Source organism: Camarhynchus parvulus, chromosome 4, assembly GCF_901933205.1.
Source record: "Camarhynchus parvulus chromosome 4, STF_HiC, whole genome shotgun sequence".
Taxonomy (NCBI): domain Eukaryota; kingdom Metazoa; phylum Chordata; class Aves; order Passeriformes; family Thraupidae; genus Camarhynchus; species Camarhynchus parvulus.
The window spans coordinates 9,405,980-9,478,068 of record NC_044574.1 but is presented as its reverse complement, the minus strand read 5'-3'; the positions used below and the strand labels follow the sequence as shown (position 1 = coordinate 9,478,068).

The window sequence follows — 72,089 nt, the reverse complement described above, 5'->3', positions numbered from 1 at the left end:
ATCAGAACATACATGCTCTTAGGTAGAGTGGTAAACTAAGGATATTACAGTAAGATGTCGAGCATATGAAAAGCTCTAGTCCTTTTTGAAAAGGATTCCACTAATAACAGGCTGTTTCCATCTTCATGTGTGCCTGGTGACAGGCTGCATGCAATAATATGACACAGCAAGGCACTCCTTCCCAAGATTTTATAGCAGCCACCAGACTCTGATCCCTTTTATTGCAATGTTTTCACCACCATCAAGCCTTGCAAGACACAGTCTGTTGGATACAGGCAGGTACAGTAAAGGAGAGAATAAAGCTGAGCAATCTGCTCACAGCAGCTGCGTAGCCCAGGGACACAGCACAGCTCTAAGAAAGAGTCTCTCAAACCATGTACAATAAAATCCCCTCAAAGAGAAGTCACTGAGACACCTCAGCCAATGAGCACATCATGACTTCCACAGCTATGGAGAAGTGCTCAGGGGAAGTGTGCACTGAGCTCCAAGCAATTGTTCTAGGATAGTTCCTCTTCAGATAGTCAGTTTTGGAGCTATCACAGCCTGGGTGGAATTCACCTGAAGAACCCTGGACATGAAAAAAAATTACTTCTAATCATCAATAGCTGCACACATCTCAGTAGAGATGAGGATGTGGGAGGAGGGAACTGCAATCTTCCAGCTTCTGAGAAGAGAAGGAGGAAGTACAGGGCCAGTGCCAGCTGATTCTGCTCCCTTACATTGGAGAGAGGAAGAAAGAGCTTCCTTCCATTCTTCTTCACTGGGGACTAAATCTCAAATCCACTGTGGGACATTCATACTCCACTGTATGGAAAAACGATGAAGAAAAGCAACTCTGCTTGAAAAAGGCTGAATAGAAGTTACTACAGAGACAGAACATGTGTTTGTGCAAGTGCATTAAGTAGGTGAAAGAATGTATTAAAGTAAATAATCTGTAATTCAGAATATTTGAAAACAATCATAAAGAGTGACCAACCTCTAAGAAGTACACCAGCATCATTCTCCAGGTACACAAGCCAATGTCAGAGAGGTTGAGTATGAAAGAGCCAGATTAGAAATGCCTGTATCTCCTACTGTGTGCCTCACTCACTCATCCCAGAAAGAGGTTATGAAAGGTTTTTTCTCAGGATTCACAGTACCAGAAATTACATTCCTGGCATTTCCTACACAAGTGGAGCAGCTTCTTTGCTTCACAAAAAGATTAACAATGTGTCACCAGAACCTGTTCCACAGGAAAGGAAAATTAGGGAACAAAGAGTAGCCAGTAGCCTACTCTCTTCCCAGGACTCCCCACCCTCCAGGTGTGGGCTATCTCTGAAGGGCCTGTACACAAAAAATACTGTGAAACAGAAGAAATGGAAAGGTCTCGGGTTCGGCTGTCTGGTCGCTGTCCCGAGATCAGTTGGGTGGTCTTGGAACGGACGCAGGCTCTGAAGAACAAGACTGGACTCTCTGGAGTTCAATCTTCGGATTGTTTATTATTTCTTATCTATAAAATTTCTTCCCTGCCATGCAGAGGTCTGTTTAGAAAGGCAGCCACAACACTCTCCAACCACCCCCGAGGCAGCATCGTCTTTTATACTACAAACTACATACATCATATTTACTTTTATTTTCTAATACTTATCACCTATGTTAGGCAGTGCACTTCTACTCTAAACCAATCCCCAAGTGCCAACATCACAGCAGAAGATGGAGAACAAGAAGAACAAAGAAGAAGGACGAGACACACCCTGTTTCTTCCATCTTGTCCCCATTACTCTTATACTAAAAATCTTAAAACTTATATTTTCACCTTGTGTGCACCCTGTAAATACACCCATTAAACTCGTGTGACCTTCTAACTCTCATATTAAGCTGGCAATTCATTTGCAGGATCAAAGTCTAGCCACCAAGTGTTCCAGGCATCATGCCAAGATCTCCGAACCCCCCGATGGGGTCTTGGCTCTCGACGTGGTCTCGGGAGACTCCGCACATCCGAAGTGATGTGCCGAGTTCCCACAGAAAGGCTGTGTGCAGGCACAAAGCAGTGATATTTTTAGGAGCTGAGATATGGTGGGATAGTTTGCATGATCACATTGCATGGATGGATGGATGGATCTCCAGGAAGGTAAAAAGAGAAGCAAGACCTTGGGGCCATGTTCTTTGCAAAGAAGTGATGTGAATGTGCAGAGCTCTGCAAAGCAATAGGTCACAGTCTGATCAAAAGCTTAAGGGTCAGGACGAGAGATGAGACCAACAAACAGAATAGCACAGTCAGTCTGCTATAGGCCACCAAAACCAGGAGAAAGTTGATGAAATCAGCTGGGAGGAGAAGCCTTTTGACTGCAGGCCCTGTTTCTCTCAGAGACAGGATAAGTGGACAGAACCTCAAGGGGTGCCAGGGAGGCTCAGGCTGGGCATCAGGAAGAATTTCTTCACTGGAAGGGTGGTTCAGCATTGGAACAGGCTGCTCAGGGAGGTGGTGAAATCACCATTTGTGAAAGGGTTCAAGAAATGACAGAACAGTAGATCTGTGCTTGTGCAGGGAACTGGCAGGCAGGATCCCAGTGGAGCTAAGGCAAAGGGACTTGGGAGGCCAGCTGATCTCCAAGAACCAGCACTTAAAGCAGAACAGAGCGTTCTGATGTGCAGGAAGTCAAGCAAACGTGGCAGGCAGCCAGCTCCGCCCAAGGGGGAATTCCTGCCTGAGCTCAAACTCTACTAGGAAGTGAACAGGAGGTGGAACTGGGGACAGGCTACTTGCAGTATTAAGACAAAGCTTGAGCACATAGGAAGGCAGGAAAATAAAAGTTATCTGGAGTTGAAACATGGAAGGTGTGCAGAACACAACAAGAAGTATTCCAGCAGTAAGGAAAACATTGATCCTAGGGGAAAGAACACAAATTCCCCCCACCAAGGTATAAAACATCTACTTGGCTGGGAAAGTCTGCTCTCAGATATCCCTGAAGGTAGGGGCAGAGTCTATGCAAGTGCATTAGGGGCCACTTCAGCAAATGAGGCATCATAAAAGGTAGCAGGAGACTGGACTAGATGACCTTCTAATCTGAATTAGTTGTGATGTCCCTTCTAACCTAAATTAGTTGTGATTAAAATTCTCAGGGATCACCATTAACCCTTTAGCTATCCAAACAAGAAATAACATAGAAGTGTCATTTCAGTCTATCATCTTAAACACAACTATGCCAAAGCTAAAAAGCTGCTGTATTTCAAGACAGAAGACATAACAATGCATACCCAAAATGTTGATTTTAATTTCACTAACAGTTCTTATACACTACTGTGTCAGATGCTGACAGCTCTAGAGTGATGTTTTCAGACAGCAATATCTCGGGTGAGAACAAGACGGGGCCAAACACAGTGCTGCCCCTTAAACCATATCAGAAAAGCTGATAACATCATTGCTTCCCTCATCACCAAAGGGTTAACATCAGAGATTTGGTGGCTGAAATTTAATCCTATTATACTCTACTATTAAAAGATCCCCAAGTGCTTAGAGTATGCCAGAGCAACCATTAGAACAAAATAGAGGGGGAAAAGCCCTACAGGGGCACCTTCCAGTGGAGCACAGTAACAGCCAATTTGAAGGAAAAATACAGACAGGTATATTAGCTCTGTGAAGAGAACAAACCAGGAAACTATTATGAATTTAAGTAAAACATCAGTATAGTATCAGGTCTCTGTAACGGTCCCTTCACTCAGCTATCAGCCAGGCAAGTTCTTTTACATGTTCGAAATTCATTGTTACCTTTGCAAACACAGAAAGCCACCGTTTAAATTATGATTTTAAAATAAAGCAAGACCAAGCACTAAGGCAAGACTGCTGCAAAAATCAAATACCAACTACACAATTAGTCCCAGTGCTACAGCAGGAGGGAGCTGAGCAGTAACAGTCTGTGCCTTTGGACAATAAAGCTTTTGAAGTTCGAGCCTTTTTCAGACCCTTCTTAGAAGCTGAAACATTCTCAGCTGAGTGCATGCACTCAGAGATGTTCACGTTAATGAACTGAAAGTGTCAACTTCCCATTGGTGCGTCAGATGGACTTTTTCTCAAGCAGTGGAAACAATTGTCTAGGCAGCCCTTGTGTGGGGCTGCAGACACCAACGAGCTGCTAAAGTACCTTTTATAATAAATTTGAAACTGTGAGAAGAGACTATTCATTCTTTACCTCTGAATCAGGAAGTCCACTCATTCAAGCAATCAGCCGGCTGCTGCAGCAAAACACATAACATTCACACCATCTCCTCCTCCGGACATTAACTCACAAAAAGCCACTCAGAGGCCTCCTCAAGCCCACCTGGAAAACCGGCAGGGGCTTTTTGCAGATGTAGTTAATGGTACTCTAAGGTCAACAGCTAATTTCAGCTAGGGAAAGCCCGCTGCCATTTATTTATTATTTCCTTAATGTAACTTACACAGAGTAGGTTATAAAGGGAAAGACCTGACACAACTATGATGCAGCCAAAATGAAACAAGGCTCCCCATCAACAAACCAGCCTGAAATAGTATTAACAAACATCACATCATATGCCAGATTAATACAATATTCCACCACAAACAAACACAACAGTTACAATGCCTACATCATTATTGTCACAGAGTGGAAAAATCTGCCACAAGAACATGATCTCTAGGCTGATGTAAACCAGGTACTTCACAATGGCAATGCTGTTTTTCTTCCCTTTGAAACTTCTTAAATGCATGGGTTAATTCCCACTCTCTCCCCAGAACTTGCTTAGAAGCCATAAATAAGCTTTGTGTCTCCATTGGTAAAACAGAGAAAGATGAGTCTAAAGGCTAGAAAGTAAATGAACAATAATAACAAACAGAATGCCAATTTACTAAAACAAATAAATCAATGAACAGATTGCCCAGAGATGTTTCATTCTCTGTTCTAAAAGGTTTTCAAAGTCAAACCAGATAAAGACCAGAGTAACCTCATCCCATCTCAAAGCTGATCCTGCTTAGAGCAGGAGGCTGGACTGATGAACTTCCCAAGTACCTTTTGTCCTGAATTATTGTTTTGTACTCCTGCCACACAGCTTTCCTGGGTTCAGCCTCTGACTAAAGAGACTGAATCTCCTCAAGTCTGGCAACACAGACATGCTCACATGCAGTCTTCAGAACCAAAACTCCCCTTGCAGGCTCTCCAGCCTTTAAGCATTCAAGTGAGAAAGTCATCAATCCTCTAGCCCAGTAAAACTGAACCATCAACTCCATGATCACCTATTGCCAGATGGTGCAGCAGCTTTGAGAATGCACCAGCAAGCTGGGCCCTTGAAACAGCATTGCAAAGGTGCTAGAGAGTATCTAGAAGGATGGCCAGGCTGTAACATGAGTGCTAGACTTCACTACCCTGCCAGATTTTCAGGGCTGACTAGAAACCACAATCCCTGTGAAATTTGCAGCCCACACTTCACATCTGTCAGGCTGATGCACCAGCACAGCAACCAGGGTGGCAGTGGGTGGCATCTTGCAACTGGTGTGGCCTCAGTCTGTCTCCTGGAAGTGTCAAACTAGACCAAGTCATACAGAATCAAAATGTGAAAGGGAAGCCAAGACCCTCTGCAAAATGCCTGTTTCCTGATTGGTGGGGACCAGCCCTCCACTGGGTGCCACCTCCCCTGACTGCCACCTCGTGTCTTCTGAAAGCACTGCCAGCAGGAGCAGGATGCTGCTCCAGGACCTTTCTCCAGAGCTATCAGTCTTTACTCTGCTAAACATTCATTTTCTTAACCAACACAGGGAGCAGTGCAATCAAAATTTAAGGCAGACTTGTAATAGGAATCTCTGTCATCTGTTTTTTTTTTAATCAGTTCCTGGCTAGCAGCACCCCAGGCTAATTGCCTTAATGAGTCAGAACTCTCTTTGAGGATCCATTGATTGTCACATTTACTTTGACAAGAATAGTATTAAAATACATTTGCACTTTTATTGGTACATGAAAATTCACCTTTTTTTTTTCCCCTGGAGAGCACAGCTAAGTTCTGCTCAAAAACCTCATCTGTGCTTTGAGGTATTTCCACTGAAACACCACCTATGACATGCCAGGGACAAAGAACTGGAAATTATTTAGAATTTGGATGATATTTAAGATATTCCTGATGCTGATCCTGAAACATCTAGTGTTGGCAATGGAAAACAGCAGTGGAAGACTACAGTGAACATAAAACAGGAAGCCCACTTGGCCACAAAGCACAAGCCACATCACTCTCACTTACAGGCAGAGTATTTCCTTTCTTGGGTGACTTTTCCAACAAGGGACTACCAGAATGCCACCATAAAAGGGAGCAGGGGTGTTTCAGTGACTCATCCTAGAGGAAAAGCAGGCCACACTCCAAAAGAACAAGAACCACACAAATTCTTTTTATTTCCAAGCAGTGAAATTCAGAGGTAGTATGGTTTGAAAGCTCAGTATCCAATGTCACCAAGCTTCTGCCTTGGTTACACAGAAAAGGGCAAACCAAATTGCACCTAGGTGAACATTACCCTGAAAAGGCAATTTAACCTTTCAAGTTAAACTTTGGGTTTCATCACTACTAAAAATAGTTAAATCTTTGACAATCCTGGCAAAGTCCACTTTTAGCTGAAACACACCAAGTGATATGACTGATAATCTTCTGCATAGATAATGGCAACTCTTCAGTGATCCAGAAGTACCACACACACCTTACAAAAATCCAGCATCCAATATTCTTGTTGGTTATAAGGAGAATTATATTCTCACCTGAAAACCAAGACATGAGAAAATTGGTAATTTCTTTTTCCAGGCAGTGTCAAATTTCATAGTGAATTCTCATTAAACAGCCTTAAGAGGCAACTTCTTATTCTATCAGAAGTTATCCCACCAGACCAAAATGCTTAAACATACTTGGTCAAGTTCTTCACATATACCTGTTATCCTCTCTGTGTGTTTGCACAGATTCTTTCAGCTCCCTCGACACTTCTCAGCAGGAAATGGCAGGTACTGGCTGAATTAGCTGAGCCCATTCTGAGCTGATAATGGGAAGTTAGCTCGCTCCCATGCAAATAAGTACATCTGCTATGAGACAAGGATCCCCATTCAATGCAAAACTTGCTGTGGCTGATGAAAACTCTCAGTTTCTTTCTATTAGCAAAAGTAAAGTGAACCAAGTAAGTCATGTGCTTTCCTGGAAATTAATTTCTAGCAGGTAGAAACCATTCCAATTCTACACAGTCCACAATCACTGCAGCAGATCATTTATACCACAGCTGAACACCTGAGGTCTTTCACATTTACAGTTTTTTAAGCATAAAACATGTATGCCAGATGATTTAATTCCTCATCTATCAGATGGGGATACTGCACCAGGTAGCCAGTCCATGCAATAGTGATCTCAAAATGCAAACTACACCATTAATTAGCATTTAATGTTCCCATCACTTCACTTACTAAATGTTTCTGCTCAACTTCTACATGACACCTTTCAGACAAAAATTCCCCCCACTGGCCTGTTCCATGATCTAAAGACCAAACACCTTTCGGGGTACAAAAGAAGTATTTAATAACAACTGCCCTTATTTCAGAAGTACAAAAGTGATACTCAGTTTTAGGGTCACAGCTCCTATTCCCAGAAAGAAATGTGATCATGTATGATGGAAAACAGCAACCAGATCAACCCCATACCCTGATACGATGAAACAAAAGCCAGATTTACTTAAGCCAGGAGCAAGAGGTGACACCAATCCATAGAAAACTGAGCACTGAGGGTTTGGATTGCAATCTGGGCACAGCTGTGAGATACATGCTTCTTGATTTATGAGAATCTACAAAAAGATTAGTACAGACCAGGAAATCCACAGCTCCTATCCATCCATCCCAGTGACTGCTTCCTCCAGCAGAGGACATACTGTTATTGTGGCAGGAATGAATGAGGTAAGAGAGAAACACCAGACCTCTCCTCTTTCCTCTCACCAAATGCTGTTTAGAGAACAATGAGGAGTTTTACTTTGTTTTACTTTTACTCTGACCCTACCAAGGTTACTGACAACATGGTCTGACTACAGCAAAGGGCACTCATCCCTTTTCAGAGATGTCACTGCTCACATATGGGAAGAAACACTGCAGCATGATATTGGCACTTAAAATGTTATTTCACACATGCTTTAACTGAATAAATTAAGCCCCATAGGATTAATTCTGAAGTTCTGCTGTCAAAAAGCCTGAGGAGGACATTACTGTTTACAGAACCCAATTGCTCTTCAGATATTTCCAGGGAACCTCAGCCACAAGGTCTGTAGGAGCAAGAAGGATCAACGTGATGATCTGGGAGGTGGTGAGAGTAAATGGATGAGAAGAGAACACATAGCGCAAAAACGACCACAAAGCAAGAATACAATGCTTCACAGCGCTTCTTCTCTCTTTTATCCAGTGACAATTCTTGTCTAAATCCTCATAACATAAGACAGGCTAGTAACTCAGCCATGGACTTAGACTCTGAATGTCAGTGTTTGGTTTCCAACACTATTTCAGAGATGTATTGAGCTGAGGTAGTAGCTCTGAGGCAAAGGTGTTTCATCTCTGTGCTGATGTTTCTTCTGTAAAATAGAGTCAAGCTGTAGTTGCACCACATCTTTCCTGCCTCACCTGTTCCAGTTATACATCAATGTGGGACACCAGTGTCAGCCTGGAGACATCTTTACCACAGTTCAGATCCTCATCAATAATCCTCCTAGGAAAGACCAACTCTCAGTGCAGCAATGGAGGTACTGGATTGCATGGACGACTATTGTATTTGTAGGGAATGCCCCAACGAAGGCAGGAATGATGAATCTGACTCCATGTTTTCAGAGGGCTAATTTATTACTTTATAATACTATATTATATTAAAGAATACTATACTAACAAATACAGAAAGGGCACTTACTGAATGTTAAAAAGATAATAATGAAAACTCGTGACTCTTTCCAGAGTCCCGACACAGCTTGGCCCCAGTTGGCCAATGAGTCAAAACAACTCACAGCAGAATCCAATGAAACAATCACCTGTGGGTAAACAATCTCCAAACACATTCCAAAGGAGCAAAACACAGGAGAAGCAAATAAAATAAGAATTGTTCTCCTTTTCTCTGAGGCTTCTCAGCTTCCCAGGAGAAAAATCATGGGCAAAAGACTTTTTTCAGAGAATGTGAATGCCACAGACTGCAATAAACCAGAAATACTGTCAGGTGATTAGGGCAAAAGCATTAAGAAAGTGATTAAATTAGAGTCCTTCACCAAATATAAGTAACACATTCCCGAAGAGTCAAAGACACAAAACCTGGCATAAAAATTTAAAAATCTTTTCTACATGCTTTACAAATCAAGTTAAAATAAAAAAAGGAATTGCTAAAAACCTTATAAAGAAGAAAACAAAATCTTTTTTTAAAGTTGTTTCAAAATAGCAATTTTTTTCCTTCTTCATTTACCCTCAGCTATTTAATTTCAGTTATCATACAAGATACAGCATCTGAAGTTGTGCAGAGCACAATACTTGCTCAGCATAGCCATGAAACGGCACATCTTATGAAGTTTAGCCTATGAAACAATACCACAAGAGAAAAAAAATATTGAAGAGGAAGTGGGTCATCTCTATGCAATGTGTAAGTCTTACGCAGTTAGAACAAGCGTACCTTCAAGACCAAAACCATTTTAGATCATCACATAAAAACAGGGCATCAATATTTACACATGTAACTGAAGTAACATGCTTGTTTTTCATACTTATGCTGCATTATCTCCTGCAATCTAACACACAGAATGCATTCCAGGCTATACCCCCCAAAAATTAAGATTTGTGGTGGTGGTTTTTTTCCCCTCACAGTCATTTCAAAACACTATCACTTCCACAATTTCTCAACCAGCTGCACTGTTTCCTTACTGGGTGACTTTTGTTTGGGTGATTCTGTATTACAGCAACATTCAAGATTGCTTAAGCCACCAATAGCCAAACATTATGAAGTGTCAATTGACATCAAAACCAAATCCAAAGTAGAGATGATAATCTCCCCATCTAAATACACATGAGGTGCTGGTTTTTGTTTTTTTTTTTTTAAGAAACTGTGCAATAAACAAAGTCAGCCAGCCAGCCTGGAGACTGCAATCTGCAACTGTATTTGAGTTCCAAGTGGTTTTAGTAAATGCTTCATCCACATCATCAGACAATGTCATGCTCATATATTGCTGAGAAAAGGGAACTGGCAGCAGGTCATGCCAGACCTCCTCTCTCCCCATACCACATCATTTAAAGGATTCCAACCCAAGGACAAACATACCTTTGCATGGAAATTACTTCAACTTTTTAAACCTTCTTTTGCATGTTTATTCTATCTGCATGCATCATACAGATCAGCATGTCCAAGGCACTGCCAAAATTGATTGCCAGTGCCTAATCCTTTCAATCCCTTGACTCCTACGCCTAAAACATTCCAAGGCACGCAGCGATGACACTCCTGTTGCACAAGCGTAGATTAGTGCTCAAAAAGGCATCTGCATGAGGAAAGAGAAAAAAAAATAATCAGGCTATACTGGTTAACAGTGACAAAAAGAAAAAAAAGACACAAAGTTCAGACCACATGAGAATACAGTAACTCTCGCCAGTAACTCAGCTGTGACTAGTCTGGATTGGCCAATTGGTAAGATGGGCTAAAAATGGATTTCAGAAGAGTGATTACAGTAATGATCACAATTGGTGGTCTCTATGTGAACTGAAATGAAGAAATATCTTGGAAGAGATTAACAGTCCTGATGTGGCAAGATGACTGACTCTCACACTGCTTAACTGACCTGCTTAACTCTTGCATTTCCACTTACCTCCTTATCTAGCACTACATCCCCAGCTGTAGCTCTGCAGCAAATTTAATAAACATCTGAAACCTCTTATGACTTTATACATGCATTTATATAACTCTTCCACCAGTTCTCAACTACCTGTTATGCTTTTGTACTACTTCAGAAGCACCAACAGACAGTATGGAGAAGCTGAGTGATGTACTCAGAGCTTTCTCTGACAGGCTGTTCAATGAATTACTTTGCTTCATGTTAAACAGAAGCTCTCAGTTAGAATAAGGAGCATCAGGTTACAGACTTAAGCCCTTTACCTCACAATTCTACTCTTACCTGTTCAGTTTATTAAGCCATCTCCTCCCAGTATTACACTTCAATACTGCAGGCAGTCCCAAATTTTTTATTACTATTATTATTTAAATAACCCACCCCCTCCCCCCTTCAATACACAATTTCATTACTTTTGACTCAAGGAGCATAACTCATGATTCAGGAAGGGTAAGATTTTCTGCAAGACTGCCTTCAGAAAGCTTCCTCACCTGGGGAAATATGCAAGTATGACCAATGTAAATGACAAAAAGGGTCACAGGCAGCTGGGGAGAATGAATAAAAGAAAGAATTTCACTTTAGACCACAAAATGGCTTGGGCAAGTGACATGCACCACAATTACATTACTGAAAAGGTTCATTAATTCTTCAAATGGACCTTTCAAACAAGAATTCAGTCTAAGGAGGAAAGAAACATCACCTTTTAAGGCTTTTAAGAGGGATTGATGGCAGAAAAAGGAAAAGGTAGAGGCTCATATAAGATAAATGCCAGCAAACTGCATTTTCTTGCTCTATTCAAAAGGAAAAGTTTTTTTACTTACTAACTAGAACTCAAGGACTTGATCTGCAATTGTTACAAAAAGTAAGAGTACACACAATTAAGAAATCTCAGAGGTGACCTTGCATTAAAGGATACAGGTGACAGTATAGTTGCTATGTTAAGTATTAGGCTACCAGGACACACTTCCCCTCCAATTTTCAATACTTCTACCCATCACACCTTTCAGTCAGCAAGTCCACATAATTCTGGCTCTGCTTCCAGCCTTGAAATTTCCCTTACAAGAGCAAAGAGCTCATAGCCTGATACAAACAATATATGTAAGTGAAGAGGCTGATGCAATGTTAAAACTTTGCTCTCCCTGTTATTCTGTTAAGACTGTCCTGAGAGGACCTCTCTTGCAAGTTGGTTATATCTAATTTGCCTTCACCTTAATACAAAACAAACCATCCAAAAAACCATGAAAACCTTAATTTAACTGCCTTTAGCAATACTGTGCAATTTATTTAGTGATCAAGCAACAGGTGAACAAAAACTTGTACAGGTCTTGAAGACAGACTGTATGAGACAAGGTATGTATGGTCAAATATTTGACTTCAAGTGACTTGATTCCTATGTTTTTTTCCTTTTGGAAGAAGAGGGCTCTGCTGTTTATAGGTTTCCAGCTGAACCAGTCTCCCAAGAGCTGACACAGATGAGTGGATTGAAGCATGAAGTCTGTTAAGCAACAGCAGGCAGCAATACACTCTTCTGGTCTAATGAGTTTGGCACTACAGCTTTTCTACTCCAAACCCCTGGATTCAAATCTTGTATTTCAGCCTCAAGCAAAACAACCTTGGACAACATCATGTATGCAGGCATGCTCCTCCTAAACCAGCACAAGCCATTGTAGCGACTTGATTTGAGTGAACAGGCTGTTTAAGGGAGACCAGAATGGGAAAATAAGCCCAGACATCTTTCCCTCAGAAAATCAAACTTGTGTAAGCTGGTTGAGTGACATACTTGGTGTGGAATGCATGCTAGTTTATGCAGTACCCGTGATAATTATATGTGAGTACATCGGTATAGATTTTTATTTATTCTTCCATTTAATACTACATGTCTCTTTCTTCACAGATATTGCACCTGCCCACTGCCTCCTATCTTCATGGACAGCAAACTGGATGTAAGTATTATTTACTTACATTACACTGTCACAATCTCCTTGCCAGTTAATGAGTCTGGAATTGTCAGCCTATGGGTATTAACAGCACTTTCTGAGATCTTCATTTTATTTTTCCATTCAGCTTCCAGAAGAAAATGGTCAAGGAAAGGGACGTTAAGAGTTGATATGAGATTCCCAAATGCTCCTCACTGGCAGAGGGTTTGTCTTTGGGCAATTTCTAGAAAAGAAATGTCCAGGAGATCCTTCAATGCAGATTTGTGGACTGCTGTACTTCTGCAACGCAGATGTACTGGAAGGAAAAGGTAGGTTAAAGAAACACCCAGACTACACATCCTCTGCTCTCCTGGAAACTCTGCCCAAGGAGTCATTAATAACACAAAAAAAGACTGCATATTTCTCATAAAAGAGCAATGTTAAAGGCTATGGACCTTGATTCAAGTGTGAAAACCCACTTCAAGCCATTCTAAAATGAGATATTCCAATCAGTAGAAGGTTTTAAAACTTCCTTGAGAAGAACCTATCAGAGAGGACACAATCAATTCTTTTGGTTTTTTAGAGAGATAGAAATTGACACCATCCATTTTAAAATCCCATTTATACTTATGATCTCTATAAGCAAACCAGTAAAAACTCAAAAGCAGTTACAGGAAAACACAGGTTTACCTGGCATGTTCTTCAACATGGGAATGTTGAAATGTAGATCCAGAATACATCAATGAGTTTCTTTCAAATCTCTAAGCACTGAGCTAGGAGGGGCCCAACTCTCCTAAAGGCAGCAGCAAAGCTGAAACTAAAGACACAGACCTGTGAAGAACAGAAATGAGCCCCCTACCCACCCCCACCCAAAAAGCCTTGGCATTGCTTGTTCTTTCTTCAGTGGAGAAAACAGAACAGAAAAACATCTTCCTTCCAATGTCAGTTCACTTACATCAGGTACTTGTAGCAACAGTACAAAATACAATATTTTTATGATTAATGAAGTGACAAACAGGGTAACAGCTGACAGACATGTTGTTGGCCATTGAAAATCTGGAAAACTGGAATTCTTCTTAGAAGACTTCCGATGGCAGGAAGAAGAAAGGAGAATCTCAAATCAACACTTCTGTGACCTCACTTCAGAGAATTCCCCTATCAAAAGTTTGAGTCTTCAGATTTCCTGGAGACTTAAACAGAAAGAGCCAAAGACAACAAAGATACCACACACCTAATCTTGCTCAGATGTATGTTACAACAGAGCAAGCAGAGATTTTTTTTTAAAATAGCTTCTGCAATTGCAGGTCGCACACCTTCATTTGTACTGGAAATGTGTGTAAATGTGAATATTAATGTAAATTTACTCCAGTAACCATTATATTTCTCGATTACAATACAACATACTAAAGTGAAGGTAAGCTAATCTTTCTCTGAAACTGAAGGCAACTTGCAAAGCCTTTTTGAACATCACTGAGCACAACAAACGCCTACACACTCAACAGTCACTTATATGAATTAATTTTTTTTAACACATCAATCTTCTTTTCAGCCTATGGTGAGATCTGTGCTGCCAGCAAGCAGAACCTCAGCTACACAGTTTTAGGTAACACTGATACCACACCAGAAAGACACGCTGAAGATTTTTGAACTCTAAGTTACATTACCTCAGGAAGCAGCAGTAGTGAATGCCAAGCAGAAATAAGAGTTGTCTTAGAGCCTCCAAAATCAACACAGTTCAAGATAGACACATTTTATGCAGTTATGCCCTCTTCCATTAAGGAAATGCCTGACAGCACCACACCCTCAGATTTAGCAGCAGCACTGGTATGAGGAGACAGGCACAAAATCGATATGTCACCAGCCTCCTCCAGAACTTAGAGTCCATCTTTCATACATGTTCATGTCAGTAAGGAATAGAGGCACAAACTACACTACAGCTATCAAAGCAGGCCACTCTCAAACTTGGAATTATTTCCCCTTTCAACTCTCATGAGAACTCTTAACTTACTCAGTCATGATGTATCATTTACAGAGGTCTTCTCTACTCAAAATTAGCTTGAAATGTATTTTATCTGAACTACACAAATACCATTGAGGATGATTTATGCTTCCAGTAAGTTGTACCTCAACAGACTTCACGTAGCTACTTACTTAATTTAGGCATTAAGAAACAAGCTTATAATTCAGCAAATCCTTAATAAAACCATTTAATGAATGGAGTAACTAATGCATTTGCCCAAAGCCATAAAGTGGTAGAATTGAAGCCAGTACTTTTCATAGACTCATGGAATAATTTCAGTTGGAAACTACCTCAGAGATCATCAAGTCCAACCTTGATCCAATCACTGCCACGTTACCACTAAACCATGTTCCCAAGTACCACATCCACACATTTTTTGAATACTTACAGGGATGGTAATTCCACCATCTCCTTCACAGCCTGTTCCAATGCCTGACCACCATTTCAGTAAATAAATATGTCCTTGCATTGAACCTAAACCTCCCCTGGTGCAACCTGAGGCCATCACCTCTTAGCATGGTGCTGGTTACCTGGGAGAAGAGACCAACCCCACCTGGCTACAACCTCCCCTCAAATCTCCCAGACTGAACCATGCTTATCTTCACTGAATTATGAAATTATTATAAAAGAGTATGATTTGCCTTAACTTCTCCTCAAGGTGCACAACATCAGATCCAAGGAGACTCATCCTTGGTGCTTTCTGTTTAGAGTGTGGGAGCACATCACATGTACCAATACACCATGATGGAGCATGTGGCAAATATCTTTGAAGGATATTACAAATACAAACATACATTCCTCAAATGCAAAAAGTACAACTTCTGCTGTCTTCACCCAGGATCTCAAAAAAAAAGAAAAGCAGTCATACTCATGTCACTCTTTAAACTGCTTTGTTAGTAGAGAATAAAGCCAACTTTCTTATCTAATTCCTAGTGAAAACAAATGCTAAGAGTTTTCTAGCACCATTAAAAATCTCAGTACTTTCAAAGTGTTCCAACTCTAGAGAAGGTATGATCTGCAACAATATTCACCCATGTGACATGAAACAGATTTCCCAACCCAGGTCTCAATTTGCTGAGATCCTTGCCAAAGTGATGACATGCACTGCCATCTTGTGTTATGGTTTAGAACTGAAAAAGTCTGAGAAGCTGGGTGTCACATATGCTTCCAGCTTCTGCTGTTTTAACAGTAATTTTTTCCCCAGCCACTGCTCCACATGAGGAGTCTCTCCAGTAACATTTTATATATAGATATAAAACTAAGACCTAACTCAGGCTGCAACAGATGTAAGCCTCCACATTCCCAAGAAACAAAGTTCATTATTTTCCACTGATGCAGGTGTTTTCAAGAGCACACAGTTTTTTAGTTTTGCTGGGACAACTGGTGCTGAGTGCCATGGATATTACCTTTTAGGTTTGAGCTGCTATTCCTCCAGCACAAGCAAACAAATCCATTGACAAACACTGCAGTGACAAAAAATGTGAGTTTAAGATATTAATCCCCTCCTCAGCTTTAATCTGAAGAAGAATAATAGAAGATGTCCCTTTTATGTCCCTGAACTATATTTTGAAGACAGGTATTGTTCTCAAAATGTCTTCTGCAAGAGGAGACTAAGGGTTCCTTTACCTACAATGGCTGGGTATAAGCTGAGCAACTAAATTCTGTACCAGGAGCACAAACTGGGACAGGAGCTCCAGAACAAAAAAGAGGGATGTGAAGTCTTAGATATTTGAGTGGTCTGCAGCCAGCCCAATCCTGCTACATCCATGCCTCACAGGGGACAGGAAAGCAATCACCTGTCAAACCTTCCCAAGTCCCACACTGAGTGCAATGACATTGTGTCTTGCAATTCAGTCCCAAGCCCAGCGGGTGGATCACAGAAAAATACGTGTTAACAAGTAGAAGAAACAAAACTGTGCAACAGTTCTGGGAAAGGACATTAAATATATGCTGAGTGGAAGATGAGTTTTCTTAATAAAAATTTAAAAAAAAGAAAAAAAAAAAGAAGACTGCCTTACAATCTGGGTATGGTCATCTAGAAAGTAAAAAAGGTTCTGCTGCCTCTATTCCAAACAGAGTATCAGAGAACTTCTACAAGTGCGCTATCTTTACACAATTCAACCTCCTAAATCACCCATCTTCTTTCTCACTGGGCATACTATGGAACTGCAAACCACTACTATATTGTTAACCATTTACTGACAGCAGCACTGAACCTATCCACTTCACTACTGCACTGCTATTAAACTGGAAATTTCTGTATTATCTTGTTGCTCAGAAATCATCCACTGAAAGAGAAACATTACTTCACAAAAAGTTAGTTACAGCAATCAGGAGGCATCTTTCTTGCTCTAGCAGATAGTTTCTCCTATCATGTGAGCTGGCAAACAGAAAATATATCGAAGTTGATAAGCCTTCACTGACCAATTTTGACACAAGCTGAAATTCAGTTTGCAAAATTTTTTGTATGTTTCTTTCTTCCCTTTCCCCACCCACACAGAAAAAAGCAAGACACAACTCATCTGCCATACTAATGTATTCCATCTTTCAAAAAGAAAGACATGATTTTAATATTACTTAACAATATGTTAAAAAAGTAGCCAGTTAGGCTTCAGTGTTAATACAATTATACACTCTATAACAGATTTGATAGTGTGAGTACTGTTCTTTTTTAAATTTTCTCATTCTGCAAGTATTCTTACACAAGCTGGCTACAAGTCAGGAAGAAAAAAATCAAAACACAAATAGCGTAACTTGTACACTCTTAAACAGTAGATTGTGAAAGAACTGAGGGAATACTTGTCCCATAAGAGCCTCTTTGTCATGAAGTCACGTCAGGAGAATTCTGGAGCAGATGAAAGCACAACTGACTAGGTCCATTCCTTTGTCAGGAGTCAGAATGACAAAACATAGCTAGATGCAGAAGTGACAGGAGCCACTGCAGATGATGCAATCTAGTATTTTGGCCTCCACCCAAGCCTAAGCAATTTAAAGTCTCTGAGGCCAAGGCATTCAGAAGGAGCTGGAAAAGAGCTATTGTTCCAACTCCAACAGCATACAGCTACAATCAAGTAAGTCTCACTCACAGACTACAAGCACACAAGCTAACAAATTCAGGTAGAAAGTGGCAATTTTTCAGTCCGCAAGAATTATCAGGCCAAAGGGTTCAGTGCAGATCCACACAGCACTGGGGACAAGGCAAGGCAGCACTGGCTCAAGACCAGATAAGCTCTCAGCACAGCAGGACAGGTAAGTGGAGTTGTCGTTCATTGATTCCTGCAGGGTTCCCTCCCTGTATTGTGTCATTTCAATGTGCAGCAAAGGTGGTTTTTTTTAAGCTAAAATTGGACCAGTTGATGGAAAGTCTCTGCCTTGTCTGTCTGGCAGAATCCAAGCAGAACCTGAAAAAAAGAAAGCAATAAAGTGAAACCAGTATAATTAAAATCAACCCACTCGTGTTATCCCTCTTTTGGAGAGAAGCTCTCCTTCAGAAAGACAAAACCTCTTAACAAAACCATACATTGTAAAAAAAAAAAATCACTTGTCCATCACTCAAATACATAATAAAACAGTTACTTTCAACACCACTGCATTATGAGAATTAAGCAAAGGAGGTAGCAAAGAATGCTGCACCTTCAGCACCACAGAAGCAAGTTAAATGTCAACTAGAAACAGAAATGGCATTGCTGTACTCAACAAAAACTTTGAAAGGGTAAGAATGAGTGGTAGATGGTGTGTAAAGCAGCATCACCAATGGCATGGGACAATGCTGCTTCTTTTCTTAATACAGCAAAGCTACACTGGAAACAAAAGACCTAGGGAAAGGAGGTCTCTATAATACAGCAGATAAGTGGCCCATATGCCTGGAAAAAACACCCCTAGAACAAAAATCCTCTTATTTGCTTTCACTGACCACAGTTTATGGAATAACTCTAGAAAAAGTTGCCACATGCAGGCCTTTCAGGGACTGTTAATCTGAGCTGAACTTTGAGGCAAGGTGTAGCTTGGTGAGGCTAAAGGCTGCATGACTGCATCAGAGCAGTGCAAACCTCTCTCTGGAAGGTTACACTGCTTCTGTAGCAACTGGAAGCCAAAAAAGGGGGGCAGTCAGAAGGAGCACAATTAAACAGATAGAGTGGAAGACTACGGTCAGACTTATTTTTTTCTTTCTGTGCTGGTTAGAAGCAGGATGCAATATTAATCATGATGTCAGGGTGCAATTAAAGTATTCATCTATTATACCACTACAAAACATGAAGAGAAGATGATGAATGAGCTCCAGGTGAAAAATATTAATTCAGTCAGCCTGTGCAGCTCATTGCCATGTAGGGTTACTAGAAGAAGCCATGCTACTTGCCTTCCAAGTATTATGCTGGGCATTACCAAATGGTAGAGAACCTAGGTATTAAAGCTGCCTTTATGGCATTAGTATCTGGTTTTGTCCCCTAAAACAGCACCTATCAGGGTTTTTCAGACACCTTTTCTAAGCAGGTATCCATAAAAACCTAGACAGTAACACACACTTCCTAACAGAGACCAGTAAAGGAGCAGAGTCCACCAATTAGTGAATAGATTACAAACAGCATGCTTTAAGTGCTAACTCTTCAGTTGGGTAACATTTGACAAATTTATTCCCAAAATTCAACTGCACCTCTACAAATGTAAGACACTGTTTCATTCATTCTATTGAGAGTAAATAACTGATGAACAGAACTTCTTTATTTACTGCAGATAGTGCAAACTTGAAGGAAGGTAAGAATATTCCATAACAAAGGCTTATACTGTATCAACACTAGCAGTAACTAACACATGCCATATTTCACCTGTAAAACCTGCATTTTGATTTTAAAAAAATCCTTTAATTGGCATCACTCAGAAAATTAATTTTTAAGACTAGAGACCATGTACCTGTGACAATTTCATTGTCTTGCACATTGTAACTCCCTAAGTAATTACATATATGCATTTTGCAGCAATAATAAGCAGGAGTTGTAGTCAGTTCCTTCCAAGACCCAGACACACATTACATCCCAGGCATGTAGGCCATGAAAACTATTTAAATTTAGAAAAGAAATCCATACTGAAAGTCCCTTCTTGTAACAAATGGTTTGTGTTGCTTTGGGAAATACTACTGTTGAGTACTAAATTACTGAATTGCAGGAAACCAAGTTATTTGTGCCATTACAGATTTGGCTACCATAATGAAAGGCTCACTAGGATGTATTCATGGGGAACCAGCACAACCAGACACAAGTGGAGAATAAATTCAAACAGATTTCAGTATTATGTAAGAATACGTGCTGCACTGTTTAAACATGAGCTGTCTCCTCATATTTGAGGAATTTAGAGGTAACTAATGTCACAGAATATTCTGAGTTGGAAGGGCTAGGATCATTGAGTCCAACACTCAATATGATGCACAAATCCCAACATCAACCAAAAAGTACAGAAGAAAAAACTTTCACAAGCACAGGTTTATATTATTCTTTTACTGTCACTGTACTAGGTGACATGAATGAGGCTTTGAGCAAGCTGCTCTAGTGGAAGAGAACCCTGCCCATGCCAGGGGGGTTGGGACAAGACGGTCTTTAATGTTCCTTCAAACGCAAACCATTCTATGATTCCAGGATAAGCATCTCCCCTTAAAGTCTGGTGTAAGACACTAACCCACAGTCCTACATCTCTGCTTAAAGCACAGCAAAGAATTCCCAACTAACAGCTTCTGTAAACAGGTAAGAAAACAAAACAATCAAACCTTTCTGAAGTATCTGTTAGGAAACTTAAATCCAATCACTTTTCAAAAAAAAATAAAACCACTAAACAGTATTTGGCCTGTGTGGCCAACAGAAGATATATTCACACAAACTTTGCTTATAAATAATGGTAATTGAGAATATTCTGAAGGCCTTCATGAGAACCTAGGAGTTACATAGATAATTCTGGCACTTGCTTCTGAATTTGTGCTATTCAGCCATAAGCTGTGCCCACAGATCACAGCTTTGGTGATTGTTACAGTGTTCAGAATGTCAGCTGTAACAGCATTTGATGTGTTACAACACAGGCTTTTCTGCCAGGAGTTAGTTATTAACTTGGGGGCTGCTGTGGTGCTGTTTTTGCTTGCTTTACAACCATGACACATGGAAAGAAGCAACATCAACATTATGCAAAGGGATTACAGCACTTTACCTTTTAAAATACTCCACTTCTCGTTCTGTTTCATCCATTTCCACACTGTCTAGATCAATGTCTTTGGGTAGAAACACATCATCTACAAAAAAAAAAGATGGTACTATGTTATATTCCGTGAGGAAGGGGGAAGGAGAGAGGAAGAAGCTGCATTAAAGATGTCTTTGGAGAACTGACTGAACCTCACAGACTATTAATTATTCATATTTACACTGAATTAATACACACTTATAACTAAAAAGACACTTCTTAAAACCCCTATACTAGCATCTCTGCCCAGACTTGAAGGAGTTACACTGGTAAAAAAGATGAATTAACAGTAAATTCACTGATTGCACGGGCTGCAAAAGGTACCATAAACCTGGAATGCACATAAGAGTAACCAATCATACTGAGGGTTTGATGAGTCAGATAGCTGCTTAATGCCTGAAATTTTTGGCCTTACTACTAAAAATGTAGCTCTAGAAACATTTTTAAAGCAGTATTTATAAAGAAAAATACTTGGCAACTTCTGGGTTGTAGAGTTGCTGTACTCCCTCTGGGACATGATGATCAGGCTGTGTCTGCAAGAGTTTAACTCATGCTAGCAACCATTGGACTTTAAAAAAAAAACAAACCACCAAATATTTAACACATTCATGTATGACTTGAATTGTATGGCCTCAACTATAGCAAAGAAGTCACCATAGAGCCTGTTGGTACATTGTGTTATCCCAGCATATGGTTCTCTTTTAGACTTTAAAAAGAAATGCATTGGAAACCACACATTTTTGTAGAAACCAATTTGAACATTTCCCTCTTGAAGCTTCTTTCTCACTGCACATACACTCCAGTCTCATTTCTGAAGCAGCTTTACAATACAATGCAAAAACCAGGTGTGACTAAGCAAGTAACCAAACCCACCAAGTACACACCTGACTACAGAATCCCTGAGATGATGAGAATAGACAACTCATGGTAAAGACACTCATGGTAGTTTTAAAAGTTACATGTACTTGCTATTCAGCTTACTTCTGAGGAAGTGGAAAGCCCTACAAACACAAGGTTTCCCTAACACTCCTACCTTTCTTCAGCCTTTTTATAACAAGGAGTAAAAATACTCTGCCAGAAGAAATTTCTTTCAGAAACAGAGATCTCACCAAAAGCATATTTACTGCTTTAACATTTCATTTGAAAACTCAGTTAAAACCCCCTAGCTTTGTTTCCCTCTTTTCATGTTCTCTCATTACCCTAGTTCTACTGGTTTTTTCTCAGTTCAATTTTTGTCTTTGCTAATTTGGTACATCAACCCTATATCTTAAAAAAAATTATAACTACATGAAAAATCATGTATTGCAGAATCTTTCTTGTAGCTCTCAAGTCAGAACTACTTAAAGCAAAAATCCAAAGTCTATAGAGAACAGCGCAAGTTTTTCTCGACAAATTCAGAAACATGTCCCTGTATTTTTTCACATTTAAACACTAACTTCTGGAAATTGCAAGTATACTTCAGCAGGAGAAAAAAATGGTGGAGGCAAGGAGGAGGATAAAATGCAGGAAGGTACCTGCAGCATTCTCCTACAGTAAACACCCTCTTCCGTATTTTCTCTTTCAAATGTCTCCAGTCTTCTCCTTCTGATCCCAGTTCTGGAGCTCTGTCTTGCTCCAATCACTGGAGTAAATTCTTCTTTGTAAATTAAAAGAGCCAAAGCCCAAATATACCACAACAGAGTATGCACAAGAACTGAGGTGTCAGAGAAAACGGTTCCATACTGTATTGTTGCTTGGCTGACATAGAATGGAAATATTAGGCATCAGATTTAAAAACAGAGATAGTGGGCTGACCCAATCCAAACAAAAAATCACTAAAAAAACCCTAGCACTTCCTGCAACCAGGAACTAGCTTTACATTTTTGTAACAAAGCTTGACAAAAGTAAGTATTCTGAAACACCGGCAGAGACTGCCAAGGCATGAAGGTCTCCTGTCTTGCTGTGCTCACCAGTCAGAAGAGCAGCAAGAACTGGTGTACACTGAATTTATGCAGTGTTACCACTCAGCTGCCAGGTGATCCCAGGGGAATGACTGGGTGCTCCAAGCAGAGAGATGTCCACACCACACAGCTGCCATCTCAGCTGGTAGTCCCACTAGGGATCCAGGATACGCAGAAATAAAGAGGTGCCTGAGAACAGCAGTTTGACTATGGCGCTAACAAAGCCAATGGGCCAGAACTGTGTTACTCAGCTCTGGTATTAGCTGTTGGATGTGTTCAGGCAAACAAAAAAATAAGTTGTAAATAAAATTGTTCAAGTGCAACTTGCTTGACTTAACTCAATCCTCTACAGTTTTATTATTTCTGAGAAATAAAAATAATTCTGTTGACTAGAATGAGCTGATATGGAGAACACACTCAACTTTGTCAACTAATTAACATCCCACTACAGCTTTTCACTCTGGCAAATAAAAAATAGTAAATTAGTTTCTCTATTCATGTATTTACTTGTTGATGTAATTAATATAAAAAAGGAATCATTTCCACTGAAAAAAAAGCATACTTGAATGACCATACATGAATGACCATTCTTTGACTGAAGAATCCCCTTATTTCCCTTGCCTAAAGAGTAAGACCAACTTCATACTATGCTCTTAGTGCTGTATGAGAAACAATCTTGCTTTTAAAAAACACAAAATAATGGATTTCAACATACAATCAAATAAAACAACATATTTATTTTAGGCAAGAAAAGAAAGTCAGTCTCCTGGAAAGCCTAACTGACAAAACTCCCTATAAAACCTAGAGCATATGCTTATTCATTTGTTTTTAAAAGCATCCTACACTTCTTTAGTAAAACACTATCCATCTCTTAATTGCTGCAATTCCAATGACTTGACTTTTCCTGACACCAGTTTTTCAGTTTTTCTGATTGACATTGGCAGGAATGCCTGAAGATAAGTACGTCAGACGTCTGGAATTAAATGGTAAGAACAGAACATAAGCCAAGTTCTTCAACTTTCTTACACACTTACCAATGGAATTGTTGACTTTGTCCCCTTTTTTCTTCTTGTTTTTCTTGTTCTTGCCTTTTGGTTGAGGAGAATCTGCAAGTATTAACTTATTATTTTGCTGCTGCTCACTTGGTGATGGTGATTCACTTGTTACAGGTGCTTTCTCTTCCTTTACATGGTTCATCGGCTTTTTGTTGTTATTGTTTAATTTCTTCTCATCTTTTTTAGGTTCTGCAAGTGTTGGGAGCTCTGCTGCTTTTGCTTTGGATTCTATTTGGTTTCTGGTTTTAGTCTGAATCTCAGCTGCTTTGGGGGATTCAACAGACTTTTTCACTTGTTCAACACACTGTTTGTTCATCTGTTTTAGTTTCTGTTTGCTGTTTCCCTCTTTATGTTGATGCATAATATCAAGCAGAAAAGAGAGGGGCTCATGCTGCTTTACAGTGCCCTCCTTCTGATAAAGCAGCTTTGAGTCTCTAGTGTTGACAGGGTTGGACAGTTCACAGCCTGTCTCTAGAACTGGCCTCTGGTCTGTGTGATTCACATGTCGGGACAGTGAACCAGCTGAGGTTTCTATCTTTTCTGATTGCTCAAGGGTACCATTCTGAATGTCTTCTGGGCTGTTTGGGACAGCCTCCTTCACTGCCTGGCAGTTCCTAGTGAGCAGCTCTGCCTTTGCACAGTCCTTACTTGTTCTCTCTTTCTTCTTTTTCTTCACAGCCCGCAACTGCTGAAGCTCTTGGAGCCGCTGTAATTCCTGTTTCAGTCTCTCCTCCTCCTCTTCCTCACGCCGCCTCTGCTCCTCAAGCAGCTGGTGATGCTCCCTCTCCCTGGCTTCAGCTTCAAGTCGAGCTTTTTCTTCAAGCTGCAAAGTAACAATAGGTTTATTGAAAGCGACAAATATTAAGGAAATTAAGAGTTTTAGGGATTATTACTACTTTGCTTTATGAATGTTATAAATCCTTGGATGTGAACCTATGAATGTACTTAAATCTATAACTCTGCAGAGCAAGCAAATAGGTGTACAAAGGCTGCCCTTTAAAATATATTACAATCCTTTCTCTATTCACATTTTCTATGTTTCTGTAACTCATTTGACCATTGTTAATACCAGCTGTTGATCCTTTCTTCCCTGTTTCTACGCCTAACTTCACATCAAAGTTTTCTACAGCCACAAAACATTCAGCTTCCTTCTCAAAGACTGTGTGTGTTTCTCAGGTAATTCAAGCTTGCATCAGGTTGTATCATTTACCTGTTCTCTTGCTATGGTAGCAGAGTTGCTCTCTTTCAGAGATCAGGAACGTTAGGGAAAAAAATCATTAAAAACATTCTACTAGCACCAAAATACTAAGCAAACAATAGTTACATTAGAAGTTGTCAAAAATCCTAAGGATGGTAGATTTCCATTGTCAGCCATTAGTTCATTAACTAAAACACAGACATAAGGGACTTTGCCAGCCATTACTGCCAATGCCTGAAACTTTGCTGGGCAGCACTGATCTTGCATCATTAACAAAATGAAACAAAGTCATACAATGAGAACAACCACGAGCATTTATTTTCTTGCACATTTAGAGATGCCTGTATGCCATTACTTTTTCAGTTACAGAAGTCATTCAAAAAATGGGAATTGCTCATGAGAATGACCCTATGGGAATTTTCCACTTCTTACACTCAAACTGCTCTGTATGAGCAAAGTGAATTTTGCATTGCAAATTTTGCAAAGTTTATTTTATTTATAAATAATCCACTAAACCCTCAAGATGCTGAATAGTGCTACAACATGAACATAAAGAATTTAACTTGTGAACATTAGGTCTTCCAAACAAATGGAAGCATTTAAAGAATGCAGAAGTAGTGCCAGAAGAAAATCCACAAACAAGAAAATATTTACAGTGTGATCACATAACACGCTTACCAGAAATCAAAAACATTCAGCAACAAATTACATCGTGCTTTTACAATTTTACCAATTACACTGAACTTTATACTTATGGCTGATACTTGAATTGCTCTAAGAAAAGGTTTCCTGCCTGTTCCAACTTAAAAAAAAGGTATTTCCTCTGTTATTCCTTTTTCATATTTCCTCTATATTATCCTCAGCAAATACTGTTTCCAAAAAAATAATTTCACTATTACACATTGGAGATTTTTAGAAATCTTTTTTGCCAATTTTCATTTGAAAGCAACCTGTAATTTTTTCTTCCCTGCCCGCTCTCTGCAGCTTTCCACTCCAGCTCAGGATAACCCTTTGTGTCATCACGTGGCACAGCACTTAACCTCTGTCAATCAGGACAGCAAGGTGCTCAGTGCAATTATTCTAAAAATACCAAATGCAACTCTTCCTCTCTCATAAAAGCACTGACCTATGTTTCCTGGCTTCCTGCAGAGATACTTTATCAAAACCATTATCCTAGTACAGACACTGACTTTTTATTTCCCTCACTTTTAAATGTCAGTGCTACAAACAATAAAATTTATAACATTTCTGATACTCAGAAATAACCTTTAGAAGTGTGGGAAATTCCAATATAAAGCTGACTTGCACCAAAACACGTGACAATGGCATTTTCAGGAATGCTCCCAGTCTAATACATAACTCCTCAGGTAGCCCCTGAACAGGTAAGGCAGCTGTGTAAAAACAAACTGGCAGTGTACCAAAAACCACAACTACAGCATTAGGATAAATCAGTATACAGTGGCATCCTTGAGGGGAGTGCACAGATTCAAAAGTGTGAGGTGTAGGATAAACATACTTTCATGTCTTACCTTTCTCTGCTTATGCCTGGCTCGCTTGGCTGCGCGAGAACTGCTCACAGGTTTGGTTTCAGAGCTGTTTATAAACTGTAGCAAGTCCTCCACCTTTCGATGGTCAACAACACTTTCCCTTTCAGAGATCTGATCGGGTTTCTTTGGCTGCTCCTCTTTCCTTTTTGTTAAACGTAAACGAAGCTTTTCTCGCATCTCTGCATAATTTCTACTGGTTGGTGCAGCTGGAGGCTGAAGGACGCACAACAAAAATTTAGTGACTAAATGGAAAAATTTCACTGACTTATGCTTTGGGGATTTTGAAATATCAAAATACTCTCCCTTCAAATAACACAGGAGGTCCAAACCTCTATCAAGCTCATTGTTTGTACATGAACCTAAAGTGTATTTAAAGTGCAACAGACCTGCCAGACTTGGTGCTGGCTTCTGAACTACATTTTCCAACTGAAAGAACAGCTGATCTTGAGGAGGGGATGGTATGAGTAAGAAGACAAATAAATAACCTTTAAAAGCAGGAAAAAATAGTGTGACTTTTATTTCCATACTCTCTTGTGATTGGTAAGCTGTATTTGAAAATTTCAAAGGAGCAGATGTTTGCTCTGTTTTTATTTCCTGTGAAATCTGTTTCAGAGGTTTGGTTACACAGGCCTCTGGGCTGTACTTGTGAAGGGCTGCTTATCCTGCACTGAAGCCTGCCAGCCCCCCCTCCAGCAGAGTCCCATCAATAACTCAACACTGCTGAAAGTGGAATCCTTGCATCATGTTCCGTATCTGTATTTCCATCCACTGTTCCTGTCTCTCCCCTCCTGATGCCTTATCCTCTCTGCTCCTGTACCAGACCTGGTGCCCATCTGTTCATGGCTGCACCAGTTCAACTGACTAAACCAGCAAAACAAAATCCTGTCACATTCTGCCACTTCAGCAAAATGAGTAACTTACCGTGCAGTCAGGTAAGCATCAAACACAAATCAAGCATGGACATGGTGGGAACATTCAAGGAGAAATAGGACGCCTTCCCTGGCCCCTTGAAGCTAGCAGGGCAGGGGCTTTTAATTCACTTGCAGAACTAAGATGAAACTGACCTGATCAAATACATGGCAAATAAACTGAGCTTTTACCTTAAATAGGAAAAATGCCAGTGACTCAACTTGTATCAGTAAACTGATTATTAAAACAGGCCATACACAGATTTACAAGTTAAGAAAAAAATGTGTTATATTTCAGCTAAGAATCTAGAGTTTTTTCTCTTGTTTTTTCTCCTTTTTTAAGAATTAGAATAAAGGGAATACTTTGAGGATTGCTATTTTTACAGAGAGCAGACTAGCTCATAAATTGCTGTAAAGACTTAAACTAATATCCTATATAAAGGGTACTTTTACCCAACCTCATCACATTCATTGTAACTACAGTACTAAAGAGAAGCAAACGAATTTTGTAAAGTTATTTAAATGGCTCAATGCCCTTGTTTGCAGTTTCAGTCAAACGTGGCATCTATTATCCAAGTCAGTTGCTTCCTAAATCTTTTAGTCATTTTTATTGCTCTTAAATGCTTTGAACTGGAAAGGTTTACTTCAATCCTTCATTTCAAAGAGGAAAATTACTTTTCAACTCCTTTTACAACCTCTTGAGTGAGTTCCAATGCCATCCCCTAAGACGCAGTCTGATAAATCACACGCAGCCTTATGATGAGTAAGTGGCAAGAAAGCAAACAAAAGCAATTTAAAATACAAAAACTTACTCCTCCATGGCCGAAGAACTCACAGTAACAGCAGTCACAGTATTTTCCTTCCTTCTGATTTGTGGAAGTTGAGGTACTGGAGCTATGCTCTGAGCAGCTATCTTCATCCTGGCTCTCCTCCCCATCATACTGCTGATGATCGTACGTGTTACTGCTCTCACAGCGATGGCCCTCACAATCAGGATCACTATGTCAAATTAAAAAAAAAGCTTATAAAACCCTAATGAAAATAAATAAGGTATAATAATAACAATAATATCATTATTAAAAAATGAATATACATGTTCCTGTCTCTAACAGGAACAATGGTTCTCAAACTGGCATATCAGCCATCCTAAAGCTTTCATCCACTAACTTGCAAATGGAGACATTCAAAACCAAGCAGTAGGATAAAATGATACACAGGAAAGTGATCTATAAAAAACAAAATTAGTGATGCCCTGAACAAGCAGCCTAGAGAGTGAGTTTTGGAACAGTTCTTCCTGGCTTTAAACAGGTAAAGTATTGCAGAAGTAGTGACTCTAGCTTTTTAAAATGGAATAGTTTTGAAACTGCTGCCCCTCTCACCACTTGTGACATCAAGAAGGTTTTAAATGCAGTTGCAAATCTCCTGGTTTTAGGCATGTTTTCAAGCTCTTGACTTAAATAAAAAATCCAAGGTCAGCTAAAACCTAGAAGTTTCCATTACCCTGTCTGCAACTTGATTTTGAAGGTGAAATACAGGCACATCTCTTCAATAACCAGGTACATGGCATTTGATTGCCCCAGAGCTCTGTGTAACTGCACACAACATTTCTACTTCCCAGGTCTTCTAAAACAGAGGTGATTTTGCTTCAAAAGAAAGCCGTATTAAAAAAATTCCCTCTCTTGTCTGTCATTAGTATTTCTTTGTTCTTATGTTAGAAAGGTGAAAACAGGCCATATTCTGCCTTATCTACAGAGTATGTATAAATCTTCTTTCTAACCTCACTGCCCCTCCCCAGAATGCAATCATTGCTTCTGGGTCTCTCTCAGTTCATTTTTTCCCCCCCCCCAAACAAAAAATACCATGTTAGCACCTGGAAACAATTATAAAAAGTTGGATTTCTATTGTGTCCATATTCAATTATGTCCCTGAACTACATAAGAAAAATTCTTTACAAAATTGTAATAATTTCTCAAGTATGAAAGAACAGTTACTTATCTTGAGACATCATCAATAAAACCAGTTGGTAACAGAAAAAAGGACATTTTTAGAAGCATTTACCAAACTCTACCTAAATCTCACACCATCTTCCAAAAACTTACAGCAGCCAGGAGACTACATTGATACCATCCATGATCACAGCCCCACAGGTCAGAGAGCTTAGAGCAATGACTCAACTGCTTTTCTGTTATGCCTTCACCCTTCAGACTGGTGGCAGACATCAAAGGGCTGCCACCATTGTCAGCCTGTCACATACATAACATTACCAGGAGACAGCTCCACCAAAGTCCTTCCCACCTCCAAGACCTTTGAAAACCTTCAGAAATCACAACATTCCTCCACACTAAAACCACTGTGTAAATGGTAGGACTGATATCTAAGAAGCCTTAAGTGTAGTCAGGAAAAAGTGTCACTACATGGCAGGTTTCAAGACCATGTATGACCTCTTTATTTTGAGCTAAATTACAGAGTAAGAGTAAGTCTTCACAGCTTTCCATTGCTGCTTGCCATGTAATACCAAAATGACAGAAAACAGCTAGGTTATACAAGAGGTTTGTGTCTCAGCAGCAGCAATCATTAACCAGTAATTAGAGTAAGAAAGGACAGTTTGAATTGTATATGCCAGGCAGTATTTCCAAAAGTTAGTAAACATTTGTTTTCAAGCCTCTAAATTCAGTAACTGGACTTGGCAATGGAAATCATATTTGTGAAGTCTCACACCAAGTTAGATACTAAGTGTCTGCATTTGGTTTCATTTGCTGAACACAAACACAGCTTTCACACTACAACCAGTGGCAAAGGAGAAGTATCTGTACTTTCATTTCCCTTCTATTGAATAAAAAAGAATGGCAAGAATAACAACAAACCTACCTGCAGACGCTTGGTGGGGCACTTACAGAGCTGTCTGTGGTTGAAGTAGGAGGTGCAACTGTAGTAGGACAAAGACCTGAATGAGGATCCACAAATCCAGGGGCTGTTGCAGCAGTTTTGGGGAAAGAAGGAGCAGCAAGATTTGGAAGATGTGGTGTGGAGGCTGGAGACAGTGCAGCAGGAGACAGTGAAGGAAGGGATGCTAAACTGGTAGGACTATTTCGTGGTGCAACTGGTGCAGAATGTCTATGGTCCTCTTTATTAATATTGTGGAACACTTCACCTAAATTGGTGGAAAAAAAGAAACCACCTACAGTTAAAAATAATTAGTAAGTCCCCATAAACTATCCATAAAATTATATAGAGTACTGTATATTCTCAGCTTCTATAAAAATCAGCAGTATTTCAACTAATTTCTATTACCAATTTCAAACCCTAACATCAAGGTCTTTCACAAAGTTCTTCAATCCAGAAGTACAGAGACTACTACAAGAATAGTAACAGTAATTAACAAAAATCATCAAGATGCATGATATCACTACATTAAATACTTTTCATATAAATCCTTATAGTTAGCTACATGTACTTGAGCCAGTTACTGAAGCTGTGTGAGTTACAAATCCATACCTATTGATGAAGGTCTCTTGGATGATACTTTGAACTGGTTGCTGCTTGACTGCACTGTAGTTGCTGTGCAGGAGACAGAAGAAGTGGCAGAAGACGTTGCCATGACAACTTTATTAGCTTCCATAAAGGCATCCTGGAAATTGTACAGACATTTCTTCTTTGCAGCATTTTTTTTCTCTTTGCTGTCAGTAACTGCTGTTGTTTCATTGCTAGATGTAGTAGGAAGTGCTTCGGGTCTTATTTCTGAGAGTGCTGGTGCTAATATATCACTCCCTTCAATTGAAACACACAGTAATTAAGAATCACATCATTACTGAAGTGTCTTTACAGGATTTAAATTACACATTCAATAATTCAGATGCAGACATAGGATATATTGTTAATGCTAGCTTAGTAGGATTAGTGAAGGGAATCCTCCTTCCCCCCTCCATTCTCCCAGATAACGTAGCTGTAACAAAATGTGCTGGGAAGTATCAGAGCAGAATCACAAACCCTGAAGACAGAATTCTAAGAATGTTACTAAATGTGTTAACAAGCAGCAAATGTGTTACAGATATCTTCATCCATTTATAATTGAAAAATTTTAATTGGACAACATTTTAACATACTAAATATATAATATCCACTATCTGAAATCCAGGTAGGCCACAACAAAATTGTAAGATGAAACAACACATCCATATCCATCAATACAAAATTATAAACCATTTATTTATTTATTTGAAATTCCAGTTAACAGAAACACCTTTGTGATAGACCTTCCAGATGAGTCTGCCACCAACCATCTGTTGGAATAGCTACCCACAACTACATTTGTAAATGGATGAGCTGTCCTACTGGGGAAGTTTTTCTGGATGTTTTTAATGCCTTTCTTTTTAAGTATCACTGTAGTAGCTTGAACAACTTAGCAGCAGGTGAGTCTGAAAAAGAAAGCCAACACACAAAACCCCCAAGCCTCCTTTTTTATACAAGACAAATAAAATAAAGGCTTTTTAGTATTTGCTAGGATGTGAATGGAAAGATTTCTCTCTCTCTCTAATTTTCCTTTTATTCTTTTTCACTTTAACCATTAGGATTTCCAAATGCTTCTTGGCTTAAATTAATCTTTTTCTTGATTTATGCCTTTTTCTCAATGACAATGTGGTTATCTGGGTGCATTATAAGAAGTAGGACAGAGTTCCTTGTCACCAGTGCTCTTACTACCTTGTAGAAATAAGGCAGGCTTTTGTGAAGAAGCCTAGAAGTTATTTAAGTTTTCCTTTACAATACTAAACTTCTGAAGACAAACATAACTCTACAATGACCATAGGTGAAAACCAGCATGCTATTTGTTTCCCTTTAGCATCTTCTCCCCAGTACATAAGAATTTATTTCCCAATTTTCTGCCCAACTGGAGTAGAAGTGGCAGCAAATCTGCCAGAATCCCATCTTATAAAACCATGGTGATAAAACCCACCATTCCTGAAAAGAAACATAAAACATAAGGCTTTTAACTAGTCAGTGTGAAGGAGCAACAAACCCTCACCAGGAATTGTGTCAGGCAAAAACGTAGCAGGATTCCAGTTCTTGTCATTCATCACCTCTGAACCCCAAAGACTTATAAATTTAGAGCTATTCCAATCTGGAGTGCTCCCAAAACAGCTTGGATAAATATGATCTTGGAGAGATGCATTGAATACTTGATGCTTGTTTGTATGATTCTGAACTGGAGCTGGTGGTAATGCCTACAACAAAAACAGAGTATTTTCCCCATTAATATTCTGTTTGCTTGCACAGTCACTCCAACAGCAATATTCAAAGAATAGTGTTTTAATTGGGAAAAGCATTATCAAAAGCATAATAGACACTATTTCCCAGAAAGATAAAAAGGCTGGTTTGTTGATAATTATAATGCATATAATGTATTACACAGATTGTATGTACATGTGTATATTTTACACTCACAAAGCACTGCTTTTAGAATCAACTAACTGATGAACACAAAATACCCAAATCTCAAAAAAATAGTTGTGTCAATATATAATTAAAACCAGTATTTATATGAATTTAGAACTTGCTAGGAATTACTACCTTTCAAAGCATGAGCTGCCTAAACAAACTAATCTTCTCTGACAAGACAATCACTACCACAGAAGACAATTGTGAAAAAGGGATTACAAACACTTCAGCAGTGAAAATAAGGGCAAGAGAAAAAGAAATAAAACACATAAACCAAAAGCAAATTATTTTCTTCCTTTCTTTTAATTTTCAAGTATTAAGTGGTTCCTAACTTACACCCTTTCCTTTTAAGAACCAAGCGGGGAAAAAAAACGGAAGCACACATTTTTTCTCATTTTATAGAGACAAGTTGTTTGGGCTCACCCCATTTCTTCTGGCTGAAATTGTTTACACACATTCTAAAGTGACCCTTCTCTCAGAGACCTCATGCAACATAAACATTATATTCAAATATTGCCACCTTTAAAAAGGAAAAGCAGGTTTTCTTCTCTTTTTATATAGATTTGATGCAAATTAAAAGCTATGCAGAAGTAGATAGAGATATTATAGATAAAGATATTAAAAATATCAGTTGAGTCCAAAGACATTTCAGACATGAAACTCATGGCCAAACAAACTACTTAAATACCTATTCTCCCTTTTTTATTAAGAAGGATTTTCACTATCTGTCTAATGGTGAAGGTGGGAGGGAGAATAACCTGCATTGAAGAAAATGTGACTACATGGGTGCAAAGAAATACTTAACATGGTTTCCAAAGAACAGCAATGGGCTGTTGCTGGCACATTGCAGGTACGGAACAGAGGTAAGGAAGGGACACCCAAGACAGGAAAACCCAAAGTGGATGTTAGAAGGACAAAAAGAGCAAGAGTCATCTTGGTGGATTATTCTACTCTCCTTGCAACCTTGACCAGTGGATCAGACCAGGAGAAGACAAGGATGTACCTAATGAAAAAGGCTTTTTTGCCCCTCTCAGCAACACCCGCAGTTCAGCTGCTTTAAACATATGTGAAACAACATCCCCATTAAGAGGAATGCTTGGGTTTAACTCATATTTCTGAAAAGCTGTCACTTGGTCCCAATTCTTGTTCCACACCTTTCTCTTGTTTATTATTTAGGAGTTTAAGGTCAAAAGAATTTTGCAGAACCTGCAGAAACACAAGTTCTCTTGAAGGACAAAAAACCCCTTACAAATATGAAATAAGACTCCTGTGTCTCTGTTTGCTCAAAAAAACCCAACAAATCCCAACCAAAAAAAAAGAGAAGAATTCACAAAAATTTTAACAACAAATCCCAGAATATTACTGCCAAAATGGAATACTAAATTTTTCTGATGCATATAAAATGAAGACTTAATTAGTTTTCTTACACTGACTGAAGATCTATCACGGCTTCCACCTTGCAAGCGTCATTTGACTAAACATGCTTTCTAATCACAGTGAAGACATTATCAGTCTTCCTGATGAAAAAATACCATCAGCCATTCTCTATGAACCTTCCAGCAGTTCTCAAACTCACTCCCTGCCCTCAGCATTCCTTGCAAAAGGAATATGAGAACCAAACGACAATTTGCAGCAACTTTTCATTGTTCCACTGATACTCAGTCATGCTGGTTTATACAGCTGTACAGAATTTTTCCTGGGATGGGGATGCATCCATCCCCATTGGTCAGGCTTACCTTATTGTGTGTGAAGGGAGAAGCAGTGTACAAGGTGGGATGGATAAGTGGCCGAGGCAGATGAGGAATTGTATGCAATGGTATATGTCCATGGATGTGAGGGTAAAGATGAAGTGCAGGATGTGCAGGTTTTTCAGGATTCATAAACTGGTGCCCAGCAGGCAGGCGTCCAGTTGCGAGTGCAGAGACTGTTAGTCCTGAGGCTTCTTGTTTGCAAACATGACATTCACAAGCATTTGGACCTTGGTCAGCCTATAAAAAACCCCAACAAAACCCATCAAAAATTCAATCTACTCAACAGACAATAAATCTTAGTAATCAGTAGCATTATTTCATTTTGCATACATCAATTAATATTTTCAGAGCATCCATATAATTTTTTTCTAGTACCAATAGAAAAGTCTCATAGTGAAACAAAAGCACTAGTGAAGAATCTTTTTCTTAAAAGAATACCCTAAAAACTGAGAGATTTCATACCATATAGAGATTTAATGTCCACTATGAGTGACAACAAGCAAAACTGATACAACTGATACAAACCTTGACAGCATTCGATCACTACTAGGCAATCACCCCAGTATAAAAAGAAAAAGTCTAACTGGATTAATATTTTTCACAATTTTCCAAGCATATGTAAAAAAGAGGTGGGAAGTAGTGGTAAGAGTTGATTAGCTGATCAAATTGAAAACAGTCCTCAGCTGCATTAGGCAGAGCACAAACAACATGTCAAGGGAGGCAATCTCTCCACTCTGCTCAGCACTGATGACACCAGTGCCAGGCTCAGTCCCAGGCTCCCCAGTATGAGAGACAGGGACAGGGACACCCTGCTGTCAGACCAGGGAAGGACCACAAAGATGGGAGCATCTGTCAAGGAGTGAACGAGAGCACTAGGACTGTTCAGACTCAAAGAGGAGATTCACACTGACTGGGTGGGGAAGGGAAGAATAGAGAGGACAGCACCAGGCTCCTCTCAGTGGCATCCCATGAAAGGATCAGAGGAAATGGACACAGACTGAAATACAGGAAATTCCACTCAAACCACTCATTTGTGATGTGAGAGTGGCTGAACACTGGAGCATAACAGCTACAGCAGTTCTACAGCCTCTACTCATGGTGGTACTCAAAACCCAACTGGACACTGTGCTGACCAACTCTCTCTAGATCTTGCTTGGACCAGGAAGGCTGGTCTGGATTATCTGCACAAGGCCCTTCCAAACTCAACTACTCTGTAAATGTGTGAGGCTGACATTTCTCCTAATGATTTCACAATCACACCAACCATGAAAAATCCACACTTCAGAAACTTGTACTGATCTAAAGGTATCATCAGCCTCCGTTGTCTCAAAAGAACTCCAGACTTTAGAAAAAAAGCAGCTCAGGAAAGAGCAGCTCCATTTCCCTTTCAGCTCATTACTTTTTCCAGCACTGTCACCTGACATTTCACTGGTAGATAATTTTACCAGAAGCAATACCAAAAATACTTCCCAATTCCTCCTTTTCCCACCAATGTGGCAGTTCACATTTTTCCAAAAATGTAACATTAAGATTAGCTTTCTAGAGAAGAACTGACAGGTGATGCTCTTCTTAAATATCTCCTCAGAAACAAGTAACTCATCATTATCATTTAAAGGCATTACACCCTTTAACACAAGGCATATTTTAATAAATAACAGATTTCATAAACCAAATACAACAACTGAATTCATTCCATGTATAAAGAAAACAAAATAAACCCCACCTTCATAATAAAAAAACCCAGTACTATCCAGAAATTAACACTAATCTACTAACAAATGAAAATGGAAAAAATATTTCAAACAAACTGAAGAGACTCAAACCCCAATTCTGACAAACTGGGTACTGAAAAAGAATCCAAGAGAAATAGAGGTACTGAGTAAATACGCAAACCCAAGAGGTAATGTCAAAAAATCTCAAATTCACATGACATGTATAAGCGAAATTGATCACTTAAATACAACACTACACTACTCAGCTCTGATTAGAAGATCAGACTAAAAAAACAAAGTCATTAAGAGTTCCTCAGAATCATTCTGAAAATACTCTTATTCCTCAAAGAAAAGAAAAAGGCTAATCCATCTTTTTATCTTGCATTTTAGTTTGCTTCCCTAAGGCAAGCAGACTTATATAATCTAATTTGATTTTCCACAACACATACTGAATCTCTTCACCAGTTTCAAACTAGTCTTACAGAGGTCTCACCCCATGTAATTTTCAAGGCATAGGTCAGCAATACATAGAATAAACCCTCAATGTACTCGCTGAAAGAAAATTAGTTTAATACTCTTAATACTTCCAGTGGAAGGTCTTAAAACATCCTAACCAGAGGATAACATCTGCTGGGAGGTGATTGTCTGAGGTCTGAAAAGGTGCACCAATATGCACTCCTCTCATGCAATAAGAACAAATAAAAGTGACAGTCTCTCTCAAAGCAGTGAGCCTGTGCTGTAGCTGCAGGGTAACTTAGATTGAAATCCTCGTGGTTACAGAGACAAATCCATTGGATCCTTTGCTTTGGTGCTCAGTTGTTAAACCAAACACCGCTACTTGCAGAGCAGATAGACCAGGCATGATTCTCTAGGTGGTCTGATGACCTTACAGTCAAGAGCTTCATAACCTCAAACCATTAAAAACAAACAAACCAAACATCCCAAGACCCATGCTGTTGAGCCATGCAACTGATTTAAATACACAGGGTTTACACAGAGAAAGGCAATCCTCAAATAGCATATGAAAGAAATATGTGTTAACTAAGTACTCATAACATCCACCCCCAACCCTAATTAATTTCAAATAACGTAACACTAACATTTAGCAAAGACCAGGCTGATCTTCCAAACAGAAATGCTTGTTAGCTTATGTTTCTCATTCATACAGGTAGGAACAGGCTTTTTCCCCTTTTCCTGAAGCAAATTTTAATACAACTGACATATTTCAGGTTTTGACTAAAAGATTATTTGACATGACAATGTAACAATTAGTTATTTTAGGTGTCATACTTACCTACTGACAACTTAATATTTTTAATTTAAAAATTAATTTATGATGTAAATGTTTTCTCATTCAACAGCCACATTTCAGAAATTAATCTACCACAAGATGCTTTTAGATGACTGTACCTGCTGGCTGGGGTAAGAAGGTGGTGGACTATCCATTTTTGTTTCATCTTTCCTTAATGCCCTTTTTCCTAGAGACATTTCCTCCTTTTGAGTCCCTGGTGGTTCACCACTGCTCTCCCCATCTGCTTCTTCATCATCTGCTTCTGAGGAACTGCTGCTAGTACTGCTCACCTGAGGAGACTGGACAACATTAACTCATTAACATGGGGACATTAATAAGGACACGCCTTTCTCCAGTGAGCACATCCAAAAAGCAGAACAAGCTAGGACACTGTAAATGCTGTACCTCATCTTTCAGGGCCATGTTTTCGCCGCCGCCGTTCAGCTCGCTGTGGATTCCGTTCATGTTGGCTACAACCTCTGCATCGTCGTAATTATTCAGAGGGTAGATATCAGCAAATTTTGCTGATAATGGTGCAACATCATCATCATCACTACCACTGAGGGGACAAGAGGCTTAGATAAATCCCAATGCTCAGTTACAGTGAAAGCAGCTACAATATCAAGATGAAATAAAGTTGAGGGTATCCCTTGTATAAATGTTCCAATTAGGAATCAACGGATGGTCTTCCAAGTTTTTCAACTTGAATTTACTTTTTCAAGCAAGCAAAACAAACAATCTGCCACACAATACTGCTCAGTGTAGCAGTCACATGCCTGAATGACAGACTCAACTGAAAATAAGATTCTCTACTGGTTTTGAGAACACCGTTTTCAAACACTGTTTTCTGGCCAAGAATCTATGGAACTAGTAATTCCAAGATACTGATGGTCTTCAATTTGATGAAAAAAGCTTTATGCCAATGTCTTCCTTCATACAAATTGCTAAGTGGAAAAACCACAATATAAAATTTGAATTTTTCCACACATTAAATGTCACACCAGTAAAAAGGGAACACCGAACACATCACAGTAGCTCTTAAATTTCTCAACAGCCATTAGTTTGTAGACAACCCCACATCTGCATGCTTTTCAAAATCTGCTCTAAAATACTAAGTGAATTTTTTTTGCCTAACAGATAGACAGTAAAACGATGTGCACATTTAATTACTCACTCCAGGGAAGTGTTGCAAAGATCAGTTAGTTCACGTTGCTACAATAATCCAGAGCTCTTAAAAGAGCTCTTAAACTGTGTACTTTTATCTTGTTGCATTCCATAAAATACTCAGCCAAAATTTAATTACATGATGGCACCATTAGGCATATTTCAAATGTGCAATGAAGAAACAAAACGCAGCAGATAGTATGAGACATAAAATGGCACTTCCCCAAAGAGCAGTGGTATTTCCCTAAAAATAGGCTTCTTACAGTAAATAATACTTGGATTGAACTGATCTACCTTCTGAAGAGACAAAGTGAACAATTTTTGACATTTCAGCTCCAAAATTAGTGAGAGTTTAAAGAAATGGCAAAGTACACGTTTAAGAACATGTAGCTGTTTTAAAGTGCTCTCTGAATGGGTGCAGAAACTACAGCTCTGTAATGGAACACTATACCATTGGTGGCAGTAGATAAACGCTTAGAGAAAATGGAACTTAGTGACTGACAGTCACCAGAAACACCCCACACATCTGCACTGTCCTCGTTCAGCACAGCCTATGAGCACAGAACGCTATGGCAAATCCCCCTGACTGCACCTACAGCACGTATTTCATTATTTCAGTGTTCCCACCAAGAAAGTAACTCAAGTTGGAGTTTTAAAGTATTTCTTTAGAATAGCACGTAACAGAGGAGACTCCTGGTTAGCTGTAGCCATACTGAGCACAAAAGCCAGCCCACCAAGCAGCTTTAAGTCTTTGGAATCATGAAGGGGTGGAAGTTCACCATTAGACTAATGTCTCAAATCTGATAAAAACTGATTGGAGTGTACAAAATTGGGTGGCAGATACTTCTGATAGGGACAAAAATTATTGATGCAGGCCATATTAACACAGGTTCAACAATCCAAATAGCCATATAATAAAGGCTTTTTTTGGAACTAAAGAGATTCATGTGAAATGATGATCCTTCAAAGAAAGGAATGCCAGTTCCCTTGCTCAGTTTAGGAAAATCTGACATTTCAAGACAATGCTCTAAAGTAGACTAATATCTGATGTCCCTGTAATTGCAAAGCAGGAGAGCACACACTACAAAAACTTCTAGGAATACTGGTATTCAGTATCTTCACAAATTTTCAGAAATGTGACAGCATCTTTTTTCATATATGTAAGTTTGCACAACATACAGCTGGAGTTGTGGCCAGCTGAATACAGTACCATTATTAAATAATTTTCTGAGGCAAAACTAGCATTACATAATGATAGCCTGCCAATGTCATTTGCCTGCTTAAGTCCAATTCACTATAAACATTTAAAACAGAAAAAGGAACTTACAAAGTTGGTGCAGAACCATTATCTGCGAGGATGAGTCTGGGATGTTGCTGAATTGTGATAGGTGAGCTGGATCCAGATCCTGAACTTGCTGAAGACATACTGGGTGGGCGGATCTCAGATAAATAATCCGGAGCAGAATCAATTTGTAGTGGTAACTGGTTAATGTGGATATCATCCGTTATGGGAGAATCCATGATGCCACACGTTAAAATGTGTGAAAGGCTGCAGTCATCACAAGTACATCTGCTCAAAAATTAAATTACAGATTTTTATGATCTTGTTTAACTATTTAAAGTAACCATATTCTTTGTTCCAATAATGTATTTCATTTCCCCTTGAACAGGAAAGTAATGATTTATTATGATTTCATACTAAAAACATCAGCTCACCTTCTTCTATAATTACAGTTGGGACAGTCAGGCATGCTCAAACGTGATGACAGCATGTGTCTCATTGTGTCTGTGAAGTTGTTCTCCCCAGATAGTGCTTTCTTGTTATTAAGCTGAAGTAAATGGTAAAAGCAGTGTTTTAGTAGTGCAAGTCTTCCCGTTAAAAACTCAATGGCACATAATGACAAGTTACATAACCTATGTAACCCTTTCTTGCCCAAAGAAAAAGGGTTCTTTGGGCAAAATTATTTAAAAGCAGAATAATTCAGAATAATTCCATGAAGGTGGCATTTTGATCACAAAAAGGAAGTTCAAAGTTACAAATGACAAACATTTGGCATCAATACTCCTCAAATAAAGTCTGTCTCTACTGTGAAATAGGACAGTGGACAAGTCTGTCTCCCTGACTCATTCATATGTACATCCTGCACTGTATTTCTGTTGATGCATTCTGAACTTGAGCAGTTTTTGTCTTGTTTCATGATATGCACAAAAGGACACTGCTGACAAATGGGGAAAGCAAACTGACCCTTAACTTGCAAATCAAAAGAATTTAGGACTAATTTGTTAGCTACCATGGCATGGAGTCAAGAGTAGCTGCCCAAAACAGGACTTGACTGCATTAGTAAAAAAACACAACCCAAATAATCTCCACCTGGCAGAGGCCTAATCCTGAAAGCACCTAATTTCATTAGGTACCTACAAGCCTTAGGTTAAACAAGGATGTGCCTAAGCTCCCACTTCTGCAGATGCCCAGACCTGATCCTTACCCAAGCAGCCATGGTCTTACAGCTCACTTAAGGCCAATGAGGATCAAGGAAAAAGAGGATTCTTCCTCAAGTCCTCTGAGGAGACCTGTATACCAGATGTTCTGAATACATGGTTAACACAGGCTTATGTTCCTTATAGGAAAAAGTATTTACTGATGACTGCTTTGAGACATTGCCAATTTAAGCTTAAGTTTAAGTTTATTAAAATGTACTATCATACTCTCTCTGGCTCATGACTAGCGTTTCTTTCTGCATACTGGTACAGGAACGGAGACGTTCTCCATCCAGAGTTGACTCTAGCCGAAGCCCACTGTACTCTTATGGAAAGCATGATGCACACTTGAACACTTCTAGGCTGCAGAAGAGAGTACTGAGTCTTAAACAGCAGTTTTAGAATAAGGTAGAAACTTCTACTGGCCCCTCTCTGGTTACAGCTTAAAAAAAGGAACACAGTTCTGCTCAGCCCTTTCCCCAAAAAGCAACTGCAGGAGCTATCTCTGGGGTCTCAACAGGTGGAATCACCTGCCCTGACACTGAGGCTCCTACTCCTGCACACACACAGGCATTTGTTAAATTCTTGAGCACAGTATTCCCTACCATGTACATTGAGACAGCTCCACACTCAATGTATTGGCTGTTTGGGATCCTGCTGCACTGAAGCCTGTCTGTTTTCCCACAAACCTGAAACCCTCTAACTTTATGGATTCCTACAGATCCCACTCTAAGGCAACAAAAATTCCATGCTTTTTCGTACAAAGTTTTTAAACACCTGGCATTCAGTCCTAAGACCACAGTGTTTATGTTTTACCTTGTAGTAACTGAGATTACAGGACTTTTACCTGCTCTTCTTGGATCTCACTTCTCTGCATTTTAACCGAGCAAATTTCATGTCTGGCATAGTTGCAGAATTAGATTGCACAGAACTAGCACAACATACTACACTCATGTTTGCATCTTACAAATACATGTGCAGCATTAGTATAACTTAGAAGGGTATGAAAAAAAAATCCTACCTGCTCTTCAATAAAACGTCTCTGTTTAAAAAATTCCCAGTCTTCCTTTAGCATGCGTTGTTTTGTTTTCATTGCCATCTAAAACAGAATTTGAGGAAAACTCATTGATTTAACAATAGAAAACCTACTTTGTTGTCAACTGGTCTGTTTCGTTAAACCTAGCTGATCTATACTACTCTGCAAGTACTTACACACTTAGTCAATACGAAATGTGTTTTATTTGCTAATAATTTGAGTCACTTCAATGAAAGAAGTGACTCAAATTTACATGATTTTTCACTTGTATTTTCCACTTGGATTTTTGCACTCTTACTCCTTATGTTAATATTTCTTTTCATTAAATAGCTTCATAATATTTTTGATAAACAGCGATTGCTATTAAATACTCAACATCTCAGATTCACAGCAATCCATTAAAATCTAGAGATACTGGATTTACAGCAAGGCCCCAGTGCAGGCACAAGTGTAAACCCTGAAGTACCACATGTGGAATTAATCAGCCAAAGAGTCAAAAGGATCAAAAGCAGTGACCTAGGCTAACACTATTTAATCATCAAAGTTCTTCATGCCCCTTGATTCATCTAAGGCTGGAAAAATACTTTATAATTGCTGGTCTCTCAAATCACATCAACATAAATGAACATAAGAGTTTGTAACTTTTAATACACAAATGATATTTTTCTGATTTAGTAAATAAATTGACTCTGAGGGAACGCAAAAGCTTTCATGAACTTTAACGCAGCAAAATGCAAGAACAAAACTTCTCATGTTGTACATTACAACATTGTAACAGTATTACTTCATCAGTGAGGAAAAACAACTACCTGGGTTATGTTTTACAGACATTTTTAAAAATTTACCTAAATAATAATAATCATCATCATAATCTATCACCTTATAGAATATGAGATTACTTCATAAAATAGGTTAGTGAGCCAAAGACCACTAGGTTACACCATTAGCAACATTCTTTTTATCCTCAAAAGCATGCCTCCAGAAATTCATACTTGATAAAAAGTTTAAAGTCCCACTACTAAGCTAAGCATATTATTGCTATTATCATTATTTACTTAGGAAGATAAAATTTTAAGCTGGGGATCTGAAACAGTATTAAGTGAAAAAAATCTGCCTAATTAATTTCTGAAACTATCAGCATCATATTTTAATTCCTACTGTGGATTTGGATTTCCTTTACTCCAGTGAGATAACGCTAACACCAAAAAATGAGTTTACCATGTCCACATGTGTTTATAAAAAATAAGAAAAAAAAAGACATCTATGAAATATTCTTAAATCACTCATACCACTTCTTAGACACACTAAAAGGTACTGCAGAGCCTGTGCGAAGTAACATCAGAAATTTCATCCTGCATGAACTATCAGCCCCTGAGAACCCTTGGGCTATATTTAAGGCCAGCAGCTCTCACTGGTTTGGGTGCCCTGACACCTGAGCCCTCACCATCAAAGTCAGCCACCTGCATTCACTACACTTTGTAAGAGAAGACTTTTAATGCCAAAGAACGACATTTAAAACAGCCAGTGCATTAACTGGGAGCTGCCTACTCAAGCCTGCCCCGAAACTGTCACAGCAAACAGCCCAGGATAAGGCCTGGTACCTGAGCATTAATGGGAACAGGAGCTGATACTCAAGTTTTCCTACTTCCACCTTTGCAGCCTTGCCAATACTCCATATCTACAAGTATCTTAAGTTATCGATTCCATAAATAATAGAAACCCACTTCTCTCCCTCCTTCCTTTTCCCCAGTGAATATTTATTTCACCAGAGCAAAGCAGCTGCAACACAAACCACATGAATCATGCCCAAGAACTCTGCTAGGGAGGGAGAGATAAATTCAAATGCCATCAGAGGAAAAAATTTACACTTCAGTCTCGTACATCTGGACTGAATATGATTAACACTGCCCAATGGAGAAGAGAGGGTCACTACCACCCTCTTCCTTCCTCCCTACTTATTTGAGGCTAAAAAGTATTTGAGCTCCATCAGACAAGCAAGACAGACAGGTGAATAAGTACTCTTCCATTCTGAAATGGGTTTAATCAAGAAATGAAGCCAGCAGCCTGGTCAGAACAGAAACATAACATTAAATCATCTGTGAAAACTCTGATGCCCATACACATATCACAGGATGCTTGTTTCTTCCAAATTTTAAAGTCTGCACCAAATGTAAATTGCACATTTGATCTTCCCAGATTTCATGTGTGAATCTATTTTCCTAGACTATTTCACTAGAAATAACAAAAATAATTCCTCCTATCACAAACTCTCAGCACAAAAAAATAACGATTGCTTCAGTTATCTATACAGCCACCAAAAAGACAAAAAACAACTTATGCCCATATTATCTTTCTATTAAGTTGACCAGGACTTTAAAAAAAATTAAAATCACACATTAATATGGAGAGACATATTTTGCCTGGGCAAAAACATTTCAGTAAAAAAAAAATTATAATTAAAAAGGGAAATAAAAAAAGGAGATCCTTTGTCACAAAGCACATATGACTGTCTAGCAATTACTTGTTGAAATATCCCAGGACCTCCTAGGTAATTGTAATGTAAGTTTGGTAAGGAAATCACAATCTGGATGTACAGCTGCATACACTTAAAACTCTCCTGTACTCAAGATACTCCAAAGACTTTCCTCAGATTTAGCATACGATTAATTCAGGCACTGATACAGATGATTCCTTATTCTCAACTTTATCACAGCATACAGACATGGCCCACCAGTGCATTAAGTTATGTCTGTGCATGGCACAGCTATCTTACACCGTCTTAAACAATTAATATTTGTGTTGCTTGCAAGAGCTAATCTCTTTTTTTACCAACATGTAAGACAACATACTATAGTGAAGGGTCCATCAATTATCTTTGCTGATGGGCTGCTTTGGATATAGTTCCACAATACATAAGTGAGAACCATTCTTGGATCTCCTTTCTTTTTTAACTTTTCAAACACTACCAAGAAAACCTCACGATTTTGTTGAGCCAAGAAGCAAGAAACTAATGAACATGCATTCACTATGAAGTGAATGATCCACAGTTTCTGTAGCAGCTGGGCTTTGATTTCTACTTTGTTGACAAAAATATCACTGCAAATTCAGGTATGACAGTTATACTGAATAATGTATTTTTGATCAAGAGAGTATCATAGGTTATCAACAACGCAGGGTTTAAGGCAGGACTGTGAAACTGCTTTTTCCTACAAATAAATACCAATATAAATCTGACTATCTTCTTTAAAATTTGAGGGTTTAAGTTTTACAGTTGTTTCTCCTACCGACCTCCCTGCATCATTGCAGGTACTTTTGGTCATTAGGAAAGAAGTCATCACATTAAATTCCCCAACTGGGAGAAGAGCGCCTGTCTGCATAGGATACAGGCTTCACTGAGCAAATTTAAAAAACGCTACAAGACAGGACTTGTGGCAGCTGCATGGTCACTTGATAAAAAGAAATACAGAAAAGTCAGTTAAGAGCTGATCAAGTGGTGCAGAACAACCAGTCAGAAACCAAACATGAATGTGACTCTACAGAAATGCCATTGAAAAAAAAAATAGCTAAATGATGGCAGTGAAGTGGGCTCCTTTTCTTACCAGAGAGGCAATATCAGACAGCCATGATACCCTGACACCATGGGAAAGATGACTTCTAATAGCATAAAATGTGAGGTGATAACATTTTACTGAGGTGTAATCAAATATTTGATTTGGTCAAAATTTCTCTTGGAAAAAGAGAAAAAAGCAAAAGCAGCCAGACCAAGAGAAAACTTTTTAACTCAAAGCACACAGATGCAGTCCCCAAATATAGAGTGAACTCTAAAAATAAAATTAGTTATATCCTGTTAAGGCGCTGGAATTAATGGTAAAAGTTCACTTGAATCTTCAACACAGGGAACAACTTCTGAAGGACATTTACAGTGCATCATAAGACTAAATATGTTTGTCATCTATGGAAGCAACACAGTATTACTAAATCTCAAATTAGTTCTCCATATTCCTACTGCTCATAAAACTTCAAAATAGAAGGAAGTTTCTAGAATTCATAGAATTCTCTATCTTCAGTTATATTTCCAAGACATTTTTTCTTCTAGAACACTCAGGATTGAACTAAGCAGATATTCACTCTTTCCCTGAGGTGTTTTAAAAAATTTTTTTTGAGTATGAGGCAAAAGCCACAGGAGAAATTTTTGAAGAGTATGAACAACCACTTCCAAAATAAAAGCTATTTTTCTGAAAATTAAGCTCTCAGCAACATAGGAGTCAGCACAATAACATGATTATTCTCTGAAATGTAGCACAAATCCAAAGAATAAGCTACCAGACCATATAGTTGATTAAAGGACTGCTTCAGAGGTCTCAAATATTTAGCCTTGAGACAAACTGGAGTTTCCATTTTGACAACTGTTCAGTGATCATCATGACACCATGAAACATGTAGTAACTTTTAAAATCTACCTCTTGCTCTGGATTTCATTTAGTGCACTTATTACTTTGAAAGCTTAGGGGGTTTTGTGGAACAGATTATTTTCTTTCCTACAGCTCATTTACGGGCTAACATATTTATAAAATTTTCAAAGACCATCTCTAAACAAGAACACAACAGTCTGCTTCAACAATGTGAATATGTCATTGTACAATCACCACTAAGTATTTTAAGTTCATGCTTTTCTATTTTGAATGACTAACATGAATGAAAAAAGTTACATTTTGTTGCTTCAAAGTCCTGGATACAAATACCCAAGAAATTTTTCTTCACTGAAGGCACAGTCCTGCATGGGCTGCTCCCTACATAATCAGTCTTGAGACTGTTTGCATGACTCTTACCTGTTCATCAACATAATCATCTATTCTTTTCTGGCATTCAAGCCATGCTTCAGCAACTTGGCCCATTTCCTGTTCCAGCTGATGATACCTTTGTAGCAAGGTACTGTACATATCTTCACTACAGGAATCGTGGGTTGTTCCAAGCCTGAAAGTTCAAACAGCACTTGTTACAGAAGAGACATTTCACTGAAGAATCACACTTTTAAGATCTGCCAGCCAAAAAGAATGTTGTGAAAATGTGATTGTTGACACACCTAGGCCCACAGAGCTGCTTGTATCCCCAAAACTGAGTATTTTTAGTAGTTTTTCAAAAAACATCCAAACTCTGCTTATTCCAATCTTCTGTAACCAACAATAGCAAGAATGTGGGAAGTGCCACATTGCTAGAGCCTCTTTCCCATGAGCAACCAGATGACAAACCTATTTGTTCAAATTTGGTTGCTTGATATATTTATCCTTCCAAATTCTATGGGCTAAATATACATGTTGACTATCCACTGCAGAGTTACATAATAAAAATAAAGCCAGAAGCTTGTTAGGCAGAATTCTCATGACCAGTGCTAAAAAGAATACCAGACGAGTTGGAGTTCCAGGTGGGAAATGTGCTGTAGAATGAGGCAAGTGAGATACAAGCAGTTTATCTACTATCACTTGAGCAGCATGGAATTCACAACATGGGGATGCCACTCACTGCTGACTGTGTCTGTGAGGAGCCCCAGAAATAGGAGACAGACTTACCTCCCTTCCTACTGCTGCATCTTTGCACAGCATAATGCTTCTTAAGTTAATATGCCAACTCCCAACACACTGACTTGACAAATAATAGAAGACAAAATTCTACTCAATAACATGTGTCTAAACCACACTGAATTGTAATGACCTGTCAAGTGTCATAAGTAAACTGAAGCTTTACAACATTTTTCTACTCAGTAATTACAGAGAAGCTGTGTGATAATTAATTTGTCACAGAGGTTGTATAGCAATCAAAGTCAGTACCAAAAACCAAAATTGAAGCATCACAAAATGTGATATTTAAGCCCAGTTCCAGCATTTCAGGGAGGTTATAGATCTTCATTGCAATAGGATGTTAACCCAATCTCAGAACCACACAGTCCTGCCTGTCACCTGGCAAAGAACTAACCCCTTAACTTGGCAATTAAACATAATGGAGACCTGAGCAAACAGACAACTCAGCAAGCACCAAGTTACAGCTGATAGTGTGAATTTGCCAAATTTGTTTTGCTGTTTTTGCCTAGAACCTGCAACACAACCACTTAAGAAGGGTGCACAAGCAACTCTGCACATTAAAACTTGGGCTGTCCATGGGTTGAAGAGTACAAAAAGAAGTTTCAGTGGATACAGTGCCTTTGTGCTACAACGCTTCCTTACTATTAGTACAAACACTGTCAACTCCTGTTACCAGACCACAATCCACTACTTTTTTTGGAACCTTCGTTTCTAGTATTATGTAATCACGTGAAAATCAGATCCCTACTATATAAAAATCAGTAATTTGTTATCATTACTGCTCCTGACTAGTACTATTCTTTCACACAGCAGTTGTACATTAAATAATTTTTAAAATGTGCTCAAGTTAGAAGAAAAAGAACTCAAAAAAATTGTACTAGCAATGCAACAGCATTTACAGTTTCATTTTTTATTGTGATTCTGAGTAAAGGTAACGTGATCCTAGTAAACACACTTTCACCCCCCCAAGGCAAGTATAAAATAATATAGTTAACATTTCAGTCCTTTAAACAGAGGTGCAGTAAGTTCCTCAACTGCAGTAAAAACAAAGGTAACAAAAAGGATAACACATACATAAAATTTAACAATTGCTCACTTTAAAGTAACTGAGACTTCCAAGCCATACCTGTTAACAAACCGTCTCTGCCTACATATTTTGATCAGGAACACAATTTTTTTGGACAATGGCATTTAAACTAAGCTCTGCAAATATCCTAACCACTGTCCCATCCCATGCTGGAAAAGCAAAGGAGACAGAGAAGCCCCAGATATTGGTCACTTCATTGGTCACCACATCCCAATAAAGCAGTGTGGTGAATTCAGAGGGCATGTCAGAGGCTGCATGGAATCAGAAGCATCTTAACCCAATCAATATTATTTAACCTCTAAGAAATTCTTCATACTGACACCTTTATCAGGAAGTACTACCCACTGACCTTTGAAAGAACTGGATTTCCTCAAACACTCATTATGAAAATATATCCTTATGAGATGCTGTGTCTGACCTAGAAGCCCTGCTGAATAATTAACTCTTGCTAAGCCATGGACAGCCCTTACAGCTGGTCTGCAGACTGTGCAGCTGAGCTGCCTCCTAACAAGCCACAGATGCTGGCCATGTAGCCAAACAAGACACAACACATGAAGACCCTGGCAGTTTACCCCAGCAGATGTCCCCTGTCAGCTGTGGAATACTGACACAGCTGATCTTGTATCAGCTGAGCAAACTCCATCCCCACAAAGCTGCTGTTTAAACCTCCCTATGTGAACACCTTTTCTAGTCTGACATCTGATAAGCATCCTTGGAACTAACCACAGAACACCTTTTTGAAAAAGCCAAAGATATACAAAAATTTAGTGATTTAAGCAAAGGATGAAAGAAAGGATGAACACCCAAAATCTAAGCAAAACTGAGATGTCAAAATACCATTTCACATTTCTCTTCAGGAAGAGAAAATAACGAGGCCAGTGCTCTTTGTAAAGTAACTCTAGCAATACTTTCTTACTGCACAGAAGTGATTCTCTGTTCACCAAATGTCCAGAGGACTAGGCTGATCCCTGCTTTTCCATGTGAGGCTTCTGTGATGGAACATTTCTCCACTAATTTCCAATGGAAGGCAGAAATATATCCTTCCCAGAGGAATCTAATTCTGTCACTTCAAGACACAGAGAACTCAAAAATAAAATCCTGAGAGACCATGAACACGAACAAAATCTATGTTTATCAAAGAAAAACAAGACAGACACTAAATAACCTAGAAATGGGAAGCTGGTGCTGAACCTTTCCTGTCAAAAAATTATTCATGTCAACCAAACTAAGCAAAACCATAAGTTCAAGGGTGTTTCACATAAACTACCGAGAAAACACAAATGCATTGGAAAACAAAGTCCTGCAGGAAGAGATTCTGATTTCATGATATTGGTAAGCTTTGAAGATGGCTGTCACCACAGTGACAGCAGAAAAACAACTTCTGACTTAAAGTCAGTTGCTCTGACTTTAATTGCAGTAGCACAGAACAAGCACAGGAAATGAAAAATGCTTTTGTTAAGAAATAACCATAAAGTTCACTAAGAGCATTCTCAGCTATGCAGATAAAGGCAATATAAATATTTTTATATAGTCAGGATTGCTGGAGTAAAGAGGTAAAGAGAGGCCTTGTCAAAAAGCATGGACATGAAGGGTATCACAGAAAAAGAAGCCACAGATCACTGGAAAAATACACAATTAACATGCTGCTGAACACAGCAACAAAATCAGCTGTTGGGACAGGGGGAGAAAGGCTTTCAGTATCAACCTAGTTCCATCTAAACAAATCAGGTAACTTATGAGGGACCTTGGACTTCTTGCTGAGCCTGGCAACAATTCAATTTTTTGTCTCTTCTTTTTTCCTTTCTGGTATCTACTAGCAAAAGGAGGACTCAAAAGAAATTTTTTGATTCGCTGTGTGCAACATCTCTTGTAATAGAATTAGTCAAACTGCTCTTGCACCATGGAAAATTACCCAAGACAATACCTTTAAACCACATGTACACAGATCAAAAATGTGTCTTCATCACAAACAAGACTGAGAGGTCAACATGAACTACCCACAACTGTATGTTAAAAATGTTCAGACTTAGGGTAAAGAAAATTTCTACTGATACCTCTTCCCTAGAAAACACAAACACTTTGGCAGTACACAAATTACAAGCAGAGCAACCCTACTACGAAAATATACAAATTTAATGCCTCAGGAGCTTTAAAGCATGAGACCTACAAGCATACAGCAAGGGGGTTTCTCCAGTGAAAAGATGCTTAAAACTCCAAATTCAGTTTTGACCACTATGGGAAGCAGAAGGTAATGAGGCTTTAATTTGCTTGTAGAGCTGTAGAAACAGCAGCAATGCCTGATAACTGAAAACAGTACTACTCAGTCATACCATCACTATTTACACAGGATGCTGTCATTTTACTGGGTAACCTACAACTAAGCAAATTAGGGTTGTAATTCTTCTGACAAGCAAGTTATGACAGCAGCCTGTTCAATCAACAACACTCTTTTCAAGAGAGATCCACAAAGATTTTTACCAGTTGAATTGTAGCAGCATATTTTTTTTAATGCTGTGGTTGCAAACATGGGTTTTCTTCTCTTCTTGAAACCACAAAACAAAAGTTAAACTCTACCTTAGCTGTGACACCAGTGTTGGCAAGCTATTCTGCAGGAGTGGCTCAGAAAATACCAAATTTTCAAACAGATGCTTGTTGTGCAATTCCCACGTCACCTGAAATTTCTTCAAATGTTCATTTTCCTATAATGATAAAACAACCAGAAATAAAGCAGAGTTAAGGAAAAAAAATCAAAATTCTGCATAAGGCAAGAATTTTTTAAAAAGTCTTATTTCCACCCTACAGGCTGTATGAACCAGCTCAGATCTTATGTAGTTTAAAAACCCAAACCCTCAGAATTGAAACCATTTTTAATGACTTAAATAACCATAGCATCATTCCTTCTAAATTGTCATTAATTTAAGAAAAAATAACAATAAAAAAAAATCAGTCTGCATTATTCAAAGTTCCCTTTCATTTCTGCACCAAAAGATGCATTTTATTATCTGAACCTGTAATTCTCAGGTTTTCTTGTAAACAATTGTCTATTTATGATTTATTTTTCAATTTTTTAAACTTATCTATTATAAGACACATATACAATGTCAACCTATAATCTTTATTCAAAACAGACATAAAATCAAATAAGCAGTTCTCCTCAATTACAGCTTAAAAAATGAAGTTCTCTAAACAGACAAGACCAACAGCTTATTTCTCTGGTAAGCAGAACATTTTTGTATTTGAGGTTATTTAACACATAATTGTATGTAATTTCAAGAGCTAAACCTTAAAACTATTATCATTAAAACACAAGAATTCAAAACACCTATAATATACATTTCAAGGCAGCAAGTTTTCCTACATATAGCCAGTAGTAGGTAGGTTTTCTATATCAGGACTCAACCACACAGCAGAATTAAATGCAAACATTCTGGCTCTCAGGTCAGCAAGTGGGCCTTAAGTACTACAACCCCAAGCACCCATAAATATCATTATACTCTGGAATTTTAAAGTTTTGTTAATAACAGTGGGTCAAAAAATAAACCAACCAAACATATTTATATCAGACTTGAAGACAAGACTACCAGCATTAAATAAAAAACAATTAAGTTCAAAATATTATTGTTAAAAAGGGTAGGTGGTGAGGTTTTATGAGTTGCACAAGACACATGTATCTTTTCATTTTGTGTATTATGTTTTCAAAATATTTTAAATTTCTATAAAATGGTAGTAATTTCTCAAGGTTCTCAAGGTTCACTGAGGCTGACTTCTTAAGGAATTTCCATATCATGCTGTGAACCAAGCAATAAACACTTATCTACAAACTCTTTTGTACCAGTTTGTGCAGATTGTGGTATTTCTTGCAAAGAAACATTAGGAAAGTTTTCTTCTCCAGTCTGTATGCTGGGTACTTGAGGGCCCTTCTGTACTGACCAGAGTCTTTGCAAATTGCTGTCAGTAAAACATGTCATTCCCTGCACTGGTGGGACACAAAGCTTTAGTTCCTGCTATTGAAGTCAGATGAATTCCTTTGAAAGGAAGGACAACTATTCATAATTTCATTGAGAAATCAGTTTCTCACAGGTGGAGGTTCAAGGCATTATATGCCTTTATACAGTACACAATATGCAAAGCTTTCATCCTTAAAAGGAAGGCAGCAATAAGTTTAGAGACCTTGGCTGCCTGTTATGTATTTTACCTGAAAAGATTCCTTCCTCCATAGTGTACTGGTATCTTGAGAGGAAACATCCATGTACACTGAAAAAACTAGTGACCCTACTACCTGTACTGCAAACTGTCACATACTACTCAATTTAACAAAAAGGTTATTTATTAAATCTAGAAATGTATGACAAGACAGAGTATCCTACATTCTCACATTTCAGTTTCTCAAAGTCACAGCTTAGTAGAAAGATGTTTTCAGTACTGACTGGGCTGTAGAAAGAAAAAGACAAGAAAAATCCAGCGTATTTTGTGTTTTCTTGTGGTTCATTCTTTAAAAGAGGAGACAAATTTTGTTTTACTTTTAATTTTGTCAGGAAAGGGGTTGACTAGGGAGCTCAAGCATCTTCTGTTTTCTCATGGCTATGATTTCAATCTCCAATACCTACTAGTTTTCATAACTACTAGTTCACAGTAATTGCCAGGAAAGAGGTAAACAATGGTTATTTTCGGATCAGCTGTATAATTCTGGCATTAAAGGGTTCATTATTGGCAGAGCCACTTTGAGAAAGCTGAGGTGCACTGCAAGCCATTTGCTTTACAGCTGAACAAGCTGCAATGCAAACCAACCTCAAGAGCAACCTTCTCTCAAGCACCTTGTTAGAAACTTAGTGACTGTTAAAAGCAGCCAATAAACAGGAGATAGCAGTGACCTCATGCCTGTATCTAAGTGATAAAGCTGAGAAAGATAATAGAGACAACAGCAAATAGCACTGAAAACAAAAAAAACCCCATCAGATATGCTCAAGTTTTTTAGAAGAAACATCTTCCTGCTTTACCAATTTAATTTTACTGACAGCCCTACCTCAGTAATGAAACTCTGCTTCCTCTTCACTTCATATCCTCACCTGTGGCCATCACAGTGTATGCTCCATCTGTTTTTTCCTCTCTTTACCCTTTGAGAGAGTCACTTTCACCTAACTGGCAATAAAATCCGAATTCCCCATTTTTGCCACCTTTTTTTTTCTCCTTGCACAAAGCTTACACAAGAAAAGGGATGGGCAGGATGATGACATTAACAAAGGATGCACAAGAAAGGATTAATAACAAAACAGGATTAATAACCTTCTAAGACCTTAAACCAATAGAATTACAGAATTTGTTTATGGTATTACTCACCCAATGGACAGTTACTCAAGAAGAAATTTTTAAGCCTACTGCCTATTTTACACCCAAAAATGTAATCCTAAGTCTAACATGACAATCAATTGGCAAAAAAGCATTAAAGGTAGAACCTTAGAAATAATAAACTACAGAGCAGATTAAGTCTGAGGCAACACAATGTCTTCAAGTAGCCATCCTAGATCGTGAATGAAAAGTTGAAAAGTTTTCACTCAAAATCTAGGGTGGTTACTTGAAGAGATTGTGTTGCATCAGAATATATGGAAACAATTTAAGTTAGTGCTACACACAGAAGTTGGTGTCACTTAATCATGGTTGTGAAGCTACCATTAAAGATTACCAGAGGAGTGTTTTCCACATTAGGCTATATAATATTTTGTAAATCTGCTTAAAGATCTGTTTCAGAGTAAGTGCCACAAACAACATCCCATCTTTTTCTTTGTGAACAAAAAAAATTACATCAAGCCACTGTAAGAGATGCCTATTCCACACTTCTGAATATTTAACTGCATTTTCAGAATCTCCCTGTTTCCAGAGAAGAACACAAAGAGAACCTTACCATTTACAACCACAGAAGACACCTGAAAGAGCCCAGAAATAACTCTGCCAGCATCAGCCCTGGCAAGCAGGAGCACAAAGCTGTTTTTTCAGTCTTACCAGAGTAACTAGGAAGGCGCTGATTGTACAGGCTGCCTGGCAGAGTGCACTGTACTCCTCAAGCAGGAGGGAGATGAACTGCTGGGCCTGGGGGGGCCCTTCTGTGGCTAAGGTCGATGCAACCTTGGATCCCAGGGACAGGTGTCTGAGCAGGCGAACCTTCATTTCCAGCACGTATTCCCGAGCTTGCTGCTCCAACCGCTGGTAAAGCTGGTATGGATCTCTTTCACAAAGCCTTTAGTTTTACAATATTTGTGACAGAAAAGAGAAAAAAGAGAGCATGTAATCAACAGTTTTCATTTTCCTAGGAGTATTTACCAGTTACCATTATCCTCACCAAAAATAATCTCAGTGGTTTAGGTTTAGAGAACTACCTTAAATCTCAGAGAACATAGTCCAGTCCCCTATTTGTACACATATGGGACTGAGCGCCTGTGTACCTTAAGGAATAGGATGCCTGCACACTTGAGGAGTAAAATTATTTAGGATTTAAAATTTCACTTCAACTTGTGAGCTCAAAACCTTAACTCCATTTGCATCCAACCCTGCAGGCACCCAGACTCTTCAGATATGCTTCTTCACAATTTCTCCATGATGTTCTTAACATGTGACAAATTAGTGCCTACAGAAGAAAACTGAACATGATGGCTGCTTTGAACCACTTTAAATAATCCAATTTCACTCTAAATTTCTGGGCATGGAGTTTAAGCATGCACAGAATGCTTTGGGTTTTTTACACCACAGGGAGGTGGGGAAGAAGAAATGAATGGGCTAAGTACTTAAGAGTCAGATTAATAGAAGTCTGTAGCTATCTAATCCATGCTTTTCCCTCAGTACTCACAAAACAGTTCTATCATACTGCCATCAAGTATTCCAACATACAATAGGAACATTACTTGGCACCACTACTTATTCCAACAAAGACAACCAGACACTCAATTTTTTTGCCAGCTGTGTCTAACAAGAGCCAAGCATCGAAGTGGGAATTTCTGCCTTTTAAACAGTTACTCAGCCACAGCATGGTCTTCTGCATGGTACCTAAATGGAAGGTATTTTAAAAATGCATCCAATACCTACATTGACTAGCTTTGTAAAAAAATTCTGCATTATATTAGCACTACAGACTGGACACACTGGTGCCTGCCCAAACCGTATCCTTTTTTTATTTTTCACTTTATAGACTATAAGAAACTCAAGTGAAAAATAATCCAACTGGCATTTAAGTTTTCCTTCTTTGAAATCCTGTTTCTGTTTTTGTATTGTAATAATCTCTCTCAAAAGTGAAAAACAGTTCTGAGTAATGAAAACTAGTGAGTACGTAAGAAAGTTACACAGTATTATGTTCTGATTTCCAAAATTTTTCCATTAAGGAGATGCATAACATCAATAACCACTTTAGCTGTGATTCAGTTTTAATTACCAACACACTATGCAACATTTAAACATCTTTGATTTCCAAGCCTATATTGCATGTTTTGGTCACTTGAATAAATGAAGTGTGACTAATAGGGAGGGACATTATATTGCTCTGCTTGTACACAACTTACATATGAAACCAAACAGATTTTATATAAACAAAGTGCAATATGCTTATTTAATTATCTACTAAAGCCAGTTCACGTGCACAGTCATATTAAGAGTAGTGCTAGATGAATTTCTCTTTCAAATGGGTCTTTACCTCACCAGAATTTAGGTTTAACTAGAAATTGCACATGAGAACTGCAGCTCAGGTGAGACTGCTCAGATCTTGGTATATTAAGCACATATAGAACCAAGGAGAACAAAAACTCCTTGACCACACATGGAGTTAGAGAGAAACTGAGATGATCCTACTGGAGCCCTTCAGGGTTTGCCACACTATTCTTAAAAGTAGAAAACTCTCCACAGAGGATCTCATTAAGCCTATTTTCACTTCAACACCTTAAAAAGCTACAATTACGACTTCTAAAATGAGAATGAAATTGCAATCTGCCTCATCTAGTGATCAGTATCCAATAAAACTTTTCTTTATTTTTATAAAATTTCTTCCAGGTATTACAATCACAGTAAGGTACAACACTAACTACTACTAACTCAGGCTAGTTCCACAAAGTAAGATTTTCACATGGGGCAATTCAAACTTAACACTGTCTTATGAATAAGGCCTTTTGAAGAATAACATTCTAGGACCCTTCCATAATTATGCATTTATATTCCTATCGCAAACAGCATATGAATTTAATAGCTTCCCATGCATTCAAACTAGTATTGAAAAATCCTGAATAAAATAGAATTTATCTTCTTTGAAGTAATATACCTATCCACCAGCTCTTTCATGCCTTCTTTATCTGGTACCAACGACTTGGTCTTGGTCATCTGCCAGAGGGGTCCCAGCTTGACGATAAATACACCGGACCATGTATCTGACTTCAGACCAATAATTCTGCAGCTGCTGAGGTTCACGTTCAGGCTCTGCTGAATTTTCTCTGCATTTGAAGACAAAAATAATTACCCTCTGTTTGTATGCATCACATAAGCGTATTGATTCCTACTATTCCAGGAAAAAAAAAAGTACATTTGAAAATGCCTAGAATAAAGTATGAAACTGGGTAAATATTGCCATTCAGAAATTACTGTTACTGTCAGACAACCTGTTTCAATAGTTTAAGCACACAACTACAAACAAGCTACACAACTGGCAAAGTCTGACTACAACCTCTGCGCTGCTGAGGTTGAGTTCAGCTCTTACCTGCGTTCATTACAGGCCTCACAGTTGCATGCTATGTCTGAAGGAGAGGAATTGCTAAGATCTGCAGCAGGCACTGTCTGTGCACCAACAGTTATTCTTCCTCCTCCTACAGATTCCTGCTGTGATCCACTGTTTCCAAGAGGCATGTGCAAAAGGAAATCTTGGCTCTGAAAAAAAAAAAAATAACCCAAACAGTTTGTAAGGTCTGAAATGTTATTAGGTAGACAAATATTAAAGTGGCAATTGTTAGTACTGCATGTATTTTAGAAGGACACTCAATCAGGCACAAAGAATTAGTCTTTCAGAAGCCTAATAAATGCAAGAGATGAACAGAGACGACCAATGATACAAACAAAGCTTCATTTCTAATGACCAAAGTACACTGGCTATAATTATCACCTTTATGTACTTCAGCATAAACAATGAACTAAGCTAAAGGAAGGCTTGCATCATCCACACTTAATCATAAATCAGCACTATCTCTTCAGTCTCATGTAACAGTATGTTTGGCTTCCAGAGTTTAACAATCCCTTCTAGTAAAAATGATAAAATCTCCTTGTTTGTAACAGCCAGACACAGTATTTCATAGCAATGGATGTCAGAGAGCTGCTGCCATTGGATATGGATGCAATCTCCTGTGCACAACGCTGTTCAATTCCAGATGACACAGACCACTCACCCAAACTGCTGCTATTTTTGTCTGCAGCTTCTCTCCCTTCTCTGTGCTCCAGCCCCAGCACATGCCATGCTTCTCTCCTGCACCCTCCCAAGTCTGCCACCAGATTGTCCTGGCACCAGGCAGAGACCTCTCTCACATCAGTACTGTGACTGAAGGTGGTTTTTTTGTGCCCCAAATCCTGGATCAGAATGCAGACATAGGTAAGAGCAAACCTGCATGCAGTTACTACCAAGCAAGCTAATGAGAGCAGCAGCAACCTGAACACAGGAACACCTACAGCAAACCACCTGTATTCTGCCTTGCAGTCACTGGGAACTTTTTTTTTTTTTAGCTAATTTTGGCTTTTTTTCCCAGGTGGTTCCTCTAATTTGACTAGCCACCTAATTCATGTAGTTGCCTTTTTAAGTCAAGCTTCCAACCTTGGAAAATCTATTTGCTGTCTGCTTTTAAAAATTCCTCTTTAAAAAAAAAAACTGTTGCCAAATTAAAAAAAAAACCCTGAATTTTTATCTACACCTGGAGTATCTGTAAGTTAACAAAACATGTAGGAAGCAAAACCTGCCTTCCTTGCAAATCTAGAACACTCATTTTCTTTGCTAGTTCCTTAAACAGAGCTTAAATGTGTTAAAAGATTTGACTCAGTCTTGCTCAATGTGCCTCAGTCTTGCTGTGCTTAGAACTCTCTAGGATGTGTTTACCACCATACCACCACTACAATTCCCTCAGATGTAACCTCTTTTGATCAGTTTACTACCCTTGTTAATAGCAAGATTATCTGTAAACACAAGCTGTATACAAGTGATATACTCTTAAATTCTCCTTACAAAAAATGTCCTTATCTATACTTTCAACACAAGCTTAACAACACTCTCTATACAATCTCTCTTCACAGTGATTTACTGAAATAAAAACCTGTATGTGCCTATGGGTGTGTGCACAGCCTGTTAGCTCTCTGCAAGGAGGTGTCAGCTGGAACCTACAGTATTTCCAATTATCCCAAGTGTGTGACTTCCCAGCTCAGTCATGAAGACTTGGTTCTGCAGTATAACACAGTTTGCTTCTAATGAGGTTTTGCTGGACCTGTCAATGAACTTTTAGTATCTTCCTGCAACACTAAGCACAGCTCTTACATGAGTTTGAATTCACAACTTGAAATATTAGCACCACATATTAAATTGGTACTTGCTGTGCTACCAAGACTAGGAAACTGCTACATTCATGCTATGCAAAGTTGTGCTTCTTTATTAAAAATGCAGGAAAGAAAAGACAACAAAACTCAGAAATCTGGAGGAAGGTGTCAGTGCAAGTGCAGTGACTCAAGAAGTTCACTGAAAGAACAAGGAAAATTCTGACAGTTTACTTCACAAAGAGAGGAAAATGCACTATGAGCAGACATAATAGAAAAAAGTGTAATGAGTAAGGTCATGTTGGTAAAAGTAGAAGAAATTGTATTTAAGTACAGCGGATAAGGACAAAGCTTGAGATCCAATGAATTAAAAGCAAAAACCTCAGTGAAAAACAGATCCAAACTATGCACTACTTAAAACTCCTCAACTCAGAACCAGAACTCCTCACTTTTGGAAAATCTTCCCTGCTCATTTTAAATAAAGCCAACTCAAAAAACACTTAAAAAGCTTTTTAAGCATTTACAGTTCCAGTGGCTCCAAAGCACAAAGTGTCATGCAGCCCATAACTAAGCATCTTCTCCGTTTACTGAGCTACTTGAACTCACCACGAGAGACTGCTCTATTGTAGCGTGCCTCTCCTCCTTTTCCACTGTTCTTCTACAGTCTGGACACACCCACAGTGGGAGGTGCAGCATGTTGTTTGCTTTTGGAGATGTGGAAAGTGCTGTTTTGCTGGAATTCTTGATTCCGCTCTCTGAAAGCGAAGTATCTTTGCGTTCACTTCTACAAAGAAGACAATGCTCGCCAGTTGTATATGGTGCCCTCTGGCCCAAGCCAAAGGTAAATGGTGTCTACAAACAAATGTTTTGATAGATAACTGGTTATTCACAGAATACATACCATAAAAGATATTCTGATACTTGAAACTAACAACAAAACCCCCCATAAAACAACACACATATTTTACTAATCATTATAAAAGTGAATACTTGGGAGTGTCTCAACAAACACAGCAATCTCAATATCCATGAGGCAAACAATTCTGACTATTAATACATTCCCATTTAGGAGCATGGTCTACAGTCCTTCCCTCTAAAATACTTTGGCCTAGATGTAACAATGTAGCAAGTAAAAATAAAAAGGGATATTTACTTTTACTGTCACCATTTACTGATAAAAAAGAAAAATATCTCCTCTTTGAAGCTCTGTGACACTTCTGTTTATAGTACTACCTGAAATCAAGTCACTTTCAGCTAAGCCTACTACAAAATAAAAGTTTAAATCAGTTTCAACAAATCAAGTCAGTAGTGTCCTCAAATCCACTATCAGCTATTGAATCAAGCAGACTTGGCAACTTACAAGGACAGAGGTACTTCAAAACCTGAAATTTTTTCCAAGATGCTACAGCATGTGAAACTATGGTTCAGCCATGCAATGCTGATCCTTCACCAAGGCTGATAGTCAACAACAACTTAGGCAGCACAAGACAAAGAGAACCCAATTTTATGAGACATAAGAGATGATTGGAACAAAATATCATGTAATGGCAGAATCACAGATTTGTCCAAATTTATTACAACTGCTAACTCTGCCTTAATTAACAACACCTTCTATCTAAGCATCAAAAGAGTTTAATTCTTTCTCAAAGAAAAAGCAAACTCTAAGTAATTAAAGTGCTGTTCTTGATACTGCTCTAATCTCTAACAAAAAATATAGCTTTAAAGATCTTGTAAGGCTCAACTGCACAGGCACAGGTGAACAGATCTTTAGGGCAAAGGACCAGTTCAAGCTAAACCATAATTCACTCTCTTGTCTTCACAGCAACAACAAATCAATTCTCTAGTGCTGACATCTAAAGAAAAACAGTAGAGCATTACAAACACTGATTTTTGTGTTCTTCACAATTGTAAAACTGACAGACTCAGCAATATGGAAAGGAAAACTAAGAATTCTAGACACAAAAGCCCAAAAGACAGACTGATTACATCTCCACAAATATCTTCCTGTCTTTCAAAAGTTCATGAGAAATTTAACAGATTTATTAAGAACAGCTAACCTTTGCTCACTGCTGCCACTTGTACAATTTGCACCTAAGCACTAAGGCAGGAAAAAGAACACAATCTCTCCAGGAGTCTACTGCAGGTTTTTAGAAAACCTTCTCATGCAGGAAGACTCCCTCTGCCAGCTGAAAGGCCAGGACTGACCAACTCCTTTATAGGCTCTACAAACACCAACAGATTTCCCAAGTTAGACATTGCTCTTGGCTGACCTGCACTCAGCTGAAGATCTCATTCATGCCTAAAACCCCTGCATGCAGGAGGCCATGGCTGCTTATCCCTTAGCCCTGAAAGTTTCCTTCTTAAATCAATTTTTTTGAAGCCAGATTAGGTGAGTCCCTGTCAGAATGATGACATAGCATCTTCATAGCTATTTTGCAGGCAAATCCTTATGAACATCATTTGCAGGACATCTTCCAACAAGCAGAAAATGAAGAGGACAAAAATATAAAAGTTCAGAAGCTAAGACAACCTGACACTTACTCTTTTGCAAAGGCAAAGGTCATGGCAAACACACCTCAGCCACTCTGCAGGGACTTCTAGAAGTTAATATGTGTGTGTAACTTCCTTAAAGCTGCACCACAATCACTAAAAAGCCATGGCAAACACAGCAGGAACAATAATTTCAGTGAAACCCTAATAATCTCCCCACTGGGCCCACATTTATGACAGATGTGAATCTCAAATTAAAGCCCTTGGTTCCTAGAGCACAATGCAAATCAAGAATCAAAACTGAAACTTCAACAAAATCTAGACCACAAGCATCTCTGATACCTGTTATGACTCCATCCTACTAAAATGAAGCTATAAATTGCAGTTTCTTATTTATTTAAAGCATGATGAATGCAGTGAGTGTTCATGTGACCATTTCAACATGAGCAGTAAACTCTTGCTGGATTAGGAGAGCTTGCAATTAGGTCACATTTCTATGTCTCTTCAGTGCCATCAGAGCAAAGTGTACGTTTTGTGAAAAGCAGGCTATTTTTCCACTAGTCAAGCTTCAAAAAATGTGGGATGCATCTCTGTAAGAAAACACCCAGGCTCACTTTATCTCTGAAACATGTTCAGATATAACATTCATAAATGAAAGCTGGAAGTAGGACAAGTTGGAACTGAAATAACTGCATCTCTGCTATGTATTTAGATTTATTTCCAAGAATAACTTTATTACCATAAAACTGCATAGATTTTTTAACATCCAGGTCCAATTTCAAGCATACTATAACAATAAAATTTTACTTTAAAAAAAGATTCCACTGCTTTTTAAAGCTTAAATAGGAGATAATCAGAAACTGACTTCAATTACTAACATCCCAATCTCACACAGCATTCTTTTTGAAGAGTTTGATTTAGTATCTTTAATACTGCTTAATATCTTCTCCCATTAGTAAATAATTCTGCTTTTATATATACCCACAAAATTTGACTGCACATACCTGAGAAACACCTGTGAATTCTGATCCAACAGAACTGTCTGTAAACTGTGTACCATTTAGTGAAACCTGGAAAAATAACAACAGATTGGTTACAATAGTTGAGTTTATTGCTAAAAGAGCTTTATAAAAATTAAACAAAATCTTCCTCAGTATCTGAAGACTGATACACCAGCTTTTGAAATTTGAATCATCATTCAACTGCAGAGACAGAAATCTGCTTTTCTTTTGTAAAAAAGTTCTACAGATGCAAAAGTTTGGATTTTCAACTTTTGCACTATAGCTGTTTCAGCAGCAACTCTGAGCTGAAAGAACTGATACAGGAAAACAGAAAAGTCTTAAGTGCAAAACTGCATTTTTCCTTCAGTATTTGATTGCTTGCATTTAGCTTTTGAACTTCGACTACAAGTCAAAACAATAACAAAGATCTTGCCTTTTGAAACTTGAATACCATACTGCATAGAAAAATATGCAGTGTTAACCAGAAGAGTTTTCCACAGCAAGGCTCCCAGTGGCATTCAGCTACTCCACTGCAGCAGCCTCCCTCCTGCCCCAGGCTGTAACTCATACAGAAACCTCTGAGATCTCTTCTACACAAGTGCTACAGGGACTACACCAGACAGCAATGAAATGCCTTTTTACAAGCCCCAAGTGCTCTCTCACAGCACTACTTGAGGACACTAAATCAAAAGTAAAGTCAAGACAATGTATGAATTCAAGTCAGTGACAACGAAGAGCTCTAGATCATACCAACTTGAAGAAAAGGCATTTCATTGTTAAAAAATGGGAAAGGAGAAATGAAGTCAGTCCATTATTTTAGTCTCTCCTTCTTGAGCACTGGTTGAGCTTTTGAATTTCAGGTATCAGTTATCTCATGCTTCTGTTCCACCTTTCACATGCTTTTTCTAAACTCTTTTTTGCCCTCCAGTTTCCCACCTATTGCTGTTGAATATTAATGTTTCTAACACTACTCTAAAGACCACATATAAAACCAGTCTGTCTGACCAAGACACCCCAGATCTTGTGTGCTGTAATGACGGAAATCAGAAAACATTTCTGCCCTGTGCCCAAGCCATAAACTCTAACTGGAGCTGTCCTCAGTGCAAGGAGCATCCTTCAGTTTTATACATCTCACAGCACTCCCAACTGCTCAGTTTAGAGACAGGGAGATTATTGCAAAGCCACTGCCTTCAGCTGAATTTTTCCAAAGGCAAAGTGGGGGATTGTCAAATCACTGCTAGAGAAAGTACCAATAAGAAATCACACAACTTCACTTCCATACCCTATGCTATCTTTCCAGAGTAGATATTTAAGGAAAAAACCCTCATACACAAGTCAAGCATTTCAGGTCTAAATTTAATCATGGAACAAAAATGCTGATGTGGAACAAGTTCCCTATTTTTATTCAGGCACTTTCCAAAAACTGGGAAAAATAAGGGGTTTTGGATAAAAAGAAGTCTTCTTCATCAAGAAAAGATATCCTCCAGTCTGGAGGTCCACTGGTTATTGGCATTCATATACATTTAAAAATAAAGAAACCAGTATGAAAGTTTAGAATGAAACAGTTATCTGCAGCTAAAACCACTTTTTTGAAGAAAATGAATAGAACAAGAAGTTCATCCAAAGACATTACTTATTCATTAAAGGAGTACATTTACCTTCTTTACATTCAAGACAGTGATAATGAGAAATACGTAAGCCTTCACATTGAAACATGCAGGCATTGAGTGACCAAGCTAAGGTACTCAGAAATGCTACAAAAGTAAAAACAAAAACAATGGGGGGTTTTTGCTATCCACTAAATGTCACAGGAAGCCAAGACAAAATACTGACTGTCAGGAATGACTGCTTCATGGAAAGAGCTGTCAGAAAAGACATCTCTTGATCCTAAGCACTGTGCAGAATTTGCTTAAAAATATTAGTGCAACCCTCCCCCAGAATTTAATAGTGACCTAAATATCTGCAGGAGGAAAAACACCAAGGAATTTAAAGAGAGGAATTAGACAAATAGGAGGCAACAAAGAGAATCATCAAAAACTTGTGTGTAGACAATGAGATATAAGACATTGTATGTGAGGCCTAGAGGAAACATAAAAATCACAAAAAAAGAAAATACTTAAGTGGAGATGAATAATAACATGACAGGCAAGGAAGGAGATGGCTAAATAACATATTAGAGAAAATATTAGAAGAATCTTGTAAAAGTTGTCCAAATGAGGCTCAAACAATAGCAAGCTAAAAACAGAAAAAAATACAAGACAGTCTCACAAATAATTTAGGGAAGGAAAAAAAAAGTATTAAAACTACAATTAAATCCTTTCTTGAGGCACATAAGAAGCAAGGAGCCTGTCAGGATTGGTAAGGGTACAGCACATAAACAAATAGAAGCATTAAGAAAAAAAGCTTAAATAACCAAAAGTGAGGACAAACCCAGCAGAATTATTTTTTGCATGTTCATTAGGGAGGAACTTAAAAATATTCTCCCAGTGAAAGGTCTTTAAGGAATATGCATTAGAGGATCTGTTTCAAAGCAAAGCGCTGCTAGAAAAAAAAGACAAAAACAGTACAGAGAAAATGGACAAGCGAAAAATTAGCAAACCACCAAGAGTGGATGACATTCAGCCAAGAGTCCTAAGGAAATTCAAGGACCTCAGAATTGCACTAATAATTTCAGTATGTTAATGCTTGCTTTGTGCTTCACTGGTACTAGAGGAGCAAATTATTGCTTTTATTATTTATTTATTAAGCTTTTAAAAGACAAACTGCAGTTACCCAAAGGCTGTAATAAGAAAGTGCCGGAGATGACAAAGTCAGCTAATAGCACTAAATTCTTCATGCAACTAAAGAGACTGGAGAATGGCAGAAGGACCATCCAAGATCTAGTTACTGTGCCATATGTTGACAGATGTAACTCTGTGTGCAGAGGATTCAAGTGGAAGTGACAAGCTAAATGCTGTCACTCCTGAATTACCCTAACTTTTTTTATTTATTTAAAAAAGCCTTATTTTTTCATTCCCGAGTTTTTAATGATGTTAATGCTTTGTGTTTTATAAAGCTGTTTTGTGAAGGTAAATGCCACAAAGAAGGCTGACATTGATGATGAGGAACATCTGAATCTCCACAAGCACTCTTCACCATAATGAAAAGTGTGTGTGTGTGTGAAGTATTTCTGTTCTTACTATGAATTTTATTTACAATGGAAAAAATATAAGGAAAGATATCTTGTGTTTCTTGGAAGCTACTGTCACACCAACTCACCTTCCCCAAAACATTGATTTTCCTGGAGAATAAGACATGCAACATCATAGCAGAAAGTATGAAGAGAGAGGGAATCCCAGTTTAAACAATGCAGCCTGATTACACCCGAATGACCTTGAAGAACCAGTTGAGCAATTAGAAAATAAGCACTGAGAGACTGCCACAATTTGCTCTAATAGCCTGTCACTACTGCAATCAGACCTCCAGGAGGCTGAGTGACACATTGCTAGACAACACACCCCCATCTGTCTCACAACTGAGGCCTGCTGAAGACACACAAACATCATGAAAGTGAGAGTGAGGCAAGATCTCAGGAGAGCTCAGGAAAAGAAAAGCACAGGAAAGAAATTTAGATTCCATTCACCAGCACTGAACCTTAAACTGTTCAAAAGAAATGTGATGCTCAAAAATAAAAAAAAAAAAGCAAGACTGAATCAAATTTCTCACAGAGAAAAACAGCAAGGATAAATTGCACTGATTTTCTCAGGTGCATTAGGAAAGACAGATCAGAAAAAACAATGTTACCAAGAGACAATTATAGCTACACTTAATTCTACAAGGTCCTAATATAATAATTGTATTCCATACCAGTTTAATCAATTACCTTATTTTTATACAGGGAGGTGAAGAATCAAGTTTGCTGAAACATCTGTCAATATCTGACTAACAGTAAAGAAACCAGCCTGCTATCCTTCCCAAAACCCATTCAGATGTTTTGTCCATGCCACTTGTTCTCCTGCCTGCATTTTAAAGCCAAATCCCATTTGCCACAGCTTTCCTGTGCTCAGCCTAGCCTCAGGCACCTGAGGCAGCTCTGCTCACCTCCCACTGCCATCACCCACCACCCTTTGGTGGCAGCACTCTCAAGTCCCACTCTCTGCTCAAGACCTGCCACCCTGCAGCCCCAGTGAAGCTCTGATTTGTGCACGCTCCAGTCACAGCCTGAGCTGTTTCTCTCCTCTCCCAGCCACAGCTAAATTGGTGACAGAACTGCTGCTGGCAGCTGAGTGATGCTTACAAAATCCTAAGTGACTGCAGATATGAAGAATGATTTATTTATGCCTTTAGTTCAACAGATAGCAAACAATCTGATTTCAGTAAGTGAAAATTTAGGATCCTTCTCCCCCCAATGGAAACTGATTTAATGATAAGCCATTGTAAAAGTCAAATGCCTGGTGGATGAGGGGAAAGAATGATGATAAACGTATCAGAGAGACATTCAACAGCACATAACAAACAAAATCTGATTCAGGACACCCCAGGAATGGTAAGACCTGTGAAGGGGCACAGGAGGAAGATTATTCTGCATATGCACTGAAATTCTCTCCATTCTCTAGCAGCAAGCACTGTCAGACAGGACACCACGCTGGCCAGACCAGCAAGGCTTTGGGGTTTCCTTCAAACACCTCTCCTGAACACAGGCAGGAGTGACTGCAACCTCTGTATAACATGTATTACAGCACTGAAGAGATATTATGATGTAAAACACAGCAAGTGAACTATCAACACTTATCCCTTCCTTAATCCTCTTTTAAGCCCACATTATACCCAGTTAACATCTGGTACAATCCAGTTTTTTAGAGGAACAGCAAACTGGAGCAGTTCTACTTGGCAGTGTCATCACTCTTGCCAATGAGATTTCATTTATTTCAACATACTGATTATTTTTCATCTGCTTAGGAGACCCATGAGCATTTTAAAGTCATAGAAAGTACACTACCAAGAGACTAAGCAACGTACTGCCTGGTTTCTCACAGAAAACGTTCCTACTCCAAAGGTTTAGCATGAAGCAGCAGTGAAACATGTCTTAGTGGGGGAGGAATGAATAAAGACCACCAGTTAGTTGTACTAACTATAAAGTTAAAGGATGAACAAACTAAATAGTATCCCTTCCTGATCTAGAAGCTGGAGTGTTTTGCTTAAGAAATGGACAAATATCTAAATTTTTCATGCCAGAATCACACATCTCTAGTGATACTGAACAGAATGCAGGTGTACATCCTAACACAGACTTGCCCACCAGAGTCTCAGGATTATATGAGAGACACTGCCAGATAAAGTGGTTACTGATTATCTGCAACAGTCACCAACAGGGAAAGTTGTGAAGGCTTCCTATGCAAAAAAAATCCTTAATTTTACTAAAGGTGCCAAAGTACCAAATAAAAACCAGCACAAGCAAAGACAAGGTGATAATATTTTAAGTTCAAATATCCCTATTAAGGCAGCCAACATTGATCTGGCCAATTGAGTAACTTTGCAGACCATCAATTCATTTTACCAAGCATTCTGTCCTTGGCATTAATATTCACAAACACTTAAATTATCCTTTCCCAGTCTAGCCTGCATTATTCTAGTGCACTCCACACTCTCAAGATTGGAAATGCTTTAATGAAGATAAAATACACATAAACAAGACAGTGATATCACAAGTCAGCCCTTGGTGCTCCTTTGAAAAGCTACTGGACTAGACATAATTTCAGAGAACATTTAAATCTTTATCTCAATTATCAGGATATAAAAAAGTGAAAGCTGAGAAAGAACAAGGATTTCAAGAAGAGTTACAAGACTATTGTGACTATCATGGTATTTAGATTTTTTTAAAATTGTGATATTACTCTCAATTACAGATAAACCAGCTTTTAGATATGAAATAATTTAGAAGCAGGAGAAACAGAAGCTGCAGAAGCTGGACAACAGTCAAGAGTGAAGAGTTCATGAGAAGCCTGACAGAGCTTCAGAGGGCAAAAGCTCTGCCAGCATGCTGACTCAACCCTTATTTATATTGGTATCTAGTGCACAGCACATCTATGTTCCATAGCTATAGTACGTAACAGAAATCATTAAAAAGCAGATTTGCTGCAGAACACCACATAAGATACATCAACCAACTGTGAAAGCAGCAGGTGAGTGGTTCATGTAGCATCTTGTGTACACACATTTGGATGGGGCAGGCTGGAAATCCTGTGACTGCAGAACACACCAGCCCTTTCCACCATGCTCATCCAGAGGAATTACACAGTCAAGGGCTAAACACAGGAAATGACCTATGGAGATGGAAGGAGGAAGAGAGACAATGCTGGGTCTAACAAAAGATTGTTCATGTGACTCGAGAATTCACACTTGCTTTGTTTGTAAAGACAAGCAAGAGACAGAAACTGTAGAGCAGTTACACTGCAAACCCAAACACTTGCAAGTAGCTGACAAGGCTGCTGTTGAAGTCATTCAGTTTAGCCCTCAAAAAAGTGAAGTGTGATATTACTTCATATTAGGGACAATATATTAGGATAAAGATATATTTAGCAATAGACACTCATCATACTAAACCAAAATTAGGTACTCCCTATCCAAGCATTTTCACAGAAAGTGCTTATGAGCAAAACTGTTTCTCTCTCTTTTGAACTGTACTACTGCCAAAATAAACTTTGTAAGACCCCAGGTTAAATCCTCATTAGCCAATATAAATAGCAGTCTTCTTACACGAATAATGAGGAAAAATACAAATAAAATCAACATGAGATTTCAATAATTTTAGTGACACTTCTACTGTAATTTTAATCTGTTTTATGTAATAACACTGACTTCCAGTGTTTCCTTTATTAAGTAAAATCACACCATTACAGAATCTGACTAACCTGCAAGACAGGTTCTCTGAAGGCTTTTCTTCTTCAGCAAGTCATGTTATTAAAACTTATCACTGGGCTTTAAGTAAACATAACACTATTTTCATAGTTCAGTAAAAACTAGTCCTAAAGTAAATTGCTGATGTCAAGCAAGCCGACAATCTGAGGGTGGGGAGGCTTAATCTAGAAAGTTCCATTACCTTGCATGTAGGTTATGAAGCAAGTGAATCATGAAAGGCTCAAATCCCCAAAATTATTCCTCTCCCCACATCCCCACGATCTCAAATCTAAATTGCTTATTTTCCAGCAGTGATATCCTTTAAGACCTTTGCTACTAAGTCAAAATGCCAATAGAGTTTTCAACAGGAACTGAAATTATTTCAAATTACACTTTTTCCAGTTGAAGTCTTTGTTTTCATAGAAGTTCAATCTATGGAGAGGAACTACAGAAGTATAAGTAGCAGGCATGTACAGGACTTGTTCAAAAGGACTTGCTCTGATTTAGCAACAGTTATGAGCTAAGAGCAGGGTCAGGGTGCATGGGGAGGCTGTCCCTATCTCACCCATTTGGGGAGATATCCTAAATGACAAGATATCCAAGATGACAGGTGCTTACTACCTCCTGCTAAAACTGAAGTCTAAGATACTTGGCAAACAAAACTTTTTTCCCAAAGGATTTTTGTAAGATATAAGTATTTACAGGCTTATCACAGGGGTGGGAGAGGAAGGATAATCAATCACTTGGACACAGAGCTCTATTTCAAAATGAGGCATATTAGTAGTCTCAGAAAGTTAAAGGCATCTTTTCCTCCACAGCTGGCAAGAGTGCTCATCATGCATTGTCAGCTTCTAGCAGATCAAGTGCATGGATGACTTGTAAAAATCTGTGCAAAAAAGTGTACATAATTTAAGTTTTTGTTTTGTTTTTGTTTCCCAGACATATACAAAACCTTCAAAAACAGAGCAGGGAGGAAGGAAATCAGACAGCATTGGACAATGGAGAATTGAAAGAAAATCAGTTTTCCCTCTACTCCAGTTCTGTAAGACTGAAGTCCTCTGAAAATTAAGTAAAATCACCACCTCTGGTAGATTTACACAGAACTGATTATTTACCAGCTGCATTTATTTCTCCTTTGGATCCTCAGTGCCAAAATAAAACAATTCTACTGTAGCACAGTAATCAGAAGAGACTGAAGTCTAAACAGCTATTTAAAATTCACAAACCCATCAAACCTGGACTGACAAAAATCTAGACTCAGAAACAAAGCCATCTGAAACTACATTATCTACACTGCAAAGAAAGCTACACAAAACTCCCCAGTGAAAGTTTTTTTCCTCAGTAGTACCTTAAAAAGACAACTTTGAAGTTGTACTTTGAAAAGAACACAGACACTGTTACTCTGTAATGAGTTTTAAGGAAGCAACATCTATATTCTGGGCCATTCCTCCCACACATTCTTCAATAGCACACTTAGTTTTCTTTTAGTTGAATCAACCTAAACTACATCCTTCAGGAAATGAGCACCTCTTAGGAAATAGGGAGTTCACAGGTTATAGTGCCACAACATAAAAATGTTAGCACACACAAAAAAGCCGTGATCTCTACAAGAATTGGGAAGAATTCACAATCCAAAATTAAAAAGATGAAACTCTGATGTGTATCCTGTTATAAGACAAAACTATCTGCATTCACTTAATTTTTTAAATGGAAGTTAAAGCAAGGTTGTACTCAAGAAGTTTTTCTTATATATTCCACTTTATTGAACAAAGTCAAATGATTCCTTGGCCGTTAACTTGAAGGATGTCAACTTGAACTATTTATTCCATGAAACTCACAGATGGGTATATTCATCCCTACCTCAACCACTGCCATAGAATTCACCTCCCTGTTTCTGATTTTTAAAAAGTCTCATATGACAACTGATCACTATCAAAAAATACCCTAAGGAAAAAAAATTAAGAAATAAACAGTTGTTTGGTAGAATGGAGTGTACAGACCTTACCAGAAGTCCCTGCTGTGTTCTGCAG

General features: G+C 38.6%; 1 protein-coding gene across 2 annotated transcripts; it reads right to left on the bottom strand.

Moving 5' to 3' along the window:
* Positions 1-16,392: 16,392 nt before the first annotated feature.
* FAM193A (family with sequence similarity 193 member A) lies at positions 16,393-63,212 on the bottom strand. Of its 2 annotated transcripts, XM_030946935.1 has the most exons (21): positions 63,187-63,212; positions 60,299-60,544; positions 57,888-58,054; positions 57,456-57,624; positions 55,160-55,394; positions 51,737-51,861; positions 47,329-47,473; positions 42,485-42,562; positions 40,702-40,814; positions 40,313-40,555; positions 38,227-38,380; positions 37,941-38,120; positions 34,804-35,055; positions 32,655-32,853; positions 31,130-31,402; positions 30,503-30,785; positions 28,447-28,633; positions 26,709-26,939; positions 23,961-24,804; positions 20,957-21,038; positions 16,393-18,171 (listed from the first exon to the last, which is right to left on the bottom strand). In XM_030946935.1, the coding sequence occupies exons 3-21, from the start codon at positions 57,895-57,897 to the stop codon at positions 18,078-18,080; spliced, it is 3,897 nt and encodes a 1,298-aa protein (XP_030802795.1). In that variant the 5' UTR covers positions 57,898-58,054; positions 60,299-60,544; positions 63,187-63,212; the 3' UTR covers positions 16,393-18,077. The 2 variants fall into 2 exon arrangements, with proteins under 2 accessions (XP_030802795.1, XP_030802796.1); XM_030946936.1 differs by lacking the exons at positions 57,456-57,624; positions 57,888-58,054; positions 60,299-60,544; positions 63,187-63,212 and adding an exon at positions 41,124-41,204.
* Positions 63,213-72,089: the final 8,877 nt, after the last annotated feature.

Excerpts from the sequence above, each read along its gene's own strand:
- FAM193A (XM_030946935.1), bottom strand. Across the intron at positions 47,474-51,736 it reads ACACTGGTGTCACAGCTAAG|GCTTGGAACAACCCACGATT; the intron begins GTAGAGTTTAAC and ends TTGAACTTTCAG. Across the intron at positions 38,121-38,226 it reads ACATGGCCCTGAAAGATGAG|TCTCCTCAGGTGAGCAGTAC; the intron begins GTACAGCATTTA and ends AATGTTGTCCAG.